Raw genomic sequence first — 72,089 nt, 5'->3', positions numbered from 1 at the left:
TGCTGAAGGAGAGGATGCTTCATGTGTGGATGAACACTTGGAATTCAAAAGTCAATTACGTCATACTGTTTCTCACACTGACGTAATTATGTTACACACCGCTATGTTGCTCACTAGAGTTTGGACCCCTTTAGATGCAAAGGGCTGCAAATACGAGGGCGGTTCAGAAAGTAACCTCCGATTGGTCACAGTGCGGGTTGTGGGGGGAGTAGCGACGCCATCTGTGCGTTCACGCACTCGACAGGTCAGTCGGCATCAAGCCGTGGTCGAGTGAACGTCGTACCTGCGCTAGTTTAGTTTTTGTGGCAGTTTGAAATGTGTGCTGCAATAGAAAACACCGCCAAATGTGAAGTGCGTGCTGTCATAAGGTTTCTTACAGCCAAAGGATATTCTGCAGCAGCTATTCATCATGAGCTTTGTGCCATGTACGGACCAAGAGTTATGAGTGAAGGAGTTGTCCGTGAATGGGTACGTTTATTTAAAAGTGGACGAGAAAACGTTCATGATGAAGAGAGGAGTGGTAGACCATCATTGGTGACTGACGAACTCGTTCAGACAGTTGATGCAAAAGTTCGTGAAAATCGACGTTTCTCAATGTCGGAGTTGTCTACTGGTTTTCCACAGATTTCTAAGACTCTCTTGTACGAGATAGTGACAGCAAGATTGGGTTACCGTAAGTTCTGTGCACGATGGGTGCCCAAAATTCTTACCGACCACCACAAAACTCAAAGAATGGCCTCTGCATTAGACTTTCTGTCACGTTATGAGGACGAAGGAGAACAATTGTTAAACAGAATCATGACCGGTGACGAAACCTGGATTAAGTACGTGAACCCTGAGACAAAAGAACAATCAAAGATGTGGGCACATTCAAATTCGCCTACCAAACCAAGAAAAGCCTCGCAAGATTTTTCTGCCAGAAAACTGATGGCAACGGTGTTTTGGGATGCCAAAGGCGTGTTGTTGGTTGAATTCATGGAACGTGGTACGACCATTAATCAAGACGTGTACTGTGAAACAATAAAAAAGTTACGACGGGCTATACAGAACAAACGCCGTGGTATGCTGACTTCCGGTATCGTTTTTTTGCACGATAACGCCCGTCCTCACTCTGCTCGCAGAACAATGGCCCTTCTTGAGTCCTTCAAGTGGGACGTTATCAACCATCCACCTTACAGCCCAGACCTGGCGCCAAGTGATTATCACCTCTTCATGCATTTGAAGAAATGGCTCGGGTCACAGCGGTTTGATGACGACGAAGAGCTCAAAGATGCGGTCACAGGCTGGCTCCAGGCACAAGCGGGTGATTTTTATGCAGAAGGAATTTCAAAGCTTGTGAAGAGATACGATAAGTGCCTCAATCGCTATGGAGACTATGTAGAAAAATAGTGCAAAGATGTAGTTGTAAGATGTATATATTAAAATATTTTTATTTAACTTGGTGTATTTTTTTAAATCAACCGGAGGTTACTTTCTGAACGGCCCTCGTATATAGACATGAAGGATAAAGCTGTAGAATTTTAATAACATTTATTTTACTTAAAAAGTTGTAAGAGTTTTCACATAAAAAAGGAGGCATTACTTTTCAGCACGACCTCATGGACCCACACATATTTGCAGATATACAAGTGGTACAAAACTGTTTTGTAGCAGTTTAGTTGTACACGTGCTAATGCAATATCACAGTGATTCAACAAAATTATGTATCAGTGTGCTCATTTATGCTAACCAATTTAGCAGTTGACTAAAATGATTTTTCCATTAGGTATTCCTTCAAATTTTGGTGTTTCAAGAGCAAAGACTTTGTTTTTAATCTCACATCCTCAAGTTGTTAGAAGTACACAAACTGTTAATAGCCATTACCGCTGTCACTAGTGAAAATTATCTGTGCCTACTTCTCTTCCATTTAAACTTCAATACGCCTTTTTTATATTTTCCATTTTCTTGTCTATTTTTCCTTTCCCGTGCGCAGGTTTCACAGATTCCAGTATGTGAAACTGAAACCAATGCACAACATGACATAGAACAACACTGTTTCACAGAAACAAGCAGTGAATGGTTGGAAGTTTGTGTGTCAGCCATAGAAAAAAGGGAAGTGGAAATGAAAGCCAATTCTGTTTTGAGAGGGGGAGGGGGAGTTGGTAGGCAAAAACACTTTGGATAAGATTCTTTTGGATGAGACACCACTGTATGAGATCAATATATGTAGTTAGATATAGACATGTTACTAACTAATATGTTGTCAGATCTGTGAGGTATTATATTTATTTTTGTGTGGAAGTAGTACTTCCACAATGAAGGTACATGAATTGGGTATGTTAGCCTACAAATACTCACCAGACTTTAAAGTTATCTGTCAGAAACAATAAATAGTTATTCTGTATAAATAATAACTAATATTTTATATTAAAATGCTAAATCTGTTATGGTTATCTATGTATTTGTTAGTGAAAAACCACCAATAATATTTAAATGTCAAAATGTACTGAACGAAAATAAAACTATAAATCTATCAGCCTTCTCTGTGCACTGTGTGAGAGATTCACTAAAAATATTCACAACCACATAGTTAAAAAAAAGTCAATTATAATCTGGCAAAGGACCAGGCTGCCTTTAGAAGAATAGCACAATTGACCAGTTGCAAGTTGTGAACAAAATTATGGAAGAAAGAAATGAGTGGACATTACAACTTTGTCTGGGATTAATAGTTTTTGAGAAAGTTACTGACTTACATAAAAAAAAAAAAACTTCTGATCGAAAACCCTCGAAAAACAAAACACTGATTCATACTGTGTTAGCATACTGAAGAATGTAGAGGTTGTATCATAATTAATGACATAAATGCCTACAGTTGAAATTGCTTGATACAACAAGTGAAAATGTCTAGTAAACATGGGCTCTAAAATGCATACCTGAAGAGCTGTAGGCACTACGTCATCTTCATACTGGGAAACAAATCTCTTATATTGCAAAGTCTTTGCTTTCCACATTTGAGAGGTGGTAGTATGGACCAAAACAAGTAAAAAATGTTCAGTAAACATGGGCTCTAAAGTGCGTACCTTAAGAGCTACGACTGCTTGTTTATCTTGACTACTGTGAAACACATCTGTTCCTCTGAACAAGTGCACATGTTTATTAGACCTTTTTTGCTTCTTATATCGTGTACCTTCAGCTTAATTATGATACATCCTTTATACTGCAGTGCTAACGCTCATATTACAATTTATCAGAAAAAGTGAGAAGTTCATAATTGAAAGAGGAGGCAGGTAGGAAGACTCTGTATTACCAAACTTATTCTCAGCAGTCCTAGTGTAAATTTTCAGGTCTTTAAACTGGAAAAACGAATAAGAAATATCACTTTATCTATATGAAGAAAACTCAGCTAAAACTAACTCTGTCCGAACAGGTCTCAGAACACCCTAATGGTACTGACCAACCACCATGTCATCCTCAGCCTATAGGCGTCGTTGGATGCGGATATGGAGGGGCAAGAGGTCAGTACATCACTCTCCTGGCCATTGTCAGTTTTCATGACTGGAGCCACTACTTCTCAATGAAGTAGCTCCTCAGTTTGCCTTACAAATGCCAAGTGTACCCTGCTTACCAACAGCGCCCAGCATACCGGATGGTCACCCATCCTAGTGCTAGCCAAGCCCGACAGCACTTAACTTAAGTGATCCAACAGGAACCGGTGTTACCACTGCGGCAAGGCATATACGAAAAGGGAAGTTTAAAATTAGTATGGCTTAAGAGTTTTGACTTATGACAGAGAAATGGGGACTTCAAATGTGAAAACCATTTGAAACTAAACTGTTTAACTTGTTTGCCAAGTATTTTATGTCTAAAAACTGAGGTTTTTTTTCCTTCTTTGTCTATAAATGGCACCATTAATTTGATAGGATCTGATGCCCTGTGCTCCTGATTGTATAGGTAGTTTGGAAGTTATTTGACTTTGATTTTAGTTCTAAAATGTGTTAGTTTGGTCTTTGTCATGTTTATGTGTACTAGCTGTTAATTATTTACTCAAAATGTTAATAACAGTATTACTATCTCATACATAGTGCCAACAAAGTCAGTAGGCCTGTAACAAAGCCCGAAAGACAATAATTTTGAAACATATAATTGTTTAGTTTCTTTATTTTAATGGTTAATTGATATGTTGCTGCTACAGGGACCATTCTTTTTCACTATGTCTAAATCCCAATAGCAATTCTATCCAGAAAATTGCTAACTTCAATATCATATTGGTCTATGTCATAACATGTGTCCATTTAATGACTGTTCTGCTGTTTGGTGACCATATATGGGACTCAAATCACACAAAATTTGTGATAATGCAGCATTTTCAACACTTTTAGCAAGCTAGTGCTCAGTCTATAGGGGACACCACAAAACCCTTTAGAATATCCCAGCAGAGGGGCCGAAACTTCAATCGTTTGAAGAAACCTGGTTTCAACTGCCTCTCGTCGTGCCCTGAAATGAGCAATATTGTACCTACCATTCTTCCCACCCCTCCCATAGTGGTATTCCACCACCCACCAAACCTACACAATATCCTCGTCAATCCCTACTCCACCACTTGCCCCAACCCCTTGCCTCATGGCTCGTATCCCTTTAATATTTGGGCATGACACCGAACAAGCTGTCTGTCAGCATGAATAGCCACCAATAAACTATTGCCAAGAAATAGCTGGACCACCCATTTGATGAGCATGCTGCCCAATGCAATGTTCTTCATGTCAGTGACTACTTTGATGCTTATTGCTGTTACAGCAACCCTTCCTACCAACACCTCTTTTCTGAATTGCACGGGTGGAATTTCTCCCTGTAACATATCCTCCATTCCTGTAACCCCCCTGGTCTCTACCTTCATTAGTCACTGCCCACCATCTACCGACCCCCTTCCCTGTCCTCATTCAAGCACTACACAGACTTGTGTTCCAGCAATACATCAACAATCTTTTTACTTCTCTCCTTTTCCGCTCCCTCCCCTCCTCTCGCCCTGTATCTCACTTCCCACCTCCACCTAGCTGCCATACCCTCTCCCCACCACATTTGAATACTCCCACAAATAGCACTTCACTGTCCCCCACCCTTACCCTGCTATCCCTCCCCCTCCCCAACCTAGTGTCTTCCTTTCCCTCACCACCCAGATTGCTTCTTTCAGCATGCACTGTTCCTCACAGTCCGGCAGTGATGTGTGTGCATGTGTTTTATTTGTCTACTTCAGAAGAAGGCCTTTTGGCCGAAAGCTTACTTGTTTATCAGTCTTTCTGTTATGACTGTCTGCGATTCAACATCTCCAGTATAAGGTGAATAGCAATCTGTCCTTTTCATAATATTGTTTTTATGTTGTTTTTCATTTGCCGACTTAACTTATACTTAATTTACAGTTAGTTGTTCACCAGTAAAAAATAGTCTTACTTGACAAATATGGTCATGTGGAAGCATATTTATTGTTGTCTTATATTAACCAACTATTTTGTGTTAGTATGTAAAGTTACTTCTCTTCATGCAGCTGGTAAACAGAGAAAGAGAAAGCTACATTTACCTGATTTGTGTTGATGGAAACTATGTGTACAACAGGGATCTTACCTGAATGATGTGACAAGCCTTTTATTATTGTTTTGTAATTGAAGTTATTTTATTAATACCATCATTAATTATCATGTACATGCCATAGCAACAACTTGAAAAATTTAGGCACATACTAGAACATGTGATGTTTGCTGATATACCAGAGATTTATTTCTCTGTACATCTAGCTACTGAAAATGTAGCATATTGAGGAACAATCCCACATAGGCTGGCACCAGCAATAGCAAGCATCATTTATGACTTTCAGCAGCCATCTACTTGTCAGCCATTAAGAAACAAAGTGATTAATAAATATGAGATAGAATTGCTGGTAGTATGTATCAAACACTCAGGTCCCTTGAGTAATGCTGCAGATCATGTTCAGCAACTGGTGATGTTCCCCAAGGCGAACAGTTCTTTTATGCCCATTTGGTTGGTTTATGGTGGCCATGTCTATATAAATCATTGTGCAGTGAACCCAGATTAGTTGATTATCAACTTGCATAATTTCAGAAGTTGTTCCGCCTTTGATATTATAGGATTTACAAATGGTGAAGCTGAAGAGGGTGGTAATGGCTGAGTGCATGGGGCAGGTTTTACGGCAGCGACAGTTATGAGGGTAGGTGTCATGAGGTAGGCATAATGATTTGGGAATGACATGTTTGACTAGGACATAATGGAAATTAGGAGAATGACAGAATATGATAAGGGTTTCATGGAGAGAGGGTGTCATTTCAGGGCTTGACATGAGAGAGTCATAACCTTGGCAGAGTAAAGTATTGAGGCAATCAAAGCCTTAGTAATACTAGGTGACATTGGGGGGTGGGAGGTGTTACTCCTGAATGTTATGGAAGTGGGAAATGTGTTAGTCCAAGGATGAGAGGAAGATACTGGCCAGAAAATTTGTTTGTGAATAAGAACTGTGGGGTAGTTACAGGAGAGAAAAGTCTGGGAAAGGTTGTCGGAGTAGGTATTGAGGGGATTTAATGATGAAGCAGATGCCTAGGCTGTAGGAAAGGAAAACGTGCTGTACAGCATGACTCAAGGGACCTGAATATTTGCCTTGTCATGTGAGCTATTTGGTCTCTCCCACTCAATACTAGTTTCCCTGAACTCCAGAGATTAGAACTTGCCCTCCAACACATCTTTGCATTCCGACAACCTCCTGGACTTCATCTCTGCCAACAACCCACACTCTCATTTTTTGTACATTTTAATATGAATATTTTGCTTAGTAAGATGAAGGGATTTACCATTCAGGCTGTCCCCCAGTCTGTAAATTCTGCTAATCTGTACTGTTTGTATAAAATAGTATATAGGCAGCTGATGGCATTCTGTGTAAAGTTACATAAATACTTTCTTTCAAGTATTCTTTTTTTTAAATTAGCATCTGAGTAGTAGAAAAGAAGGAACAGTGACTGTCTTCAAAGCAGCTGTTTTTCTCATAATGTACATGTAATTCTGTTATTATTCATGTGAGTAGATTACCACTAATCAGCATTCAATATTAGTAATGTTTACAGAAGTAGCTTTCCCTCTCTGCTGTCACTCCTGCCAGTTGATGCATAACTTGACTTGTTCCACATCCCTGGAAGCTTTCCTTCATGACAGGATTTCCAAAGCATTTCATGTGAATGAATGAATGAATGAATGAATTTATGTGAACAGCTGAGTTTTTCTTTTCATGTATAAGAAAATATACATCCCAGAACATTAGAATCTTTTTTCATTCTGTATGTTAGCTGTAGGGACTTCCTCCTCATAGCACAATAGAATATACCAATAATATGCAAGAACAAGTTTTATTTGATCCAAGATTTATTCATGAATGCACAATACAGAAACACCTCTCTCTCACATCGCTCAGCACAAAATGCTTGTCCAGAGTGTAGATGCTCCACACTTCCTCTCAGCTCTATTGGTCAGCGATGTTATTTGCCTTGATATCCTCACAGTGCCCCACCCCCCTCCTCTGAGTGCTGAGATCTGGAGGCTGTGGTGTGAAGTTGGCACATGTGAGGCACAAGGTCTGTCACTCATTGTCACTGGCTGCTCAGATATCACACGCAGTTGGTACGGCACTAGTCATGGTGGAAGGCAATGTGGCCAACTGTAGCGTGAGTTGGCAGGGTTGCTTCTGTCTCTAGTTGTAACAGTGATGAATCACGTCTGAGTGACAGTGTTGAATCGTGTGTGACTGATATCAGACGCGGAGGCATATCTGAGGCTGGCAGGCTGATCATTAATTCACCTGCCTGGGAGATTCGTGAAGACACCGCCACGAAATACACTGTTGTCAGTAGACGGAAGGTCCATCAACCATGAGCATTTCTGGTTTGACAGGTCACAATCTGGTTTAATGTGAGGCATCTAAATTGTTTATGTGAATATATGGTGTCTGTTCTTGTGGACATGTCCGAAAGAACAAACGCCACACAGAATACACAGCTCAATACATTATATGTAAATTGAAGGTAGAAGGGGGAGAAAGGAAATGAAAGTGAGGGGATTACTGATGTCAGCTGCACAGGGACATTACATGAAAGCACAGACACCACACATTCATATAACTGATTTGCGTACTTGGGAAATGGACCCACCTTCTTCATTGCAGATGCACAAGTACATCCAACCTCCTGTTGGAATCTCAGAGCAGCGAGTATGTAGGAAATTGACAGGGACTGTGGATAGGTGGCACTTGGTGGGAAAGTGGGTCAGCTGTGAGGCATGCCGAGCTAGTCCACGCAGTTGCAATAACGCTGTGTCATGGATGGTGCAGTGGTTAACACATGTCCATAGTAAGCAGGAGATCCAGGTCTGAATCCCAGTACAGCACACATTTTCACTCATGACTGCGGATTCTGCTTAATGTCCCAATGCAGCTGACATCGGTAATCTACTCCCTTTCCTTTCTCCCCCCTCCACCTTCAATTTACATATAATCTAGATTGTTTTCATCCTGAAAGTCATCCATATCCTCCCTGGTGATGAGGGAATGCGTTGCTGCTGCATTTTAACACTCAGACTATTCCATTGTAGGGAGCTGTAAGGCTGGTCAGATAATGTCATTATAGAACATCAAATATGTACAGTCTGTAAGTCTGTTGTGTATGAATGGCTTTGGTGCTGAACGTGCAGAAGGGGGAGGCACCAGTGAATTGTGAATGTGGTTTTTGACCCATTGCATCATCACAGGGAGTTTCAATGGGCTGATGTAGGGGTCAGTAACACAGATTCTGCTGGCAGTGTGAGTTTCTCTCCACAAAAGGTAAAGGATCTCTGTTTGCGAGCATGTCATCCTACAGTGCTGTGCAGATGCCGAGAAGCATCCACGAAAGGGCCTTGGTCCGTGAGCCCACGTGGCACGTGAGTGCTGTTTTCATCATGCAGTTCCATTGTTCCAGCAGGTCATTGCTCTGGTGATGGTAAGCCATAGTGCAAAGGGAGGAGATACCACAGAAGTTGCAGAGAGTGGTGAAGAGTGCCAATTTGAATTGTTGTCACTGATCTGTGGAGATGGTATCTGCGCAACTAAAACTTGATATCAAAGCTGTTATGAAGGCCTTTGCCATGGATTCAGCCATGATATGTCACCTAACCAGTTTCGACTCAGCATGAAACATGATCAACAGTGTAGAGAAGGCATTTGTACCCTTCTGGCTCTAGCAGAGGTCCCACGAGGTCAAAGAGTACATGGTGGAAGGGCCCACATGGTATTTTGAAACTTCCATGGGGCAGCAGCACATGTCAGCCCACCTTGCTTCACTGGCAATCAAGGCATGCATGCATCCTTTCATGACAGTTGCATCTGACATGCGGCCAAACAAAGTGTTCGGTGACAGGCCAGATTGTCAGTTGAACTCCTGGGTGTGAAATATTCGATGTTGTGTAAACAATCTCTGCTGCATTAGTGTGGATAACAATATTACATAAAGGAAAGTTGTTACTCACCATACAGTGGAGATGCCGAGTCACAGATAGGCCCAACAAAAAGACTGTCACAATATAAGCTATCGGCCATCAAGGCCTTTGTCAAAAATAGACCACACACACACACACACACACACACACACACACACACACACACACACACATGACTGCACCTCTGGCAGCTGAAGCCACACTGTGAGCAACAGCAGCAGTGCATGATGGGTGTGGCAACTGGGTGGGGTTAAGGAGGAGGCTGGAGTGGGGGGGGGGGGGGGGGGGGGGAGAGGGATAGCAGGGTAGAGGTTGGGGACTGTGAAGTGCTACTGGTGGCAAACAAAGATGAGTTGGAGTAGGGCTGCTAGGTTGCATTTGGGAGGTTAGACGGAGGGCCGAGGAGAGAGGGGGTGGGGGATGGGGAGGTAGCAGAAAAGGAGAGAAGTAAAAAGTCTGGCAGCATTGGTGGATTGATGGCTGTGTCGTGCTGGAGGGGGAACAGGGAAGGAGCTGGATGGGTGAGAAAAATTACTGATGAACGTTGAGGCCAGGAGGGTTACAGGAACGTAGGATATATTGCAAGGAGAGTTCCCACTTGTGCAATTCAGAAAAGCTGATGTTGGTGGGAATGACCCATATGGCACAGGCTATGAAGCAGTCATTAAAATGAATGATGTCATGTTGGGCAGTGTGTTTAGCAACAGAATGGTCCACTTGTTTATTGGACACAGTTTGTAGGTGGCCTTTCGTGTGGACAGACAGCTTATTGGTTGTCATGCCCACATATAATGCAGCACAGTGGTTGCAGCTTAGCTTATAGATTACGTGACTAGTTTCACAGGCAGCCCTGCCTTTGATGGGATAGGTGATCTTTGTGGATAGGTCTTGCATCTAGATCTATTACAGAGACATGAGTCATGAGCTAGGGGATTGGGAGCAGGGATTGTGTAGGGATGGACAAGTATATTGTGTAGGTTTGGTGGATGGCAGAATACCGTTGTGGCAGGGGTGGAAAGGATAGTGGGCAGGACATTTCTCATTTTAGGGCATGTATTTGTTGGTACAAGCTAGGCTGCCAGCAACTGTGGGCAGTAGCATCAAGCTGCACATTACCAACAGTGCTGTACTCTTGGACAATGTTATCTGCAGGCAAGGTGTTGCCTGCTGGCAGTGTTATGCTGTGTGCATTCTGCAGCTGAGTGCTTGGATCAGAGTCTGTAATGTGAGCTTTGTGCAATGTTAGGCGGCTTCAAGTTTTTTCAGGATGTGTGCTGGCTGACCTGGTGGCAGAGGCAGGGGGTGGGGGGGATGGGGGGGGGCAAATTGATGTGGTACCTGTGCTGAATCACTGGAAACAGTCTGTCTGCCAGGGCGAGTCTTTCGTGTGCAATAATTCTGAGCTGTAGCTGAGGCAAGAGTTGGACAATCCATACCATCTGGAGTGTCAGGTCTGGTGTGTGAAAATGCTACAACATGACAGCACTGCAAAGTACCCTTCAAATCATCTGCCTTACTGTTAACATCTCAGGCACTATAAACACTCCTCCAGTCAGCTTTAAGGAGCAAATGTGTAAAAGTTATTATACTATTTCTGTTGCTCACTGATGCTCATTTGTAGACAAATTGAAATTCTTCTGTCTGCTTATCTGTGTGTGGCACAGCCATATTTATTATCAAACAGTGTTGATAGGATATTGATTTGATTTTGGTTCTCCACATTTTGGCTCTGATGGGCCAAGCAGGACTGACTGACTGCCATGTCATCCTCTGCCAAAGATGTCAATGGATGCAGTATGGAGGGGCGTATAGTGTCAGCACACTGTTCTCCTGGCTATTGTTGGTCTTCTTGACATTGGAGCTGCTACTTCTCACTCAAGGAGCTACTCAGTTGGCATCATGAGGCTGAGTGCACCCCTTTTCAGTCCTATGACTAAAGAAAAATTCCTGGCAGTACTGGGACTCAAACCCATGTCCTCTGCATAGTAGCCAGATATGCTGACCACTGAGCTATGGAGGCGGACTTCGATCAGATATACCATTACAAATATTGTTTAAGGTGTATAATCATGATATGTTGGTATTAACAAAATAGTTGTCAACAGCAAAGGAACTAGTTGCTGTTACATTCTTATTAACCCACAACACTCACCTCGAAACCTGGTAAATGATGAATTCAGTTTCTTTGCTCATTTATGATAATGCAATTGTGAACTCTTTAAGCTTTCTGTATTCCAAAAAATTAGTTTATGGATCATGAATTATCACTCACTCTTGACTTGGTACACACAACACTCATAAAAACATCACTTCCACTGCTTCAGCTTCAAGCAGCTAAGTGGAATTGATTTAACATTCAGTCCCTTCAGCCAGTAAGCATAAGTAGCAGAATGCAGTCATTTCCAGGGGTCATTTCCTGCTCCTGCTGAGAGCATTTCTCTGGAATGTGACTTCTTCCCAGATTTTTCTAATGTTTTTTTACAACACCACCTGCTTCCTTGGGAAAGTAACTAGACTTTAATCCAGTGTAGCGGGCTCTGATTGAACCTCACTTAATGTAGATTAGGGAAGGACCAATCCATCAGTTCCATGACTGGCAAAACCCCATTATACCAGATGCAGGCTGCTGGATCTGCTGTCCCTAACATCCAAGAAGATGACCCCACAGCATGGCACGGGATGATGTATTACAAAAACAGATACAAAGGCAATGCTCTGAAGGATGTATTCACCACAAAATTTCTTCCCACATCAAACAACCAGTGAACCCAGCTGATTAAGGAGTGACTGTCACATTTTTTGGTTGGAAAGGCTGTCAGCACCACAATTGACACCATTATTCCACAAGATGTGGATTATCAGCTTGCCCTCATACCAGAAGGGCTCTAGGACCTGCCGGCTAACCAACCAACATCTGAAGTAGCTGCACTGAAATATGACCCATTACATTGCAGCTGCTTTCAGCTACATCCTCCATACTGGCCACTAACTGTAAGTATGCAAACATTTTGAGACAGTAGCCACAACAAAGCTGGGGAAAGATCTGTGGCTACCAAAGAGTTATCAACTAATCTGCCTGTCATTTCAGAGCTGTTTGAGAGGCTATACGCGCAGAAACTATGGGAACACATGCAGGTGAAACTCATTTTTTGTGATGAGAAGTTTGGGTTTCTGTCCAACTTTCGTGGCTGGTGGAGGGAGTGATAGGTACAATAGACTGTTGGGAATACTGTGGGACTGTCTTCCTGGAAATGTCTCATGTTTCTGACAGAGTAACACAATGACATTCTCAAGCTGTTTTAATGGAGATTCCTTGGGATATACAACTGAAGAAGACCACTTCATCTACACATCCAGTGTGGGATCATCTCAGTTTGCAGTATCAGTATGCTAGCATTTGCAGTATCAGTAAGCTAGCAGTTTGCTATGGTCAGTGCTAGGGCCAATCCTCTACAATTTTGTCACCAGCAACATATTAATCACACACTACATCTACCTCACGCTGTATGCCAATGACAGAACTATCTTTGAATAGAGCATGATCATTTGGCAAACACCGAAAAATCCAAGGCGCCATAGATCACTTAACATTCTGGGCCCTACAATGGTACTTGGCTTCCAATGCAGACAAAAGCCAAACCATTTATGTCAGCAAATGGAGCATTCCAGCAAAGCAACAGTCTGTTCTCATTCATGAAACTCCAAAACTGCACATCACATCACATCAGCATCATGATAGACACTTAGTTAACAGCCAGGAACTATGGATGAAGCCACTGGGTCACCTCAAGTGTTCTACCTGCTACTAAACTCTTAATCGGTGTTGCCAGAATACATTGGTAGCAATTATACTTCATAAGTCAGTCTTCCAGCCAGACGTTGACTATGCTGTCATTGTTTAAGGGGCAGTGCAGCAGACCCTATCTCCTGCTCATATAGAGTACATAGTCAAGAATCATGCACTGAGACTGGTACATCACTTGCCATGCAACTTGCTCACAGCATAACTGCAGCAAGTCACAAAGTCATTCCTCCTCCCCCCCCCTTACCCTGCCACCCTCAACCCCACCATTTCCTCCTATTCCGCCCCTCAAGCAAGTATCTTTAAAAGCTTGCCACTTTTATGAGAAGGTGTGCCAACCATAGAATGACCCCGTCAAGATACTTTCACACAACATAACTCATAGTGCCAGTATCAGATGACTAAACTTGCTGACATGTAAGTAAACATGTAATAAATGAAGGAGTTAAAGAAATCATAATAAACAAAATTAATGGAAGGAAATGCTTCAAAGTTTCGTACTTGAATTACAATTAGGGAATGTTGACGAGGTCCCTGCAAAGATTGTATTGCAGCAAAGTCAAGCAACAGTTGTGAATTAGCAAAGTCATCTGTATGCTACAAACTTTTAACTGTAGGTGTATACTTTTTCGTAATTTGAGCAATGGAAAATCCAGGGTGGAATGTAGCATTATTATGAAAAGGGTAGTTGCTACTCACCATATAGCAGAGATGCTGAGTTGCAGAGAGGCACAACAGAAAGGCTGTCACAAAATGAGCTTTCAGCCAACAAGGCCTTTATCGAAAATAGACAATCTCTCTCTCTCTCTCTCTCTCTCTCTCTCTCTCTCTCTCTCTCTCTCTCTCTAACACACACACACACACACACACACACACACACACACACACAGGGAAACATTCCACGTGGGAAAAATATATATCTAAAAATAAAGATGATGTGACTTACCGAATGAAAGCGCTGGCAGGTCGATAGACACACAAACAAACACAAACACACACACAAAATTCAAGCTTTCGCAACAAACTGTTGCCTCATCAGGAAAGAGGGGAAGGAGAGGGAAAGACGAAAGGATGTGGGTTTTAAGGGAGAGGGTAAGGAGTCATTCCAATCCCGGGAGCGGAAAGACTTACCTTAGGGGGAAAAAGGGGAGGTATACACTCGCACACACACACATTTCCATCCACACATATACAGACACAAGCAGACATATTTAAAGTTTGGGCAGAGATGTCAGTCGAGGCGGAAGTGAAGAGGCAAAGATGATGTTGAATGACAGGTGAGGTATGAGTGGCGGCAACGTGAAATTAGCGGAGATTGAGGCCTGGTGGGTAACGGGAAGAGAGGATATATTGAAGAGCAAGTTCCCATCTCTGGAGTTCGGATAGGTTGGTGTTGGTGGGAAGTATCCAGATAACCCGGACGGTGTAACACTGTGCCAAGATGTGCTGGCCGTGCACCAAGGCATGTTTAGCCACAGGGTGATCCTCATTACCAACAAACACTGTCTGCCTGTGTCCATTCATGCGGATGGACTGTTTGTTGCTGGTCATTCCCACATAGAATGCGTCACAGTGTAGGCAGGTCAGTTGGTAAATCACGTGGGTGCTTTCACATGTGGCTCTGCCTTTGATCGTGTACACCTTCCGGGTTACAGGACTGGAGTAGGTGGTGGTGGGAGGGTGCATGGGACAGGTTTTACACCGGGGGCCGTTACAAGGATAGGAGCCAGATGGTAGGGAAGGTGGTTTGGGGATTTCATAGGGATGAACTAACAGGTTACGAAGGTTAGGTGGACGGCGGAAAGACACTCTTGGTGGAGTGGGGAGGATTTCATGAAGGATGGATCTCATTTCAGGGCAGGATTTGAGGAAGTCGTATCCCTGCTGGAGAGCCACATTCAGAGTCTGGTCCAGTCCCGGAAAGTATCCTGTCACAAGTGGGGCACTTTTGTGGTTCTTCTGTGGGGGATTCTGGGTTCGAGGGGATGAGGAAGTGGCTCTGGTTATTTACTTCTGTACCAGGTCGGGAGGGTAGTAGCGAGATGCGAAAGCTGTTGTCAGGTTGTTGGTGTAATGGTTCAGGGATTCCGGACTGGAGCAGATTCGTTTGCCACGAAGACCTAGGCTGTAGGGAAGGGACCATTTGATGTGGAATGGGTGGCAGCTGTCATAATGCAGGTACTGTTGCTTGTTGGTGGGTTTGATGTGGACGGACGTGTGAAGCTGGCCATTGGACAGGTGGAGGTCAATGTCAAGGAAAGTGGCATGGGATTTTGAGTAGGACCAGGTGAATCTGATGGAACCAAAGGAGTTGAGGTTGGAGAGGAAATTCTGAAGTTCTTCTTCACTGTGAGTCCAGATCATGAAGATGTCATCAATAAATCTGTACCAAACTTTGGGTTGGCAGGCCTGGGTAACCAAGAAGGCTTCCTCTAAGCGACCCATGAATAGGTTGGCGTACGAGGGGGCCATCCTGGTACCCATGGCTGTTCCCTTTAATTGTTGGTATGTCTGGCCTTCAAAAGTGAAGAAGTTGTGGGTCAGGATGAAGCTGGCTAAGGTGATGAGGAAAGAGGTTTTAGGTAGGGTGGCAGGTGATCGGCGTGAAAGGAAGTGCTCCATCGCAGCGAGGCCCTGGACGTGCGGAATATTTGTGTATAAGGAAGTGGCATCAATGGTTACAAGGATGGTTTCCGGGGGTAACAGATTGGGTAAGGATTCCAGGCATTCGAGAAAGTGGTTGGTGTCTTTGATGAAGGATGGGAGACTGCATCTAATGGGTTGAAGGTGTTGATCTACGTAGGCAGAGATCCGTTCTGTGGGGGCTTGGTAACTAGCTACAATGGGGCGGCCGGGATGATTGGGTTTGTGGATTTTAGGAAGAAGGTAGAAGGTAGGGGTGCGGGGTGTCGGTGGGGTCAGGAGGTTGATGGAGTCAGGTGAAAGGTTTTGTAGGGGGCCTAAGGTTCTGAGGATTCCTTGAAGCTCCGCCTGGACATCGGGAATGGGGTTACCTTGGCAAACTTTGTATGTGGTGTTGTCTGAAAGCTGACGCAGACCCTCAGCCACATATTCCCGATGATCAAGTACCACGGTCGTGGAACCCTTGTCCGCCGGAAGAATGACGATGGATCGGTCAGCCTTCAGATCACGGGTAGCCTGGGCTTCAGCAGTGGTGATGTTGGAAGTAGGATAAAGGTTTTTCAAGAAGGATTGAGATGCAAGGCTGGAAGTCAGAAATTCCTGGAAGGTTTGGAGAGGGTGATTTTGAGGAAGAGGAGGTGGGTCCCACTGCGACGGAGGACGGAACTGTTCCAGGCAGGGTTCAATTTGGATGGTGTCTTGGGGGGTTGGATCATTAGGAGTAGGATTAGGATCATTTTTCTTCGTGGCAAAGTGATATTTCCAGCAGAGAGTACGAGTGTAGGACAGTAAATCTTTGACGAGGGCTGTTTGGTTGAATCTGGTTACCAGATCAGATTCACCTGGTCCTACTCCAAATCCCACGCCACTTTCCTTGACGTTGACCTCCATCTGTCCAATGGCCAGCTTCACACGTCCGACCACATCAAACCCACCAACATGCAACAGCACCTACATTATGACAGCTGCCACCCATTCCACATCAAACGGTCCCTTCCCTTCAGCCTAGGTCTTCGTAGCAAACGAATCTGTTCCAGTCCGGAATCCCTGAACCATTACACCAACAACCTGACAACAGCTTTCGCATCCCGCAACTACCCTCCCAACCTGCTACAGAAGCAAATAACCAGAGCCACTTCCTCATCCCCTCAAACCCAGTGCCTCCCACAGAAGAACCACAAAAGTGCCCCACTTGTGACAGGATACTTTCCGGGACTGGACCAGACTCTGAATGTGGCTCTCCAGCAGGGATACGACTTCCTCAAATCCTGCCCTGAAATGAGATCCATCCTTCATGAAATCCTCCCCACTCCACCAAGAGTGTCTTTCTGCCGTCCACCTAACCTTCGTAACCTGTTAGTTCATCCCTATGAACTCCCCAAACCACCTTCACTACCCTCTGGCTCCTATCCTTGTAACCGCCCCCGGTGTAAAACCTGTCCCATGCACCCTCCCACCACCACCTACTCCAGTCCTGTAACCCGGAAGGTGTACACGATCAACGGCAGAGCCACGTGTGAAAGCACCCACGTGATTTACCAACTGACCTGCCTACACTGTGAAGCATTCTATGTGGGAATGACCAGCAACAAACTATCCATTCGCATGAATGGGCACAGGCAGACAGTGTTTGTTGGTAATGAGGATCACCCTGTGGCTAAACATGCCTTGGTGCACGGCCAGCACATCTTGGCACAGTGTTACACCGTCCGGGTTATCTGGATAATTCCCACCAACACCAACCTATCCGAACTCCGGATATGGGAACTTGCTCTTCAATATATCCTCTCTTCCCGTTACCCACCAGGCCTCATTCTCCACTAATTTCAAGTTGCCGCCACTCATACCTCACCTGTCATTCAACAACATCTTTGCCTCTGCACTTCCGCCTCGACTGACATCTCTGCCCAAATTCTTTGTCTTTAAATATGTCTGCTTGTGTCTGTATATGTGTGGATGGATATGTGTGTGTGTGCGAGTGTATACCCGTCCTTTTTTCCCCCTAAGGTAAGTCTTTCCGCTCCCGGGATTGGAATGACTCCTTACCCTCTTCCTTAATACCCACATCCTTTCCCCTCTTTCCTGATGAGGCAACAGTTTGTTGTGAAAGCTTGAATTTTGTTTGTATGTTTGTGTATCTGTCGACTTGCCAGCACTTTCATTTGGTAAGTCACATCATCTTTGTTTTATATATATATATATATATATATATATATATATATATATATATATATATATATATATATATATAGAAGGAAACATTCCACGTGGGAAAAAAATATATCTAAAAACAAAGATGATGTGACTTACCAAACGAAAGCGCTGGCACGTCGATAGACACACAAACAAACACAAACATACACACAAAATTCTAGCTTCCGCTACCAACGGTTGCCTCGTCAGGAAAGAGGGAAGGAGAGGGAAAGACGAAAGGATTTGGGTTTTAAGGGAGAGGGTAAGGAGTCATTCCAATCCCGGGAGCGAATAGACTTACCTTAGGGGGAAAAAAGGACGGGTATACACTCGCACACACATACATATCCATCCACACATATACAGACACAAGCAGACATATACAGAGGCAAAGAGTTTGGGCAGAGAGGTCAGTCGAGGCAGAAGTGCAGAGGCAAAGATGTTCTTGAATGACAGGTGAGGTATGAGTGGCGGCAACTTGAAATTAGCGGAGATTGAGGCCTGCTGGATAACGGGAAGAGAGGATATATTGAAGACAAGTTCCCATCTCCGGAGTTCGGATAGGTTGGTGTTAGTGGGAAGTATCCAGATAACCCGGACGGTGTAACACTGTGCGAAGATATGCTGGCCGTGCACCAAGGCATGTTTAGCCACAGGGTGATCCTCATTACCAACAAACACTGTCTGCCTGTGTCCATTCATGCGAATGGACAGTTTGTTGCTGGTCATTCCCACATAGAATGCGTCACAGTGTAGGCAGGTCAGTTGGTATATATATATATATATATATATATATATATATATATATATATATATATATATATATATATATACACTCCTGGAAATGGAAAAAAGAACACATTGACACCGGTGTGTCAGACCCACCATACTTGCTCCGGACACTGCGAGAGGGCTGTACAAGCAATGATCACACGCACGGCACAGCGGACACACCAGGAACCGCGGTGTTGGCCGTCGAATGGCGCTAGCTGCGCAGCATTTGTGCACCACCGCCGTCAGTGTCAGCCAGTTTGCCGTGGCATACGGAGCTCCATCGCAGTCTTTAACACTGGTAGCATGCCGCGACAGCGTGGACGTGAACCATATGTGCAGTTGACGGACTTTGAGCGAGGGCGTATAGTGGGCATGCGGGAGGCCGGGTGGACGTACCGCCGAATTGCTAAACACGTGGGGCGTGAGGTCACCACAGTACATCGATGTGGTCGCCAGTGGTCGGCGGAAGGTGCACGTGCCCGTCGACCTGGGACCGGACCGCAGCGACGCACGGATGCACGCCAAGACCGTAGGATCCTACGCAGTGCCGTAGGGGACCGCACCGCCACTTCCCAGCAAATTAGGGACACTGTTGCTCCTGGGGTATCGGCGAGGACCATTCGCAACCGTCTCCAAGATGCTGGGCTACGGTCCCGCACACCGTTAGGCCGTCTTCCGCTCACGCCCCAACATCGTGCAGCCCGCCTCCAGTGGTGTCGCGACAGGCGTGAATGGAGGGACGAATGGAGACGTGTCGTCTTCAGCGATGAGAGTCGCTTCTGCCTTGGTGCCAATGATCGTCGTATGCGTGTTTGGCGCCGTGCAGGTGAGCGCCACAATCAGGACTGCATACGACCGAGGCACACAGGGCCAACACCCGGCATCATGGTGTGGGGAGCGATCTCCTACACTGGCCGTACACCACTGGTGATCGTCGAGGGGACACTGAATAGTGCACGGTACATCCAAACCGTCATCGAACCCATTGTTCTACCATTCCTAGACCGGCAGGGGAACTTGCTGTTCCAACAGGACAATGCACGTCCGCATGTATCCCGTGCCACCCAACGTGCTCTAGAAGGTGTAAGTCAACTACCCTGGCCAGCAAGATCTCCGGATCTGTCCCCCATTGAGCATGTTTGGGACTGGATGAAGCGTCGTCTCACACGGTCTGCACGTCTGGCACGAACGCTGGTCCAACTGAGGCACCAGGTGGAAATGGCATGGCAAGCCGTTCCACAGGACTACATCCAGCATCTCTATGATCGTCTCCATGGGAGAATAGCAGCCTGCATTGCTGCGAAAGGTGGATATACACTGTACTAGTGCCGACATTGTGCATGCTCTGTTGCCTGTGTCTATGTGCCTGTGGTTCTGTCAGTGTGATCATGTGATGTATCTGACCCCAGGAATGTGTCAATAAAGTTTCCCCTTCCTGGGACAATGAATTCACGGTGTTCTTATTTCAATTTCCAGGAGTGTATATATATATATATATATATGTGTGTGTGTGTGTGTTATATGTGTGTGTGTGTGTGAGAGAGAGAGAGAGGAGAGAGAGAGAGAGAGAGAGAGAGAGAGGGAGGGAGAGAGGGAGAGAGAGAGAGAGAGAGAGAGAGAGAGAGATTGTTTATTTTCGATAAAGGCCTTGTTGGCCGAAAGCTCATTTTGTGACAGCCTTTCTGTTGTGCCTCTCTGCAACTCAGCATCTCTGCTATATGGTGAGTAGCAACTTCCCTTTTCATAATAATGCTACATTCCACCCTGGATTTTCCATTGTTCAAATTACACAAAAGTATACACCTACAGTTAAAAGTTTGTAGCATACAGAAGGCCTTTACAAATGTCTGCTTGTGTCTGTGTATGTGCGGATGGATATGTGTGTGTGTGTGCGAGTGTGTACCTGTCCTTTTTTTCCCCCAAGGTAAGTTTTTTCGCTCCCGGGATTGGAATGACTCCTCACCCTCTCCCTTAAAACCCACATCCTTTCGTCTTTCCCTCTCCTTCCCTCTTTCCTGACGAATCAACCGTTGGTTGCGAAAGCTAGAATTTCGTGTGTATGTTTGTGTGTGTATCGACCTGCCAGCACTTTCGTTTGGTAAGTGATGTGAATTACCGAACGAAAGTGCTGGCAGGTCTATAGACACACAAACAAACACAAACACACACTAAATTCAAGCTTTCGCAACAAACTGTTGCCTCATCAGGAAAGAGGGAAGGAGAGGGAAAGACGAAAGGATGTGGGTTTTATGGGAGAGGGTAAGGAGTCATTCCAATCCCAGGAGCGGAAAGACTTACCTTAGGGGGAAAAAAGAAAAAAAGGACAGGTATACACTCGCGCACACACACACACATATCCATCTGCACATACACACACACAAGCAGACATTTGTAAAGGCAAAGAGTTTGGGCAGAGATGTCAGTCGGGCGGATGTAAAGAGGCAATGATGTTGTTGAAAGAGAGGTGAGGTATGGGCGGCGGCAAATTGAAATTAGCGGAGATTGAGGCCTGGCGGATACAAGAAGACAAGATATACTGAAGGGCAAGTTCCCATCTCTGGAGTTCGGATAGGTTGGTGTTAGTGGGAAGTATCCAGATAACCTGGACGGTGTAACACTGTGCCAAGATGTGCTGGCCGTGCACCAAGGCATGTTTAGCCACAGGGTGATCCTCATTACCAACAAAAACTGTCTGCCTGTGTCCATTCATGCGAATGGACAGTTTGTTGCTGGTCATTCCCACATAGAAAGCTTCATAGTGTAGGCAGGTCAGTTGGTAAATCACGTGGGTGCTTTCACATGTGGCTCTGCCTTTGATCATGTACACCTTCCGGGTTACAGGACTGGAGTAGGTGGTGGTGGGAGGGTGCATGGGACAGGTTTTACATCGGGGGCGGTTACATGGGTAGGAGCCAGAGGGTAGGGAAGGTGCCCTGTAACCCGGAAGGTGTACACGATCAAAGGCAGAGCCACGTGTGAAAGCACCCACGTGATTTACCAACTGACCTGCCTACAATGTGAAGCTTTCTATGTGGGAATGACCAGCAACAAACTGTCCATTCACATGAATGGACGCAGGCAGACAGTGTTTGTTGGTAATGAGTATCACCCTGTGGCTAAACATGCCTTGGTGCACGGCCAGCACATCTTGGCACAGTGTTACACCATCCGGGTTATCTGGATACTTCCCACTAACACCAACCCGTCAGAACTCCGGAGATGGGAACTTCCCCTTCAGTATATCCTCTCTTCTCGTTATCCGCCAGGCCTCAATCTCTGCCAATTTCAATTTGCCGCCGCCCATACCTCACCTGTCTTTCAACAACATCTTTGCCTCTTTACTTCCGCCCGACTGACATCTCTGCCCAAACTCTTTGCCTTTACAAATGTCTGCTTGTGTCTGTGCATGTGCGGATGGATATGTGTGTGTGTGCGCGAGTGTATACCAGTCCTTTTACCCCCTAAGGTAAGTCTTTCCGCTCCTGGGATTGGAATGACTCCTTACCCTCTCCCTTGTGTGTGTGTGTGTGTGTGTGTGTGTGTGTGAGAGAGAGAGAGAGAGAGGGAGAGAGAGAGAGAGAGAGCGTGCATTTGTTAGTAGCATGAAGAGAGTAAAATATACTAGTACTAAAATCTGCAGTTCTTTACCTAGAATCATTAAATGTGTGAAAGATAATAAACCTTTATTTACACATAAGTTAAGGAAGTATCTTCTTGATGTGACAGACTACTTTTTAAAAGAATTCCTTAGGAGAAGTAAATAAAATTTACAGCAGAGATAAAAAAATTTATCACATAGGTATTTGCTTGGTGTCACAGTGCTTATTATTATCGTATATAGTTTAGGATGTAATTAAAAAAGCAATGTTTGTATTTTTTTAGAATATGTTTATATGAATCAAAATAAATGAAACATGTTATTTCATAGATTTTGATGCTGAAATGGGTTTAATATCAGTTTTTAAATATCTTCTGGTAGTATTATTAAACTAAGATACAAACAAGGATGCTGTAAATTAATACCAGCCTACTATTATCATTATGATATGTGTGAAGATGACCATGGAAATGAAAATGGATCTTTTTAAGTACTGAAATGATTAACTCCTACCTTCCACCAATGTTAAAAAAAGTTGTCATCCGTAACTTATTCAACATTAGTTATTTTGCACCTTCTAGGTCTGTACCACTTTAAGATACTGCCACAGATTAATTTCAAAATTACTGCAATGGTCTAAATGTGTTATCAGCTTGCTATCACATTGCACACAGTGCTTTCTTGGCAGTTGTAGGAAATATCTATAACATGTAATGTGTCAGCTCAGACAACACCACATACAAAGTTTGCCAAGGTAATCCCATTCCTGATGTCCAGGCGGAGCTTCAAGGAATCCTCAGAACCTTAGGCCCCCTACAAAACCTTTCACCTGTCTCCATCAACCTCCTGGCCCCACCGACACCCCGCACCCCTACCTTCTACCTTCTTCCTAAAATGCACAAACCCAATCATCCTGGCCGCCCCATTGTAGCTGGTTACCAAGCCCCCACAGAATGTATCTCTGCATACGTAGATCAACACCTTCAACCCATTACATACAGTCTCCCATCCTTCATCAAAGACACCAACCACTTTCTCGAACGCCTGGAATCCTTACCCAATCTGTTACCCCCGGAAACCATCCTTGTAACCATTGATGCCACTTCCTTATACACAAATATTCCGCACGTCCAGGGCCTCGCTGCGATGGAGCACTTCCTTTCACGCCGATCACCTGCCACCCTACCTAAAACCTCTTTCCTCATCACCTTAGCCAGCTTCATCCTGACCCACAACTTCTTCACTTTTGAAGGCCAGACATACCAACAATTAAAGGGAACAGCCATGGGTACCAGGATGGCCCCCTCGTATGCCAACCTATTCATGGGTCGCTTAGAGGAAGCCTTCTTGGTTACCCAGGCCTGCCAACCCAAAGTTTGGTACAGATTTATTGATGACATCTTCATGATCTGGACTCACAGTGAAGAAGAACTCCAGAATTTCCTCTCCAACCTCAACTCCTTTGGTTCCATCAGATTCACCTGGTCCTACTCAAAATCCCATGCCACTTTCCTTGATGTTGACCTCCATCTGTCCAATGGCCAGCTTCACGCGTCCGTCCACATCAAACCCACCAACAGGCAACAGTACCTCCATTATGACAGCTGCCACCCATTCCACATCAAACGGTCCCTTCCCTACAGCCTAGGTCTTTGTGGCAAACGAATCTGCTCCAGTCCGGAATCCCTGAACCATTACACCAACAACCTGAAAACAGCTTTCGCATCCCGCAACTACCCTCCCGACCTGGTACAGAAGCAAATAACCAGAGCCACTTCCTCATCCCCTCAAACCCAGAACCTCCCACAGAAGAACCACAAAAGTGCCCCACTTGTGACAGGATACTTTCCGGGACTGGATCAGACTCTGAATGTGGCTCTCCAGCAGGGATACGACTTCCTCAAATCCTGCCCTGAAATGAGATCCATCCTTCATGAAATCCTCCCCACTCCACCAAGAGTGTCTTTCTGCCGTCCACCTAACCTTCGTAACCTGTTAGTTCATCCCTATGAAATCCCCAAACCACCTTCTCTACCCTCTGGCTCCTACCCTTGTAACCGCCCCCGATGTAAAACCTGTCCCATGCACCCTCCCACCACCACCTACTCCAGTCCTGTAACCCGGAAGGTGTACACGATCAAAGGCAGAGCCACGTGTGAAAGCACCCACGTGATTTACCAACTGACCTGCCTACACTGTGAAGCTTTCTATGTGGGAATGACCAGCAACAAACTGTCCATTCGCATGAATGGATACAGGCAGACAGTGTTTGTTGGTAATGAGGATCACCCTGTGGCTAAACATGCCTTGGTGCACGGCCAGCACATCTTGGCACAGTGTTACACCGTCCGGGTTATCTGGATACTTCCCACTAACACCAACCCGTCAGAACTCCGGAGATGGGAACTTCCCCTTCAGTATATCCTCTCTTCTTATTATCCACCAGGCCTCAACCTCCGCTAATTTCAAGTTGCCGCCGCTCATACCTCACCTGTCTTTCAACAACATCTTTGCCTCTGTACTTCTGCCTCGACTGACATCTCTGCCGAATCTCTTTGCCTTTACAAATGTCTGCTTGTGTCTGTGTATGTGTGGTTGGATATGGGTGTGTGTGCGAGTGTATACCCGTCCTTTTTTCCCCCAAGGTAAGTCTTTCCACTCCCGGGATTGGAATGACTCCTTACCCTCTCCCTTAAAACCCACATCCTTTCGTCTTTCCCTCTCCTTCCCTCTTTCCTGATGAAGCAACCATTGGTTGCGAAAGCTGGAATTTTGTGTGTATGATTGTGTTTGTTTGTGTGTCTATCGACCTGCCAGCGCTTTTGTATGGTAAGTCACATCATCTTTGTTTTTAAGATAAACTGAATAATTCACTTAATCAGACAGGGGACTGCTGTGGTGTTGCCAGTTGTGTGTAAGCATAACTCTGTAACAAACTACATCAAATGGAAAAAAGAAAATGCAGCCACAGTTTTCTTGGTTGAACAACTGTTCTCTGAACAGAAAATTATTGTTTTTCTTGACTTTGGATAGTTGCCTGATTATCTCACAGAGCACTGAGCAATGTTGAAGTAAGTACCCATTGTCTTTGTTGAAAAATGGTGACTTGTTGAGTTCTCCATAAGCTGTTTTATGAAGCCTGGTAAAGAGTTTTCTACCATCAAGATGAGTATTAAAAATTTTCATGTCTGTACTTAACCACAGCATATTTGTCTAGATCCCATGGCATTGTATCTACATATCTGCATCGAGTGACACCTGTGGGCTGAGGATGACATGGCGGCCAGTCGTTACTGTCGGGCCTTCATGGCCTCTTCAAGCAAAGTTTAGTTTTAGTTTTTATGGCATTATGTGTCATGAACACCAACTATGATCAACATAATTTTTATCACTTTCACAAGGCACATTTCAGACACCAGGTACTCTTAGTCCAAATCTGTCTTTTCCTTTATGACTTTACTTATATATATTTCAGAAATGGAGATAGGTAAAAAAATGTGGTTTGAAGCATAATGTTCACACACACCTAAAATTTTAGTTTTCATTTAGAGGAGTTCAATGAGTACACCACCTGTAGTATGCAGGATATCTAAGCACATTCTGGTTCTTCCTATGCCTGGCCCAGCCTTTCCTCATGAACGTGCCCAACCATTGTTTCAATGTGAGCAGCTTCCTTATGCCCCATATACTAGTGCCTGATGGTTGAACATGATGGTGGTGTGCTTCTGTAACAAGTCCCAAAGATCTGCTGGACCTGGGAGTCAGATCTGGTCTATATCAAACATTCCTGGAGATGGGTGCTGTAGTCAATAACTAACCTGCAAAGCCAAAAAACAAAAAACTTTAGGTGTGTGTGTGTGTGCTAGTGTGTGTGTGTGTGTGTGTGTGTGTGTGTGTGTGTGTATTTGTTTGTGTGAACATTATGTTGCAAATGACACCTTTCTACCTACCCCATTTCTGAAATATCAGTGATCAAAATTTTAAAGATCATTTTGGGAAACCCTGTATATTACTCCCTAAAACAGGAGGAGTATAGCCTGTGCAGCATTGTATACAAACTGGACTAACTGCTATTTTAATAGCAAATAAAGTAAGCGTATTTGTCAGTCATACTCAAGCAACTGTAGAAACATCATCAAATATCAACACACACACACACACACACACACACACACACACACACACACACAGGCATTGCAGCTCACTGCAGTGCTGGTAAAATGTCATCTGGAGCAATGTAAATATGCAAGTATATTGTGTGCCTACACATGTGTATTCTGTACAAGTTAGCACTGAAGGAATTCATCCAACTGGATCCTGTGGAATTTTATGCATAGTGTTTTATTTAGTATGTCAGCATTAAAGTCTGGTACCAGCTGGTAAATTTTTATTTGTCTGAAATTGCATAATATTAATTTTTCACAACACAAACTCCTGGTAGGAATATCAACAATGTAGGAAAAGACAAATTGCTATTACCATAAAGCAGACATGTCAAGTTGCAGAGAGGCACAATTAAACGACATTTACATAAAGTGTTTTTCAGTTGTGCCTGTATGCAACTTGACATGTCTTCCTTGCAGTAAGCAGCAGTCTGTCTTTTCTTATATTGTTAACAGTAATTTTTGTAAGATTAAAGCTTATACCATTTGCAGTGGCCTGTACAACTATCAGTTGCACTGTGTCTGGTTTGGTTGATTTGTGGCATTCATTAATATGATTGTGTCACCAACAAATATTATTGTTTGTGAACAATATTTTAAAGTCATCAGAAGACTGTTTATGTAATTAGAAACAACAGAGGGCCCAGTATCAAACCTTGTGGTATGGTGTTTCAGTTTAATTTCATTCCTGTATTGCAATTTTTCTCTGTGAACTTTCACATTTTCTTTTTTGAAGATAAGACTCTACTTAAGCAATAATGATGCCATTAATGCTAAAAAAATCTAGATACCCAAGCAGATTATTCATATTGTCATATATGAATGGTTTATACAGTTATGAGAAAGGTGCTACACAGAAAAAAACTGTGCTGACACTTTTCCAACTACACTTAATAGCTGCTGTTCAGCTACGCAGATGTTTATTACAACTACAGACCTCACAAAACGTAAGTCAAATGGATCCTAAGTCAAAGAGTGCATATAACAATAAGTGATATTATGAAAAGGATAGTTGCTATTTATCATGTAATGGAGATGCTGAGTCACAGATAGGCACAATAAAAAGATTGTCAGGAAGTAAGCTTTTGGCCAACAAGGCCTTCATCAGAAATAGACAACATACATACACACACACTCACACAAACACAACTCACACACACTGGCTGCTGACGCCAGACTGCGAGCAGCAGCGCACGATGGAAGAAGCAACCGGGTGGTGTGGTTGTATATAATGCTGATCCTGAAACTTTGCTACCTCTATCTGTTGTGCTATTACAATATGCAGATGATGTTTGTCTATATACAATGGCCAAATCTCTTCAGGGTACTTGCCATAGTCTGCACTGTGTTGCTAGTTTAGTGAAAGGTTGGCTGATAAGAAATGGGCTACCAATATCATGTCATAAATCAGAAGTAGTGGTACTAACTCATAAAGGTGTGAATAATCTTGCTCTTTTTAAAAAGATTGGAATGGTAACAGTAACATCAACTGTACAGTTATGTGACTCATCTACATGTCATAACTGATGCACTATGCCCACATCTGAAATCTGCTTCCGAGGCTAGCACACATGATAAGAATTATTCTTTCAGCCTTGCTGGTTGGGGTGCACACCCTTCTACAATTTTCACTGTATACTGACTACTGGTGCATTCTCATATACCAGTCACTGGTGAAACCTCAATTGGTGTGATATTCTAGCACAGCAACATCAGATTAATACGTGCCAAATAAGACAGAACACGGTACCAATGCTTTAGAATTCATACCAGGCTGATGTCTTTGACGTTGATAAATGCTATCTCTTCAAAGCGTAATAAGTTAGTGCCTGAAAAATCCAAACTCTAATTTAGAAATTAACTGAGTTACAGGAGCTTCTTCAGACCAATTATAAATTTGCATTTGAAAAGAGAAAGAAAGAGAGAGAGAGAGAGATCCTTTTTTATCAGGTGCTCAGCTTGTACAACATGTATCTGCACCACAAAAGGAAAACATCAGACATTAACATCGGACTCATCAAGTGTACTATATGCTGTCAGTATCCCCACAATATGGAGGACAAGCATGTTAATCTTACAAACGTAATGAAGAAAGTGGGCATGGAGCTTTCTCTAGACACTATGTCACACCAAAGCCTTAAACAAAATGAGTACATCATCCTCTTCAACCAGGATTCGTGGAACTATGAGCATTTACTTACCACTGATCTCAATGCATCCAACAACATACCTGAATTTAAAATGAGGACATGTGATGCATGATGCAAAATGATTATTGACTTTTTTTGATATTGTAACCTGCACTTCACAGCTACTCTCATAAGGGATTTAAATATCCTTTGCCTAGCTGAATTAATTCATTTCAAGTCTTTTCTTTGTGCTTAGAATTTTGTGTTTCTTGTACATAGTGTATGGTTTTTGCTTTTCTGATGTGAAATTTGTTTACTGCTATGTACATCATGGTAAATTTCTCTCATTTTTTTGGTTCAAACAGAACTGAAGTTTTTCTTGTTTGAGTTGACTGAAAGAGAGTAGACTGTAAACTAGTTAAGTATCTTGGAATCAGGGTTAGTGGTGTTTGTATTTAACAAATTTCAATCACCCTGCTTGCATTTATCACAGATCTCTTGCCCAGTGCGAAGTCCCAAGTGAGTGGAAAAAAGTGTGGGTGAATCCTGTATATAAGAAGGGTAAAAGAATGGATCCATAAAATTACAGATCAATATCCTTAACACTGGTTAGCTACCGATTTCTTGAACATATTCTCACCCTGAATAAAATATTTCCTTGGATGGAAAAACTTCTGTCCACAAATCAACACACATTTAACAAGCATCGCTTGTGTAAAACTAAACTTGTCCTTTTTTCACATGATATCCTGTAAACCATGGATGAAAAGCAACAGGCAGATTACATCTAGATTTCCAGAAAGCATTTGACATGGTGCCCTGTGGCAGACTGTTAGTGAAGGTTTGGGCATACAGAATAGGTTCCCAGACATGTAAGTGGCTCAAAGACTTCTTAAGTAATAGAACACAGTTTGTTGCCTTTGATGGCAAGTATTCATCAGACACAAGGGTATCATCAGGAATGCCCCAGGGAAGTGTGACAGGATTTCTCTTGCCCTCTATATATGTGGACTGGGTGAGCAGCAATTTGTGACTGTTTGCTGATGATGCTGTAGTATATGGGAAAGTATCACCGTTGAATGACTGTAGAAAGATAGACAATGACTTAGACAGAATTTCTATTTGCTGTGATTAATGTCAACTTGATTTAAATGTAGAAAAATGTAAGTTAATGTAGATGAGCAGGAGAAACAATCCTAAAACTTTTTAATACAGTATTGTGGTGTATTGTTTGAAACCCATGTCGATTAAATATCTAGGTGTAATGTTAACGTTAAGTCCCATAGTGCTCAGAGCCATTTGAACCATTTTCTAATGTCGAAAAGCGATATCAAATAGAACCAACACATTAAGGACTATAGTAAGGAAGGTGACTGGTCAACTTTGGTTTATTGCGAGAGTTTTAGGAAAGTGTATTTCATCTGCAAATAAGATCATGCATAGAACACTTGTTTGACCAACTCTTGAGTACCACTTGAGTTTTTCATATCCACTCCAGGTTGGATTAAAGGAAGACATCAAAGCAATTCAGAGGTAGGCTGCTGGATTTACTGGTAGATTTGATCAACACATGAGTATTGCGGCATTGCTTCACGAGCTCAAATGGGAATCCCTGGAGGGAAGACAATATTCTTTAGAGAATCAATATTTGAAGCTGACTGCAGAATGATTCTTCTGCTGCCAACATACATTTTACATAAGGATCTTGATGATAAGAAAACAAAATTAGGGCTTATATAGAGGTATATACGACAGCTGTTTCTTCCTCATCATGTTTGTGAGTGGAACAGGAAATGAAATAACTATTAGTGGTACAAGGTACCCTCCACCATGCACCAAACAGTGAGTTGTGGAGTATGTATGGTTTCATCTGCAAATATCATTAATTTACACTCACGTTCATAGCTGCAGGAAGCTCAGTGCTGTAGATAAAAAATGATAGGGGATTCAGGAGAGAACCATGAATTGCTTCATGATGGTAACTACACTTTCTGATGCTACAGCTACTCTTGATTTGAAGTCCACTGCTTTGAAAATTGCTTTCTGTCCTTGTTTAGCGACTCTATCCACAAATGATAATGTTGCCTGTTCAGACTGGTATATTATTTTGAAATCCAAATTGCCATTTACTAATAATTCCAAATTTATCTTATGCTTGACTATCCCAGCAAATAATAATTTTTCAAATATAATAAAAATACAGTCAGAAATGGAATATATCCATAAATATTCACATTTACAACATCCCTTTTTTGCAGTGATGTTTTGTAGTGGAGTATTTCATTCTGTTGGGATAGACACCTTGATCCATATTCTCAAATTACTATGCATATTTATTTTTAGTGAATTTAAGGTTGTCTTGAGCTCTCTAGTGGTTATGCAAGAGAAAATTATTTCATCATAAGTAACAGCCACTTGTTTCTTTAGGATATCTGTTGCCTCACCAGGAGTGGACTACACCCTATCTGTTTAGTGTGAATTAAAGATCTTTGTTATCCCATGTGTGTCATTTATTTCTTTATTCTTAATATTAAAGGGCGATATTGGGGCCCTTGCTCAAAGCTATGTGTCTTTCACTTCTTATTATACATAAATTTGAGTTTTTAAGTCCAAATTATTAGGTTTGTCCATGAATAGCATATCTACAATATTTTCAGTCACTTTTATTAAAATTGTGCTGTATCTTACATAGAAGCTTATGTTATCAGGGCTACCTGAAGTTCTTCATTCAGTATATAACTTTATTTTTCCTTTTACATGATATTTCAGTGCTTGCAGTAATCCATGGCTTCTTAAGTTATTCTTTGCTATGAACTGATTATAATCTTCTTGGAAATACATTTTCAAAAATGGATGCAAACTGAAGGCATCATTTAAACATTTTAATTGTTGCATTAACTATTAATTTATACATTTATCTGCCTGTACTCCATATTAAAAATAATATTTCAGAATTTATTTCCAGAGGGGAAATACATGAGAGCTAAGGATAATTTCGACATACCACGCCACAGATTAGCAAGAACAGGAAATTCCCACAAAGTAAACCTGCTCAAAATGTTCAATAAACTGCCAATTCATGTTCAGTCTATGGATATAATTTTTTTAGAATTAAGTGGTACAGCTGGCTGTCAGATCATCCATTTTATGACATTAAACAATTCTTTGAGATGGCTGAGGAGGATATTAGCATTTAAAAGTTTTCTGTAGTTAAACATATTATTGTGTGCTATGGTTAGTCGAGTGTGTAATTACGTAGTTTATACAATACACTATGAACAGGATATACTAATTGTTTATTACAGACTGGATGATTTTATAATACTTTTTGTGATTATTCTCCTGTTCTTGATTACAACTTGGCCTGTGGATTAAATTGTGCTTCTTCTTCCTGGTTTGAGATTGTCCTTAATCTGAAGTGTTATTCTTGACTTGTTCTAAATTCTTAGGGACCACTTCACTTAGAATCCATGGTATTAATATTAAATCTAACCATATAGCCTCTAAATAGTTGTGTAAAATATACATTCTGTCTTTGTTTCCCAGACATTTTGCACATCTACAAGGATAACCTCACCATGATTCTATCAAAAGAATAATGTTAATAACTCAAAAATGAAGGGTTTTTGGACATTTGTTTGTATTACCTTCTTTTCTTGTCTTGGTGTATGGAACCTCTGCCCAAAGTTTTAAAAGTATTTTTGAAACACCCTGGAAAAAAAACCTATTTCGTTTGTTCCTATTGTCAGTTCTGCCTTGAACATTTTGATTTTTCCGTTGGTTACAGCAGCTAAACAGTTCATTACTGGTTTTACAACTAAAGCACTGACAGTGTTTGGGTCTTGAACTTGACTATGTTCTATGTGTACATGACCAGTCTTCATTTACTTTTGCTAAGTTTGTGATAATAAGATACACTTGTGTATATAGATGAAAGAAGAATCAATGACAGAGAATTTATAAATTTGACAGACACATTTGGACTATTTGTAGAAAGTTACCAGTCAACCAGAGGTCATGTCTTTCTTGACACTATTATTACTAGTTTAAATATTTGGGATTACAAGATAAGGGTACTGGAATCAACAATTATAGATTATAATGCATCAGTTATGGAGCTAAATACAAAACCAATGAGTAACTGGTCTGACATTACTTGTATGAATTCATCAGTAGAATCATTAAAAAGGAGAAAGGAAATCACCCGAAATGTGTATTACCATTTGTTAAATGGTAACAAAAAATTGAAGAGAGAACAGCAAATGGTGCATTCAAACCTGTAGTCAGTGAGTACTTTGAGAGTGTAGTTGAAAAACTGTAAATGATATTTCAGATTTGTGCACAGACCCTGTAAGCATGTGATTCAAAACAACTGTTGTGCATTGAGTGAGCAAGCACACACTAATGAGATCACAAGCATTGTTGGTAGGTTGGTTGATTGGGGTTTAAGGCATTAAACAACATGGTTGTCAGTCTCATGATCCAGGTGTAGTTCAACCGGAATAAATGATATCAGCAAAATACGTGTTCTGATATGTAACTATGCAGGAGTGGTGAGGCTGAGGCACAGAAAGAAATACCGAACCAAGAGCAGAGAAAGAATTTATGGAGAAGTTTATGGGTCAGACCAATATGGAGGTCAGAGCAGATGAGGAGCCTCCAAGGGCTCATCCAGTGGTAAGAAAAGCCCCACCCTCCATCTGAGCCCCACCTGCGCAATGAAGGGCAAAGACAGTTACGGGCAAAGAATGTCTTCTAATTGACAGATTTAGTATAGTAAAAAGGGGAAGCCTAAAAATGTAATACACATCAGTTGGGTCATCAATAATAAAAACAAGGAGAGAAATAGATAAGGCTGTAGGCGGGCATCCCCAGGGCTCTGCAGCTAATGGGAGCTGTCCCACCCACAACAGTCCCACTCCTGCTCTAGTGTAGTCAAGGCATTAAAGAGCATCCACTATTCAAAAGAGTGCTATCTCTGAAGTAGTAAATAGGGTGCAACAGAAAAGGAGACAAACTGCTCCTAAAAACAATTAAAAACAAGTATGAGAGAAATAAAAGAGTGAGATTGCCAAGGAGATATAGTCAGGGTCCCGCCAACCCAGCATGTAGTGGGAGACGTTCCAATCTCAGCCAACCTGCCCCTGCCCCAAAGGTAGCTTAAAACCTTATATCTGAAAATAAGAACCACTTTCATGGAGAAAATGAAGAATTGTCCATGAATCATCAACTAATATTTGAGGCAAAGGATTTGGAAGGCCATGTGTAGCATGGAGGGCCAGAAGAAGGGGGCATTCCACCAGAATATGGCCCTCTGTCTGTAAGGCTCCACAACTAAAATGTATAGGTGACTCATTATGTAAAATAAAACTAAGGATTAGCCTGGTATGATCAATGTGGGAGTGATGTGAGTCAGTGAATTACTTCCAAGAGGAATGGAACAAAGAGTGCTATGCAGCAGTAGTCTCCATGAGAATGTGGAGTTTATTGAAGGAGGCATTAGCCAACCAGATGTCATTCCATCTCTGAGTGAGCAGAGGTCTCATTCTCTCCCACAAATCCACACATAAGGCAAATAGTCAGTCAGTTCATTTCCCGGAATACCCAAATGACTTGGGAGCCAGTCCATTCTCTGGGATTACCACATGACTTGGAAGCCAGATACAACAACCATGCAGTCATTATGAATAAGTTCAATGAGAAGGTAATGAGTAACAAATACCACAAGGTCAATACAGTAACATGGCTTGAAAACTGCTCATTGAATCACTACATATTAAAACATACCCATGGGAGGCCCTTTTAATAAAGTGGAGGGCTTTGTTAATGGCTATCACTCCAATGTAAAAACAGTACGTATTCCTGGCAACAAATGGTGCTGACAAGTATGAATATTACCAAGCTAACAGTTTAATATGTAATGGCTGCAAAATACTAACAAAAATTCTTTACAGAAGAATGGAAAAACTGGTAGAAGTCAACCTCGGGGAATATCAGTTTGGATTCTCGAGAAATGTACGAACATGCGAAGTAATACTTAGCCTATAACTTCTCTTAGAAGATAGGTTAAGGGTAGCATTTGTAGACTTAGAGAAGGCTTTTGACAATGTTGATTGGAATACTCTCCTTGAAATTCTGGAGGTAGCAAGGGTAAAACATAGAGAGCAAAAGGCTATTTATAACTTGTACTGAAACCAAGTGGCAGGTATAAGAGAAGCAGTGGTCAAGAATTAGTGAGACAGGGATGTAGCCCATCAAGCAATAAAGGAAACCAAAGAAAAATTCGGAGTAGGAATTAAAGTTGAGGGAGAAGAAATAAATATAAGGGGCATTAAAAAAGAAACGTACTGTAACCAGATGAAGGATAATACATCACTCACAACCATGTGGGAATATCCTATTGCAAAATACAACTCTCCAAGTTTCATATTTTCTGTTGTACCACTCAAAGAATCGTATGATCTTCACACTAATGTGAGAAGCATTCCTAACAATGTGCCAAATTGTGTAGTTATGGTTGTAGTCTAAACTATTTGTGATAATATGAGCAGATATTTCACTATCTTAGAAGCATGGTAGTTTAGAAGGATTGTATTACTGGTATTTTTCTTTAATTACCTTAATACAAAACAAACTAAATATTCTACCAAAAACTCAACAGCTTTTTTCATTAAAATCATGATAGGCACCCTTTTGAACCTAAATAAATGTTGGACATATTGATAACTGTTCTTGTAACTATTAATAGTGACATTTAATTATGACCATTTGTCATGTATCATTTTATGTTTTACGCAGACAATACTGTTAGTGTACGAAAGACCAGTCTTCCACCACAGTGATTTTTCTCTGCTCCTGACGACATCCTATAGTTCGCTGTACTGCATATTGTTTGCTAGAGTTTATCAGCTTACTGCCAGTATGAGGACAAAGAAGATATTAAAACTCAAATAGAGGTTAGGATAAAGAGTAAGAAATAATTTCATTCTACTTTGGAGTATAACCTTCTTTTTGAAGCTTTTTAAGTCTCAACTTAAAATCGGCCTCCTTTTTACTTAAAAGTTCGAGCTGAGGCTAAGTTCTCATTTTGTTTGTTACTATATTAATATTCTTTGAGTATACTAACACAGGAACTTTAACATCAAATAAAGTAGGCCTGCTAACTGCTGACATAAAAATAAATCAGAAAGCATAATCAGGAAATTAAAGATTCTCTCTTTAGCTGATATGAAATTGGGTCCAAGGAGTTCATTGCTTCAGTCTTACAACTAAGGGACTCTCATTTTGCAGGATTGTGGTTCAAATTCCCATCTGCCCAGCCAGAGTTATACCCACATTCTTCAAGTTTGTGGATAGTACATCTGTATAACTTAAACCCAAATTCTGGATCTATAATAGCACCATTCCTTCAATCCTCAACCAGCAGCAGGTTTGTGGGAGCATACAGTATACGGTTGAAACGATGAAAGTGCACTTATGTGAAGCACACAGGATCATGCTACGGATTGTAACAAATGTATAATTTGGTTATGTTCCCATTCTGAGAATCAGTGGCCTTCTAGAATGAATGAGAACTTCAGTGGAAAAACAGTACAGCGTATTTACTCTGAAGCTACCATGACAAAGTTGGGTGTTCATAAGGGAGTTTAGAGGGGATGAGAGGCAAAATGATGTCCAGGAGAACTCATATTGCTCATGTTGCATGCCACATTACACAATGGTTTTAATGTCAAAGGCTTTAAGAGAACCAATGTACTACATTTGGTGTCTCAAGAGGCTCACTGAACTGTAACTGTTGTTTCCTAACATAGTTAGGTTGGATGTCAGCAATCTAAGTATGTTAATATTTATTGGATTCTTACAAATAATCCTATATTAGTCAAGAATGCCTAATCACTAGGCCAGTAGGAGTGACACTGCCACTATGTGTAACAAGATTCACAGCCCAAAATATCTGTACATGCACAGCTCAATAAAAAATTTTGTCCCTAAATATATGCGATCATTGTAAACACTGTACAATAGCATTGCATCAGGTATTGTCCCTACATTAAGAGCACTTATCACAATTACTGGTCAAATTTACCACTGTCACCTAGCATAAGAGTAATATGCTTGGGTCAGAGCAGGCACAGCAACGATTAAACACAGCAATATTTCTATTATTAGATTTGGAGACAGCTAGCAGCTTTAGCCAAAACTAGTTATCAATCAGTTTTGCAATCTTGAATACTAAAGTAAATAAGAATCCAATGCCAAACATATGCACTTGTGTTTTACAGCAATTATCGCTTTAAACCATTAGGATTAACTTTAAAGGGCACAAGACAAAGCTGTTCTAACATACCACACAAGGACAACTTCGTCACATTTAAGGTGAATGATGTTATAATTAAATTAAATTAGGGTTATATCCACCTCCTAGAAGACAAGAGCTCTTGCAGTAATTATTTTAAACATATGGCTATGATAAGGAGACTGGAATTTAATTACACTAAGTATCATCAGCAGCAATACTGCTTCTGGGCACATCTGATGAGAACAAAATTGTGATAACATGCAAGTTACCTAATAATGATTTTGGTCTGTTCGTTTTATATTTGTTATAAAATATTTTATAAAAATAAAATTTTTATTCAAAAAATCATGCTGTCAAAATATGCTACAATGTTCATAAGAAACAATTCTTTAAAGATTCCAAACATCCAACCAAGGGCATTAGATACTAATAATCAGAAGATGATCTGAGAATAAATATCAGAACTCTGTTTTGCAAAGAATATGTCTATTACATTCTCTGTGAAAGTAACTACATGTTAAACGAAATTGTATGTTTCTAAAGTGACCCTCAACACAAGAAAATTCTGCGGGCTTCAGTCCCTGAAACACTTGCGACGCAAACTGAAAACTGATAATGAAACCACATTCTGCGGCTGATAAGTAATTACTGGTTTGGACAACATAAATACATCATTTGTTGTGATGCTGTAAGTCTTATTGGCTCCAAGGTTTCTATAACCCAGCATTTAATTTCTCCCCCCTTGCTGCTCAAATTCGAAGCGCACAGAATTATGGGTATATACGCAACTTCCTGTATGATCACCTAATCGTCTTACGCAATATAAAAGTAGAGCTCGACAAAAAAATTTAAAATCAGTTTATTTTCCTCTATATGAAGTAGAGAGAGTTTATTTTTAAATTTTGGATATACTGCATTATCAATATCTTTGAAACTTTGAGTGTATACATTCGCGAACTTCGTACCCCTTTCGCGCATGAACACATTGGCGAAGTCACTAGAATTTCTCTTTCCGTCGCTCTAATCGTGAGTTGAACATGTCGTATGCAGCAGATAGAAGGTAAGTGATAGGTTTTTCGAAGCTGTATGGTAGATTCAGTTTAAAGGTTTATGTAAATGTTGTCTAGGGTACACTATTGGAAGCTCTAGATAATATTTTGTAAATTTGTTACATTGTAGTCTGCTGTGTGAACCGTATTGTCAAGGTTTCCAATGGTGTGGTGCGATTGCCAACATGGCGTTCAGGTATAATTTGACAATGAACGTGAATTACTCGCACGCTTTGGTTTGTAAGATGCTATGTTCAATAAAATAATGTTGATTTAGTGCTACTTGAACGTGGCGTTTTGAAGGGATGGTTAGTTTATCTACCAATAGCTAAAAAAGTTTGGCACGTTTTCGCACTCGCACTAAGTGACACAGGTTTTATTCGGTCTTGCGAAAAGAAGGTTTGAACTCAAGTACTCTTAATTTTGTGAGAATCAGTACATGTATGTTTGTGCTTGCGGGAACTGCTTATAAACTCTGCACTTTTGTGTTGAGCTATATGGCATTGTGAAAGGAAAATTTGCTGTTCGTAGAATTCAAACTGATGTCAGCATAGAACCATTCCTTTATTTTCCAGGGTACTACCGTTAAAAATAATTCTTAATGTAACTTGTGTTAATGTGGAGACCAGCTTATTGGCTATGAGCCTATTTAGCGCGCGCACACCAGCAGATCGTGACAGCAATGTGGGAGACTCGTGCTGGTGACAGTGTAGTCGAGGAAAGAGGATCACGCACATGCTAACGGAATCGTAGATAGCAGGAAAGAGAGTTATAATGCAAGAATGTTTTTAATTTGATTTGTAAATTTTTATGGTAGAGAAATATTGTACACATGCTTGCGCCGCCTCTTTGTGATAATGTTTGAGCATTTCCCGTACTGTAGTGGAACATTTTAACGAGGTTTTTGTTTGACAAATTTCACAGATAATTGTAATTTTTAATTTCAGAAATGACTGGCCTGCGGACGAGTCCAAAAATGGCCCAGAAAAGGACGCATATGAAGGACCTCCAGGAATGGAACCCGATGGCGTTATTGAGTCGAACTGGGAGCAGGTAAGTAATATGTAATAGCACTTTAACTCGGGGAAAAGCAGAGGAGCAACGCAAGCGTAAGAGCCGCGGAGTTTTGAAATTTCTTGAATTTTGTTTAGTCTTTGTAATACTATCCTTCTTTGGCTTGTGAAAGTATGAATTTGATCCTTAGGTGGTTGAGAACTTTGATGACATGAATTTGAAGGAAGAGTTATTGAGAGGCATTTATGCATATGGTTTTGAAAAACCATCCGCCATTCAGCAGCGAGCTATCATGCCTTGCATTAAAGGCCACGATGTCATTGCTCAGGCACAGTCAGGTAGGTTTAGTACTGGTCTGATTTAAGTCTTTTTAAATTGCACTCAGTGGAAGATGCAACTTTTCTTTCTTTTTACTGCCTAGGTACTGGAAAAACGGCAACCTTTTCAATATCAATCCTCCAGCTCATTGACACTTCACTTCGTGAGTGTCAAGCATTAATCTTAGCACCAACCCGAGAGTTGGCACAGCAGGTATCTTTTCCCAACTGATTAAAATTTGTCATAAATTGTCAGTATATCGTTATTGATTTAGTTCCTGAAATAGCAAAATTAAGTTGCAACATGCTATTTACTGAATTGTATAAATTTTTAAGTAAATAATTTGCTCTTTTAATGACTGAAGTTACTTCTGTTACAGATCCAGAAGGTTGTGATTGCATTAGGGGATTTTATGAATGCACAGTGTCATGCCTGTATTGGTGGGACAAATGTTCGTGAAGATATGAAGAAGCTGGAGATGGGTGTTCATGTTGTAGTTGGAACACCAGGCCGAGTAATGGACATGATTAACAGACGAGCCCTAAGTAAGTGTAACTTTAACGATGCAACAAGTTTGGTAATAGTGCATTTGTTTATGAAGTGTAAGGGCAGTCAATATAAGAATATCAAAATTGCATATTTTAGAAGCTGAAGGTGCCAAAGATTCACAATTTCATGTGAGAACACCTCTGTTCAAAAGCTATAGCTACTTTTACTTAGTAAAAAATACTGTTGATATGTATGTGCTACAGTACCAAAGTAAAAATCATGGCAAATTGTTGGCTGTGTATTTAAACTTTAGAGTTTATATATGTTAGACTGTAACTGTTTATAAGAATCAATTTGAATGATTTTCCTTGCCTTTGTGATGTAAAAGGAAATAAATTAACTATGACTTTGTCATTCTTTCACATGGCATTTTGTTTTAGGAACAAATAGCATTAAACTGTTCGTATTAGATGAGGCTGACGAAATGTTGTCCCGTGGTTTCAAGGATCAGATATACGATGTATTTAAGACTCTTAATCCAGAAATACAGGTAATATGCTTTCATCTTTGTTGGTAATGTGAAGTAGGGTAGACAAATTAATATTAATCTGGAACCCATTTCAGGTCATTTTGCTGTCAGCTACAATGCCTGCTGATGTACTTGAGGTGACAGGTTACTTCATGAGGAATCCTGTTCAGATTTTGGTGAAGAAAGAAGAGCTTACACTTGAAGGTAAGTTCATATGCTTCTGGATAACATCAATAAGTTCAGTTATGATAACCCTGACATGTTCTTCACATTCGCATTGGTGTGTCGAAATTTAAAATTACAGAGCAAGTGTCTCAAGTGAGGCTGTAGCTCTTTAATTTGAACAGTTGTTAATAACACTATTGTGAGAGTGCAAATTCTTTGTGGTGATGCTGAAATGCTTAGATGAGGGGAAATTAGCTACACACACACACACACACACACACACACACACACACACACACCTGTGGTTAAGGATGATCAAATTTGTGGAAAATAGTATGTAGATATCACACTTTGATGGTCTTAGATTCCCAAAGCTGCTTGTATATTATATATGTAAACTTCTAACAAGTCACTTTGGGTGATGAACTTCCAGAGAGCTGTGCAAATAGCATTCATAGTTGAAAATATAAGTTAATGTTATTGATAATGGATACTGGCTATTTGTTTGATAGGAAATGTACCTGGAAAAAATCTGGTAAATGACCAGTACATAAAATTCATCATTTACAAAATTTTAAGTTGAGGTAGTGATTACAGGATTGTTTCAAATGACTACTGGAATCAAATATGCAGTAAGTTACGTATTGTTTATATAGAAATCCAATATGGAATATGTGAAGAAGGCACTGAGTGTAATCATCATAATTATCTGAAGATGGGTGTAAGTCCAAAACTATGATTAACATAGTTTCTTGGGTCCAGTCCGGGACATTTTTAAAATTACTCAAGCCTTAGTTTACTGAAATATATTAAACGATTTCAAAAGTTTATCCTGTTACAGCTTAACATGAAGCAGACTTTCCTTTGTCCATTGCTAAATAGCAAGACAAAAATGATTTTTCAATTTCTCCTGGTGTACTTAATGTCAAAATAGTTCATGGATAAACTGCCACAGGTCAGTGTCAAACAGGCACAATATTTTGCCAAACAGCCATGTTGCCATCAGGTGCACTTATGGTGAAGTGGTCATTTGCCGAAATATTGTGCCTGTTGGACATTGACATAAAGCAGTTCACCTGTGAAATGTACAAAAAATGAATAGTTAAAATGATAAACTGTGTAGATTAGTGACTTTGCATGCAGAAAATATAAAACATTGCGTTTGTTACGTTGCCAAATGACAGTGAAAAATGGGATCGGGAGCCATGCTGCCCCATTTTCAGTGCTTGTTCAAGGATAGGCTGAGAGGGGCACAGCTGTAAAAGGGTGCTTAAAAACTTGATGCTGAACATATAGTTATAAAATTTTTAAAAATCCTCTCCAGTCTTAAAATTCTAACCACACACATTTTTGCAACCTCTAGACAGCACTACAAAACAGGACTGTCAGGGATTGAATGGCCTTCAGTTCTGACTGGTAATTGACTACTGAATTCTAACAATTGCACAATAATTATTCATTAAAAATTGGCTGCTATTAGTGTAAAGTAGTAATGTCACAAATTTCCCATCTCTACATTAGGATTGAGACATTGTTCACTGCAGTGCTGTAATTACTTGCATCTCATTCTTTAATCCATAATGAAATTACGTGAATTACTGTTCAGTTTTGTCTGTCTTTAGGAGGTAGAAGTACACAGGAATTTTATGCCATGTCTAGGAAACTGAGACATTTCTGCTTTTAAAGAGGCTGGAAAAGATTTATCCAGCCACTAACAGAAGGCCAAATGGTATGACACACTTTTAAATACTTGAGTTATGGTTTCCTCAAGTGTTGTTCAGGGATGCATTGACTGAATTGGGCAAGGCATATACCAACAGCTCATATCAATGTATAATATAAAGACATTTGCAGTTCTTTTAGTGCAGCAAAATAAATTAGAACAAATGTATGTTGTTTCATTAAAATGACCAGTAAGGGTTTGATGTAGAGGAAATGAAGATTGTTTTCTTTTTATGCACATTTTGAGAGAACTTATGTTTCATGGCCCAAAACTGGCAATCTTGCCTTTGAACCTACACCTATGTGATCATGTTGCCTTGCACTTGTCACTGTTTGGTGGCAGCAGCCAAATGTTCAGATGCAGCTACTGGGCTCACTGCTTTGGAGGTATTGCGGGAACATAGGGGTGTGTGAAACTTAAATATTATTCCTTTGACTGAAACTGTAACATTCTCTAATTTATCAGTCTGAAGAATGTATTGTATTAGAAATAACTGATCCCTTACACCCATTTTCAATAAGGTACACAATACTAATGTGTGCATACAAGCTACATTGTTAATGGGATTTGGGGTGTGGTAGAAGCTAGCAATTAATACACTTCCTGGCAGATTAAAACTATGTGCCGGACAGAGACTCGAACTCGGCACACAGTTTTAATCTGCCAGGAAGTTTCATATCAGCGCACACTCCGCTGCAGGGTGAAAATCTCATTCTAATACCATTACAGTTGCTACTAAATGCTGTTCAGTAAACTAAATTTTCTTGAAAACTTTCCATACATTTTTGTTTAAATTGGCTATGAAGCAAATAGGTTAGATGCCTACATATGAATGAATGTTGTTCAGTTTTGAGAATGTCATGAATAACAATGTAAAGGTAAGATGCATATGGAAATGAACAAGGTATGTGAACACCAGATGAAACAGCAGAAATCTGATATACTTAATACAAAGCCAGGAAACATTTAAAAACTCCCCATGTTTGTTGCATTTCAAAGCCAGTCCTTTATCAGTGTTAGTCCCCCAATTCTTCAAAATCATTAATGTGGTGGCACTGATTAGTGTAGCCAGATGTCAAAGATTGGTTTGGAAGCTATAGTGGAGTTAAACCAATGGGTTTTAATGTGGCATAACTTTAAGGCAGGTATATAACATGTGAGAATAGCACCTACACAAGAGATCATAAATTATTTACTGTATATTTCCCAATCTCTGTCCATTACAGCTCCCTCTAGTACCATGGAAGTTACACAGATGTCTTTAACACATACCCTATGATCTTGTTCCTCTTCTAGGCAATGTTTCCTCAATGTTCCTTTCTTCATTCAGGAGAACCTCACTTATCAGTCCACTCAATTTTCAGCATTCTTCCATAATAAATCATCTTGAACATTTTGCATCTCTCCTTTACCAGTTTTCCCACGGACTGCCAATCACTTAGATTAACGGTGTGTTGAGTTGTACATTTCTTCCTCAAATTAAGGTGTATCATTTGAAATCAGTAAACATATTGTAGCTAAAATTGCTATATTTGATGGGGCTAGTCTGCTTCTTGTCTGGTCCTGGATTCATCTGTTGTGTGTCATTTTACTTCCAAGGCTAGATGAGTCTTTTACTTTGTGTGTTAGAGGAGTCAAAATCTTGACTTATCTATAACCCTTTTCTGTTGCTCCTTGATACTTGTTCATTTACTTGTAATCCAGATTATCTGCTCAGTAGCTTCATCCTATGCAATAGATTTTGTAATTCTTTTATTATTACATAGAACAGCACTGTCACCAGTATTGGAAGGATTGCCCATGTAGTGTGCACAAACAAAGAAATATGGGGGGGGGGTGGGCAGTACCTAACTTGTAATTGTCATTTTAAGATTTCATGCTTCCACCCCTCTATTTATTCCTTTTGACAGCTGGTCTGCCCAAAACTTTTGGATCACAGTGTGTGTGCTGCCCCCCCCCCCCCCACACAAAAAAGACACACACACACACACACACACACACACACACACAATTGCTGTAATGGTCAACTGTGTTAGAAGTGTTCTGAAATGGAGTAGCCAATATGAAAATTGTAGTGATGCTCTAATTAGTAAAATTTTCTTACAAAATGGCTGCAGAAATTTGTTGGCACATGGAGTATTAAACTAATGGTGTATAGCTGACATGACACTGCTATGGAGATACAAAGTAGCAAGGGAAGTACATTATGCACATTTGTAGACCTGCTTTCCCATGTTTATTGTACACTTTATATTGGTGCACATGGAGACAGCTATACTGCTTCTGCGTTACTTGTATCAAACTTCAACAATATTTTATATAAAACTGTTTTTTGTACAAGAGCAGCATGAACAATGTCCCTGATCATTGTAGGACATAATGTGAGGAACCTGATTATCATGTAAAGGATTCTCTCTGTGGATGTTACATCCAAACCAAAGTAGTAAGACTCTGGTTAGATCATTCCATTGTTACAATGAAATCACATTAACTAGTGTTGTAAAATAAAGCTAAGTGTAATGGTTATGTTTTAACTTGATTTAATCCCCTTTCACATGGGCATTCAGATTGCCTGCCTCTGGAGTATCAGTTCAGTTGTGCAAATGGATTCGTGACTACCTGTATCAAAGATCAAAGTATGAAGTAAACGACAGAAAATTGAGCAACAGAGGTGGTATCCATTGTCCTCCAAAGAAGTGTGACAGGCCCTCTGCTGTTCCTAATATCTGCACGTGAGTAAGGAAAAGTAAGAGGTCTTGGTTACATGATACAGTAGTGTAAAGCCTGTCAAATCAACTAATACATAGGAATTACAATCATGAACAGTTTCAATTGGAATGGGCATGTTTAAAACGTTTTGGGGAGCACAAACCAGATTGTTTTATTGGCACAGAACAAAGATGCAACAGGTCTACTAAAGAGACTGCCTACACTAAACTTGTCTGACGCCTTGTAGAGTAATGCTGTGTGGTATAGGATCCTTACCAGATAGGAGTGACAGAGGATGTGGAAAAAGTTCAAAGTAGGGCAGCTTGCTTCATATTATTGCAAAATGGGGGAAAATGTCTGAGAAAACAAGTGAGTTGGTGGTGACAATCCTTAAAACAAAGGTGTTTAATTGTGAGATCTTTCACAAAATTTTAATCACCAACTTTCTTATCTGAATGTGAAAATACCGACAAAAAACCTAAGCACAAGGAGTTTTCTGAATACGGCAGAAATTGGTAGATTTGATGTATATGAGCAAACAAATGATTAAAATTTCAGAAAAAATTAGATGATTTATTCAACTGAACGTGCTTCACAAATTGATCAAGTCAATAATGTGTTGCTCTATCTTGGGACCCTTAATGTTAGCAGTTATTCAACTTGGCATTGATATGGCTGTTGAATGGATATTGTGCCAAATTCTGGCCATTTAGTGCATTAGATCACCAAAACCTAGGTGTTTGGATGGCTGCCCATAGTGCTCCAAATGTTCAGTTGGAAAGATCTGGCAATCTTGCTGGACAACATAGGGTTTGTTGAGCACGAAGACAAAGCAATAGAAACACTTGCCGTGTATGGGTAGGCATTAAGTTGCTGAAACGTTAGCCCAGGATGGCTTGCCATGAAGGGCGCCAAAACAGGGCATAGAATATTGTTGACACACTGCTGTGCTGCAAGGGTGCCATGGATGTTAATGAAAGGGATCTTACTATGGAAAGAAATGGCACCCCAGACTATCACTCCTTGTCGGGCTATATGGTGGGTGACAATCAGGCTGGTATCACAGCACTGTCTGGTGTGTCTAAATTTCTCCTCGCTGGTAATTGAACCTTAGCTCACTGGGACTTGTCACCTTGACAGTTCTACTCCACTCAATGACATGCTTTGGGTGGAGGTGCCCAGGTCAATAATGCAGTATCAACCTGTTTGTGTCCCCTATCGTGTGGCCCAACAACCAGAAGTGATAGTCTAGGGTGCCATGTCTTTTCCTCCTTTTATCTGCAGCACGCTTACAGCACAACGCTACCCGGTGATATTCTACGCCCAGTTTCGTTGCCCTTCATGGCAAGCCACCCTGGGTTTATATTTAAGCAAGATATGTCCACCCACCAGCACAGGGCAAGAGTTCCTACTGCTAGTCTACATGCTTGTCAAACTTACATTGTATAGCAAGATCACTGGATCTGTTCACGATTAAGAATGTTTGGAGCTTATGGGCAGGGCCTTCCAGCCAGCTCGGGTATTTGATTATTAGATGCACAAATTGGTCAGAACTTGTAATGATATCTCTCAGGACATTCAACAATCCTATCAATGTCAAGCCGAATAACTGCTTGCGTAAGGGCCAAAGGTGGACCAACATGTTATTCAATTTGTGAAGCACTTCCTTCTGTGAATAAATCATACAATTTTTCTAAAATTGTAATAGTTTGTTTTTCTGTAAATTTGCATCACTTCTACAGATCTGTCCCATTCAGATAATTCCTTCATGGTGTGTGTGTGTGTGTGTGTGTGTGTGTGTGTGTGTGTGTGTGTGTGTGTGTGTGTGTGTGTTTCGTCCCTAGTATACATAGGGCTAAATGATCAGGATAAAAGAAATTTAGCTCGTGCTAGGTGTTCATTTTTCCTATGTGGTATTAATGTGGATTAGTAGAGAAAGTGTCTGAAGATAGTTTGGAGAAGCCTTTGTGAAGCACTTCAGTGTGAATTGTATAGTAATGTTGTAGATGTGTGTCAGTGATTGTGCTGAGTGTAGTTATGAATTTCTGAAGATGAGTACTGAAGATTACAGGTGCAGAAACACCAGAATATTGACGTTAATGGGTGATGTCTTTGTTACAAGTAAACTCTTGTAATGTTTCTCACACAGTGTTGATTTTTGTGCTTCTGTGCACCTTTAATCTTTGTTGTTTGTTTTTGGTATGTTATATGTAGATTTCACTAAACTTTGTTTGTAGTCTAGGAGACAATAGTTCATGACTTTTTAGAATACTTTTTTAAGACAAGGAAAAAACCCTATGCTCTTTATAAATGAGAATATCATATATGAAATATTCTGTGCAAAGTCCCAAAATCATGTCGCTGTTGAAGGAGAAATTAACAATATATCGCATGTAGAAAATAAGACCCCCAAAGGATAAAAATGAAGGTGCTATATACCATGTGCTAAATATTTTGTGTGTAAATTTTGTGAAGCAAATAAGTTTCACAATAAAAAATGCTTGGGTTGGAAGTTCTTTTTTTTTTTTCCATGCTTGTGAGATTAACATGCCTCCATCTTCAGCAAAACAGTGTTCCTTTTTCTGTGTATCCAAACATGCCTTGATTTGTTGAACATGATTATTAGTCACTTTCTTTCAGCTCTGTGGTGTGGAAAAATTGTATAAAAGCTTAAGTATTTTGCTTTTATCATGAATAGAATTTATTAACATTTCTATTGCCTTAAGTGGATTGTGTATTCAGAGATAGATCCCTTGCAACCTCACTTCATTACAGGGCTTACGTATGTGACATTACGTTGAGTATCTGCATAATTTGGACAACCTCTACGATTGAGGTGGTGGTCCCTTAAGCCATCATTGACCCTTAGTGTAAAAGCGGCTTCAGGTGCAGTAAAGTATGTAGGGGCTAAGAATGACTTTATTTAGCACTGGAATAGTTGGTGTCTTTCTGAGCTTCCTTATGTTTATTTTTTCCTTCCTCTACATTCCGTAAATCACTTCGTTTGTTGAAATAAGTTCTATTGAAAGGTGTTCAAATTTCTTGCAACATTGCTTTCAAATTTTGATTGTACACTCACATCTTAATTGGGTTAATGTCCATGTATCTTCCCCACCCCACCCCCACCCTTCCCAACCTTTGCTGCCCTGCCTCTGAAATATTGATTTTATTGAGATTCATAGTGTAGAGAAGCCTGTGGTTTGAGCTGAAAATTGACAGTGTGGTAGAGATTTGTGTAGCTAATGAATGTGAACGACAAAGGATGTGATAACATACATAGAATGGCTTAATTTCTTAGTTAACACTGTATGTAGTGCACATATTGTTACAAAAAACTAAAACTGCAAGGTAAATTTAAATATGTTGTATTGAACAGTGAATAAAGTGTGTAGTATGAAAAATGTATGGGGGTAACTATGTAAGTCATGGCATTTATATGGACAGTGTGTGTGTTGCATTGTAAAATGAGCTGCTAGTGTTTTTTACTGACATTTAGTCAAAATATTAATTGCAATTGAGTTTGCAGTAAATTAAATGCTCATTCAGTTATTAAACATGCTTTTCTTTCCAGGTATCAAACAATTTTTCATAAATGTTGAACGTGAAGATTGGAAGCTGGACACATTGTGTGACTTGTATGATACTCTTAGCATCACACAAGCTGTCATATTTTGCAATACACGTCGTAAGGTGGATGCGCTCACCGAAAGTATGCATAAACGTGACTTCACAGTTTCAGCAATGGTGAGGATTAATCTTCAAATAAGTGTTATTGAATTTAATTGTTGGGTGTGTTTTTAGTGTTGAGGAAATGTTGTTTATTCTATTTGCATAAAGCTTTAGATGCTACATAAGGGTTTGTGGCAAATGACACAGGCATTTATAGTTTTTTACACTTTCCAGAATGAGATTTTCACTCTGCCCGCGAAAGGCAAAGGTCCCGAGTTCGAGTCTCGGTCGGGCACACAGTTTTAATCTGCCAGGAAGTTTTTACATTTTGTCTTCAAAAGCTTCTCAGCAATGTAAGAGTTCTGCATCTATAAAAACATCCTAAAGGCCCAACTCTCAAAGCTGTAGAAATCTTAATTCACATAAAGTTTTGTCGCTGGTCAGAATAAATGTGGAAAATGTTTCTCATGTATTGACAGTTTGCCAGTGAAGTTTGTTGTTAATAACAATGTAATACAAAGATGCACTTATGAAACTTGTTAAACTTTTGGGATTCTTTCATAGTGAATTAACATTTTGTGAACGATGTCTTAATTTCCTTTTAGACCATTCCACAAGTTATTGAACTTCAGTAATATAAAAAAGAAGTGTAGAAACAAATTTCAAAAGCAGAATGTATTATGAAAAGTTTCTTTAGAGTAATGTTAAAACATTTAGTGTGTGGTAATGTTATAGGGGTTCCATCGTTATAAATTTGGCTGTCCAAATTGTAGGAATTACTGATACAGCCATGCAGATAAAGTAGTCACAATTAATTTATTCATACATTAGGTTTGAAAGATTATTATTTTAATGAAATTGGTATGTCAGGTGCTGACTATATTACTCTTCTGTCAATTAGAATTGTATGGGTTCCAGTGTTGTGTTTATTGACTTGAGAAAGAAACCATATTAAGTATTTGTAGTTTGTTATAGTTTGCAAGACAGTCTTATGGGTGCCTTCATTATCATGTGGTGTTGTATTTATGTCAAATATGTGGAAGAAAAACTGTAAAATTTGTTACAGCACGGTGACATGGAGCAAAGAGAGAGGGATGTTATTATGAGACAGTTCCGAACCGGTTCAAGTAGAGTTCTAATTACTACAGACCTTCTTGCTCGTGGTATAGATGTACAACAGGTTTCGCTAGTTATAAACTATGATCTGCCATCTAATCGAGAAAACTACATACACAGGTAAGGAAACGACAAACTTCATTTGATTGTACAATACTTCTTGCCGCAATTGTTTAGGATGATTTGAAAGTTTAATAAAATTGGTTTCATCTTTTTTAGGATCGGTCGAGGTGGAAGGTTTGGCCGAAAAGGTGTAGCTATCAACTTTGTGACCCAAGATGACAGGCGTACGCTGGAGGACATTGAGAAATTCTACAACACGCATATTGATGAGATGCCTATGAATGTAGCAGACTTGATCTAAGTCTAGTGCTGTTCTGTATTGCCTCGAGTTTTCTGATGGTGTGAGTATCGAGGTTCTGGCCGCACCTATGGTTTCTGGACTGTCGTGATAGCGAATTATCGTACTTCGCTGGTCGGCTCTCGATGCACACTTTATTCTCCAGGCATCCACGCAGATTAGTGCTGTTCTTGGATCCTATCTGAGAGACTTGCATATGGGGTGTTGGGGGTTGGACTTCGCCATCCCTCCCCCCCATAAAGTGATTGTTTCTTTTGTCGGGGTGCTGAATTTGACAGCCCCTGATTGATTGACTGAATTTGGTGTCGTGTTTAAAAAAACTAACAGGCAGGTTATTTGTATGTTGATTAGTTAAACTCCTGTTTTGTGTTACTTTTTTTAGATATAAAATTGCCTTGTGACGGGTTCAGTTTGCGTTATCAGGCTCTCAGTGCATGAGAGAAAACTAATACTGAAAATAAGTCAGCTGACTGTATTTATATTGAACTTTGGACCTGACTGTGCTTCTGTTGCAGTTCCTCCTTCAACCATATCTATTTTTAGTGCTTTCCTGGGTAGAAAAGATGTCTTTGTATTCATATTCTGTAAAACATATTTCATCATACGTCAAATGGGTGAACGAAAACTTTTTAAAATCAGGCAAACAGTTTAACAATTACACAGTGAAAAAACTCAGAATGATGTCATTTTATTGCCGATTCCAAAATACACATTTAATTTGGTTTCATACTCTGGTATTTTGTTGTCTAGGAAGATGTTTGGTTGGATTTTGGAAAGGATATTTTAATCAAAAAAGATGCAGGAGACGATCTAATTTAATGCTTAGTTTCCAAGAAAATCATTTTTGTATAATCTTATTTAGTGCGCTAATAAAAATTATTAAATTACATTGTTTTGCTTGTTAATCAATTGAAACCCTGTTTGAACATGGATTGCTTTACTGCGTCAGTTGTTCAGATTTTTTGTGTTTTAAGGATAGGCAAGCTATTATATTCAAACTGCTTTTCTGTATTTACAGGCATTTTTGGCCAGTCCGCCAGTGAGAAGAAATTTTTGGAAATAAAGATCAAAATTTCCTAATTGAAGTCCAGCAAACAGTGGTTTTCTTATCGTTTGTATATTCCTAAAAATTCCTCTCCTTTGTGCCCTGAAAGTTTGTTTAATTGAAATTTTATATTTCAGTTTACAGTATTTTGTACCTCAGATTTTGCTAGATTTACTGGTTCTTATTTATTGAATTTTTAGCAGTTTATGAGCATGAACTTTGTAAATTTAGCAAAATATATTTTAAATAGATTGTTAATAAAGTTGTCAATTTTGTACTCAGAATTGATTTGGACCCAACACCATGTTTTTCTATTCTTGAACTATATTTCATAATGACTCATATCTGGCACTTTAATATACTATCATTACCATGTTTAATATGGTAGTTTTTAGACTTTCTGTATTAAATCTTAATGTGAAAATCTGGTGAAACAGCCTTTTTCGTTCATTGATTTCAATTTTGAGAGCATGTCTGACCCAGAGTATGGGTGAAAGGTTTCAGATCTCCCTTGATGACAGTGTATATTGTGGAATAATTTCCAGATGAGCAGCAAATGTTTTATTGCAGCGTTCCTGTAATAAAGATTGTTTATAAATGCTGAGGTTATCAGTAGAAATGCATTTTAAATGTGTGCCAGTTATTGCCACTTATTGTATAAGATTCTGTGACAAGCAAATCAATTTCTTTATAAATTCAATGTTCTGTGGTTAGTCGTTCATGTCTGGGAGCTCATAATGTATTTCCATCACACAAACAAAAAGGACAATGCTTGCTTGTCTTAAGATAAGTTGGCGAATCTAGATTTGAATCAATTGCCATTTGACACCTCTTTTCTTTGTAGCATTAGATCAACAGAAAAATCTTTGGTAGAGTAGGAAATGAGAACAAATTTTGTATCGTGTGTATACAATGGAGTTACTTTCTGTTTAAGTTGTGCATCATGAGTCTTAAAACTGACCTTCTGGTCCTTTGATTCTGCTGTGTACAGATTCTCAAAATTTTTGATTGTGTCTCCTAACCCAAACTGAGCAAACAATTTGGAAGGTACAATGTAGTTTTGTGCTGCTCAGTAGTACGGGGTAAACAGAAGAAAACTTTTCGTGTATCAGCTTTTTACATACGTCATACCTTGATTATAACTTCAGAAAATTTTAAAGTTGAATGATATGCAGGAAGTATATGATGGTGAAAATGTTAAGTATTTTTTTTACACACAGGCTAAAATTTCCTGACACACTGTGCAAACAATGTTTTCCAAAATTCTCATAGAAGTTTTGAATTGCTGTTAAATATATCTGAAGTGATGGGACATAAATTTTGTTGAAAGGGCAGAGACAATGAGAAAGCATGCAAAAGAAGTTTTGAATTATAGCCAACACATTATTGGTCGATCTGTGTATGTTGTTGATAGTCTGATTAGCAAGTTCAGTTGGGAAGAATGTAGTGTTTTGGAAATTGATATGTAGATGATGGAAATGGCACAGGTTTTCTCCACTGCTGTTGCCTTTGCTGATTGTATTGGAGTAGAAGACGATAAAAAATTTTGAATTTTAATAATTTACTTTTTTACATTTAACTTTACATGTGCGATTCACTTCCTGAGCAGCAAGGAAACTATTGGTGTAGGTAATATGCATTATGCTGCAGAAAAAATCTTTGGTTCCACTGTTGGTAAAACTTCCAGGTTGAAATACAGTTAAGGGTAAATGTAACCAGTAAAATGTTTGTGGGAGCCAAGCACATAAACAAGGTTGAACTGATATTTCAAATTTTGGATCATATTCTTTCACACCTACACATACCCTGCTCCATTCTAATTGTACTTGGGTAAGTAATTTTCCACTCACTGTAACCATAGGACCTAATTTTAAAATTATTTTGAACTCTTGATCTGTCCATCAAGGAATTCAAATTACTTTGTGTGAATTAACCAGACCAAGGTAAAGTTTTCCAGTGTGCAGCTATAGAGCTGCACATCGAAACTTAGTGCTCACAAGATAGTTTTCAAACATCTTATTTCTCTGTAGGCTTCTGTATAATTGTCTAGCTTTGACATCCATTTTCCAAGGTTTTATTATTTATTTTGTATTTTTTCTTTGGTATTCACCACTAATTTATCTCAACTATTCTACAGCTTTAGTCTTAAACATTTTCATTCATTTTCTCTCCTCACCTACATCCCATTGTTAATGGATTCTTCCCCGGTCACTCAACACGTCCCGCTCTTGAAGTGGTTACTAATGGACACATCATTTCTTGTTTTTGTCCTGGGCTCTTCTGTAGAAATTTTCATTTTTGGATGTTACACCTTCTTTCTCAAAGATCTTGGTGTGCTTAGATTCTGCCAATCCTAATCAGTCTTGTGCTTCAAAGAGAAATCCTTGTGGCACATGCACCACAAAATCACATCTTTAGGATACACCTGGTATGCAAGCTGTCTCACAAATTTAAGTACTTACTCTCTAACCACAACAGGAGTATTCCAAACACCACTCCTGAAAGCTACGCAATGTATTTTCTCCTAACTTAAGTCTTTAAATACTGTTATAAGACCTTTGCTAACCATAAGTACACTTAAACCAACTCATCTGTCACAGCACTTGGACCTAGGAATGCTAATTTCTCATTCGAGGCAAATAGCCAAATTCTTGAATCTTTTATATAGTCAGGAAACTGAGGATTGATTGACTAGATATGCAAATCAATGTCTTGTTAGTGTGAGGACTACCCTCAAGTAGTGTGATGTGTGCCCATTATAAGCTAACATGCTGCAGTTGATAGATGGTTTTAAATTATTACTTTTTCAATAGGTCTACAGGAACATCTGCTCTAAATGTGGGCTGTTCATAAAGTAACCTGTTATTTAAAAAAGTGAGTGAATTACTGTACTTGTTTTATAATACTGTTGAAAGGGTACAGTTTAATTTCTCTATTTAGTTTCCAGCCACATTGAGACATTTAATGTACCCTTTGATGAACTTCGAAATTTGACAATTGTAGAATGTTGCTGCCTGTATCTCCGGCATTAAATTTCCAGTGCCCGAATCTCGATATTCACTTTGTACAGAAAAGTACAACTAATCTGTGGAAAATGAATAAAAAGATCAGAGGTGCTGAAGCTATAACCCTTTTCTCAAGCAAATGAATCAAATCTGCATTTGATACTTGGTGACCACTTTTCCACATAATCATGGACATCACCCATTTTTGAACGTATTGTACCATTGTTTTGCACTACTTTCACACATTACCAAAGATTTGGGGTCCTGGGAATTTAATGCCAGATGGGTAGAGGTAGCAGAATTGTAAGACTGTGGAATTTCAGAGCTTGTCAATTACCGTGACTGTCTCAATGTGTCTCGAAAAATGTGTACTTTCACGACATTGTAAAACATTCTATAAATTCAAGTTTTTGAAAAAAAAATTGGTTTCTTTATGAATAGTCCTCATAAGTACGAGTTTGTCAAACAAGTAATGATGTAGAATGAACTAAAGTTTGTACACTCTTGGGAAACTAATAAATTTTATTATTTTTCCATTGAAGGAAATTGGATTAACTGTATCACTGAGTATGCCAATGATCTTTGTTCTAAATGTAGTATTCAAACCTATAAATACTTTCTACAAATTGAAACAAAATTTTTGGCCATGTGGTCTGCAAGACCAAATTACTGAACATACTGTAGCTTATCAAAGTTTTACCGAAAAATAATTTCCTTAATTCAAAGGTGTTATTTAGTTTGCTGATTTCACTTACATTCTTAGATCTACATGTAAGAGCTGTGGCCCATATATGTACAGTAATCCCAACCATACAGTCATACTAAGTACACTGCCATAAATACTTGCTGTACAATACTTGGAAACAGCTGAAGACACTCCAACTCCTGATGTACGTATGTTGAAATATTGTGGAACATTAAGAGCAATGCACTAAACTCATATTGCACATTAGCCATATTATACACATGTGAATTCTTTGGCAAAATGTTGGCTGGGGAGACATCAAAACTGCTGAAATGTGTGAATTGTTTGGAGTTCCTATAAATCATAATTCAATTTTTGGCTTTTCTGTATCTTCAGATTGGCAGTCTATTTACACACACAGTCAGGAGGCTGTCTGTGTTGGGGGAAGTTGAAGGAATGATGAGACACACAGAGAAGGGAAAAGGCTGTTAGCTGGCATAGGTGTGTATGGTGGTAAAAGTGGAGGTGGACTAGTGAAGATTGAGATTAATATACTTTTTGCTCCAATTTATCAATAGTGAAATCTTCTGGGATGTGGAACATCCAGGAAGGTTACTAGAACGAAGGATATGTTGCAGTGTGATTTCCCACCTGTGCAGTTCAGAAATTCTGGTGTTCGTAGGAAGGATCAAAGTGGTACAGGCTGTGAAGCAGTCATTAAAGTGAACCCTATGTTGGTCAGCATGTTCAGAACTGGATGGTCCGGCAGCTTCTTGGGCACAGTTTCTGTGTCCATGCATGCAGACAGCCTTTCATGCCCATGTAGAATATGGCATAGTGGTTACAGCTAAGGTGTTAGAACATCTTACTGCTTCTACAAGTGGCCTTGCCTTTGGTGGGGTAGGAGATGCCTGTGACAGGACTGGAATAGGTAGTAATGGGATGTTATGTGGGACAGGTCCCGTATCTCGGTCTATTGTTGGGATGTGAGGCAGAAGGTTGGAGTAGGGATGGGAAAGGATATATTGTGTGTGTGTGTGTGTGTGTGTGTGTGTGTGTGTGTGTGTGTGTGTGTGTCAAAATATCATTGTAGTTGGGGTGGGAAGGATATATCTCGTCACAGGACACTGTGTTAAATTTATCATATTCAGGCCTAATATTTTCCACTACGTTCTTGTAATATCTTCCATACATTGAAAGGATGGCCAACTTAACTCTTTACATGACTTTAAAGTCTGTCACACTGTTTCGGAAAAAGGCTAGGTATTACTTTTTAAGATTAGAAATATCAAACATGATCTATAGAAACACAAAAAGATTTAGTCAGATTGCCAAAAATCATTTAACTTATTAATTGTCAGTGGTCACAGAAAACGTCTCGTGCAGGGTGCTATGTGACTTGATTGGCACAGTCTCCACTATAGGCGGTCATGTCTTTGAATAGCATTTTTGTAGTATGTGGCATAGAGATTGATGGCTTACTACCAGATAGCAGCTCTCATAAGAACCATAGTGATTACAATTCTGTACTTTAAATTTGTTGGTTAAAATGAGGAACCTCAGTGGAACATGTGACGTGTGTACCACGAGAATGCTGCCTGGTTGTTTTCTTAAAACAAGAATTAAAATATATTAAGAGGAATAAGAAATGATAAAAGAAAGACTAGTATCAAATTAGTCAGTAGGTAATTGGGTGCTGATATATTATAAAGTAGAGTGTAAATAAATGGACAGAGCGATATGAGGGGGTACCCAAAAAAACCTGGAATTATTTTTTAAAAGCTATATAGCTTCAAATTGTCTACAAAGCAACCTTATTCCATGCAAGATATTTTCCATTACAACTATGACATTTATCCCACTGGTGCTTCCAATGTTCAAAACATTTTTTGTTTGTACTCATCTTTAGAAATGGCTGACAGCAACCCCCCTCCCTCCCTCCCTCTGACGTCTTCAATGTTGTGAAATTGGTGTCCTTTCGAGCTGCTTCTCATACGTGGAAATAATAAAGTTGCATGGAGCCAGGTCATGTGAGTAAGGGCCGTGGGACAGCAGGACCATGCCTTTTTAGTCGAAAACTAACAGAGATGGCTGTCTGTGCAGGTGTGTAGTCATAGTAGAACAACCAGTCTCCTGTTTGCTACAAATTGGGTCTTTCTTTGATGAACACTGTTGCGCAATCTTCTTAAAACTTCCAAATAAAAGGGTTGATTGACATTCTGACCTGAGGAACACACTCTGAACTATGCCCTTTGCATCGAAAAAGCAAATCGGCATTGTATTGATGTTTGATTTGAACGGACCCCCTTTTTTTTTTTTTTTTTTTTTTTTTTTTTTTTTTTTTTTTTTTGGGGGGGGGGGAGGGGGTGGTGATGTCTTCCATTGGCTTGCAGTTGCTTTGTTTCTTTAACCATAGCACCATGGCTCATCACTTTGACAGAAAATCTGGATCAGTTTCAAGCTGTTGTTTCAAAGCACAACATTGTTCAACTTGACGTTCCTTTTGATTAACAGTCAGAACCCGAGGAACAAATTTGGCAGCCACAGTTTTCCCAAATCTTCGTTTAAAATCTGCTGGACTGTGCTCCAAGATAACACACTAATCTGACAGTTGATCAGTTGTCTGTTGACGGTCTATGAGCACATGCTCTCGATTTTTTTCAACGTTGTTGTTGATTTGGGCACTTGATGGACGCCCAGAACAAGGTTTGTCATCAATTGACATATCGCCTTTTTTAAATTGAGCAAACTGCTCGTACACTTTTCTTCCCATAGCGTCATCTTGATTAGCTGTTTTCGACATAAAAACAGTTTCAGCAGCGTTTTTACCAAGTAGAAAACAAAATTTCACAGCTGCACATTGTTCACTTAACCTTGCCATCATAAAAAATGAAACAAGATCAGAACAATGCTAGCAAAAAGGGCAATGAGTTGCAAATTTCGAAGTATGTGGCAATCTTATTTTCATGTGTTACGAAGCTTCAGACTCCCCCTTAGCTTTAACAATCTGATAATGCTGCTGGTATCTCTTCTGCATTTTCATATATTTTCTTCCTGTGCTGTAAGTGTAAGGGACTGGTATTGCTTGTTTCCCGACACTGGACTACGAGATTGTGCTAAATTTTGTTGGCTTCTAGATCCTTGCAATAATATTTGTTCATTGTACATGCCAATGTATTATTTCAACACTGTCCTCCATATGCTTCCTACACATTGAGGTATTTACCACTGGTATTAAGACAGTTCTGTGGTTCAGATGGTTTATATGATGAAAAATAAGTATCCATTTGATCTGAAATGTCTGTCCTGTTCTCTCTTAAAAGGAAGATTATGTGACTGTAGCTGTGGTCCCCCTCGTGCTGAGGACTGAGTGTCCTGCCCTTTCGTTATTAATTTTATCAAACATGTTTTCTTCTCCAAGGAAGGAACTAATATTCCGAAGTGTAGTTTGCTGTTATATGTGTGTGTTGGCAGCAATAAGAATTTTCTTTGCTGAAGGTAAGTACAGGCTATCACTTTTGTCTCATAGCTTACCCTTAGCCTTTATATTCTACAAATACATACTTACGGTTGCAGTGCCTGTGTTCAGAAACATGATGCAATGTTCCTTCAGACTACTGCTGCTATGAAATACATGAAGTGTATTCACAGTTGCGAATAGGAACAACCGTTGTCAGCTGTGCAATGGATGAAAACAATGAAAATTTGTGCCAGACCAGAACTTGAACACGGATTTCCCGCTTATCGTGAGTGATCGCTTTACCATTAGGCTAGCCGAGCATACCTCATAGTCAAATCTAAACTTCCACATGTTGTCAACAAACTGTTTACAGCCTGCACTCTTATATCTGTTATGTATATATACCGGGGAGGTATGTACGTCTGAATAAATATTGTATCGTACTTCTGAACAACAAAGGCACTGCAGTATTATATTTATCTGCCGACACTGGGTAAGTGATTTTCAATGAAAATGTGTCCACTGTACAGGAATATACATAATGGATGGATGAGTGCAGGTTTTAGACACATTGTTGGTGATATACGGAAGGTTGGTGCTGGCTGTGAGGTATGCTTGGATAGCACGATAAGTGGAAAATCTGTGTTCGAGTCCCAGTCTGGCACAAATTTTCATTGTCATTCCATTATACATGTGATGGTTGTTCTTATTCACATCTGTGATAACATTTCATGAAATTCATATTTCAATGATATTCACTTACAGAGATTGGAACTTGTTGCTTCCAACAATCGCAGGGTGTCATAAAGCATTTGTCTTGGCCAGCAGTGACTTTGTGGCAGTCAGTATTATGTAAAATACTCTTGGTACAGACAAGCGGGCTGGTGCTGGTGCAATTGAAGTAATGTGCACATATAGATAAACAAGAAGCAGTACAGTCTGTAATGACTCATTTAGGACTCGCATGGGTACTATGAAATATCAATATTGTCCTCAAGTTTGCAGTAAGATTTCATGTATGTGACACACAAAGGATTGGGTGTGAGGACATTGTCCATCAAAATGGTGGGCACTCTAAAATCTTGTGACTGATAAATATATTATGGAATTAAAAAACAAGCACTAAAGGTTTTTTCATTCCCAGAAAACAAAAAGCAGCAATATTTATGCAGAAAGTTTGGAAACAAAAATCGCATCTCGTAGAGTAATGTTAAGTGAAGGACGTCTTGATTTTAGTCTTGATCCGCTACTAATATGTTATATATTAATGATATTTTGCTAAATGTGCTTGATTTAAAAAAAAAAAGTAAGTTCTTCCTTGGTATGACCTAAGGAGTTTGAAAAATGTCTTAGCGGGAATCCCTAAATATGGGTAAAGGAAAATCGAGCACTTTGCTGCAGCAAAACAGCACATTTCAGTTTGATGTGGCAAAAATACCACTGGCTGGTAAAGTTATAAGTGAAGTGACATTCTGTCTCATGGTACTGATATATTCAGCTGTTGCAAAGAAACAGTTTTGGTCTCAACCATCACAATACTCTCCACTGTTAACGGAAATGAAAACTGAAGACTTGCTTATTTTTATTCCTGTATTGCATTGTGTTGTGGAGTTAAATGGAATTATACAAAAAAAGGTAAATCAAAACATGTAGCTTTAGTCTGAAAAGAAGTCATATGTCTAGGAACTGCAGTGGGCATTCGAGGATACCTTGGTACAATGATAAGCTTCCCTGTGGCATGCACATCTTACCTGTAAAGTAATGTAAATATATTACTATAACATACACCGATTGTTATACACACACATAATATTACATAAAGGTGGTTTCATATGCACCAGGAATGAAACAGAACAAGACATAAACACGAACAAAACAATGTGAGCGAAAAAAACTTAGTTTGAATGTACAATAAGTTTGTAATGAATGCATTAATTTTGTGTAACAAAAGTAATGTATGACTTAACATAGAATTATTTCAGCATGTATCAAAATTCCTATGGCAAATAGTACAGAAATACATGAGTAGATCTTCTAGGTCCCATATTAATGTAGTTTATAAGTTGTTTCGGAGTCATCAGGCCTGTATCTCTGAAGTTTTGTAAAGATATTTTAAATTTTGTTTTTGCAGTGTGTAAATTTTGTTTTTGCAGTGTGTAGGTGGATTCTGCTCAAACAAAAAGTGTGCATGAGATATATTTGATATGATACTGAAAGAAGCCTGTGAGATTTTCAATTTAAGTACTCTCCTGGACCTACAACTCGGCAGCCTGACTGGAGAACATAGTATACCAGCTGTGCTTGGTCATTGCTGGGGACTTTGTTCTTTTGTCACCTGCTATAAATATCCGTGAACCAAAATCCCAGCACTCTAATTTTAGATTGCACACGTATTGGCCACATAAAATAATAATCTGGTCTATATATCGTTTGAAATAAAAACAAAAATAACCTTTTGTGCTTATTATCATAAGAAACACAGGAGATATGGTGTGCAACAACTCTTAGTTGACTCAGATGGAGGAAGCGTAAGCTTATCTGTTTGACAGAAGCTTACAAAATCTGTCATATACAATGAATGTTCTGACAGGCAGGATATATGCTCTGTATAACCCACATAATTACACTTGTGAAGTATAACATCAGGTGAACAAAATCAATTGCAAAATGATTTAGACAAGATATCTTCGTGGCACAAAAAGTGGCACTTAACTTTTAAATAATGAGAAGTGTGAAATCATTCCCAACTGGGGTGCCAAACATTAAAGCAAAGGGAATTTCATTGTGGCAGGATCTTCTCATGAAATTTCAATCACCAACTTCCTTCTACAAATGTGAACATATTTTGTTGACACCCATCTACATTGAGTCCCATAACACTCCCCTGTGGCACGCCAGAGGTTACTTTAATGTCTGTAGATGTCTCTCCATTGAGAACAACATGCTGTGTTCTGTTTGCTAAAAATCATCATAATAAAATAAGAAAAATTGGAGCTCACACAGAAAGATTTAAAGAGTTCATTTTTCCTGTGCACTGTTCGAGAGAGGAATGGTAAAGAAACACCTTGAATGTGGTTCAATGACCCTCTGCCAGGCACTTAATTGTGAACTGCAGAGTAATCTTGTAGATGTAGAAACGGGTTACATCTACATTTATACTCTGCAAGCCATCCAACGGTGTGTGGCCTAAGGCCACTGTCATTACCTCCCTTTCCTGTTCCAGTCGCGTATGGTTTGCAGGAATAATGACTGCCGGAAAGCCTTCATGTGCGCTCGAATCTCTGTAATTCTACATTCGTGATCTCCTCCAGAGGTATAAGTAGGGGGAAGTAATATATTCAATACCTCATCGAGAAACGCATCCTCTCGAAACCTGGACAGCTAGCTACACCGCTCTTGCAGAGTCTGCCACTTGAATTTGCTAAACATCTCCGTAACGCTATCACGCTTACCAAATAACCCTGTGACGAAATGTGCCGCTCTTCTTTGGACCTCTATTCCTCTGTCAACCCGACCTGGTACGGATCCCACACTGATGAGCAATACTCAAGTATAGGTCGAACGAGTGTTTTGTAAGCCACCTCCTTTGTTGATGGATATATTTTCTAAGGACTCTCCCAATGAATCTCAACCTGGTACCCGCCTTACCAACAATTAATTTTATATGATCATTCCACTTCAAATCATTCCGCACGCATACTCCCAGATATTTTACAGAAGTAACTGCTACCAGTGTTTGTTCCGCTATCATATAATCATACAGTAAAGGTTCCTTCTTTCTATGTATTCGCAATTCATTACATTTGTCTATGTTAAGGGTCAGTTGCCACTCCCTGCACCAAGTGCCTATCCACTGCAGGTCTTCCTGCATTTTGTTGCAATTTTCTAATGCTGCAATTTCTCTGTATACTACAGCATCATCAGCGAAAAGCCGCATGGAACTTCTGACACTATCTACTAGGTCATTTATATATATTGCGAAAAGCAATGATCCCATAACACTCCCCTGTGGCACGCCAGAGGTTACTTTAATGTCTGTAGACGTCTCTCCATTGACAACGTCATGCTGTGTTCTGTTTGCTAAAAACTCTTCAATCCAGCCACACAGCTGGTCTGATATTCCGTAGGCCCTTACTTTGTTTATCAGGCGACAGTGCGGAACTGTATCGAAGGCCTTCCGGATGTCAAGGAAAATGGCATCTATCTGGGAGCCTGTATCTAATATTTTCTGGGTTTCATGAACAAATAAAGCGAGTTGGGTCTCACACGATCGCTGTTTCCGGAATCCATATTGATTCCTACAGAGTAGAGTGTGGGTTTCCAGAAATAACATGATACGTGAGCAAAAAACATGTTCTAAAATTCTACAACAGATCGATGTCAGAGATATAAGCCTATAGTTTTGCGCATCTGCTCGACGACCCTTCTTGAAAACTGTAACTACTTATGCTCTTTTCCAATCATTTGGAACCTTCTGTTTCTCTAGAGACTTGCGGTACACGGCTGTTAGAAGGGGGGCAAGTTCTTTCACGTACTCTGTGTGGAATCAAATTGGTATCCTGTCAGGTCCAGTGGCTTTCCTCTGTTGAGTGATTTCAGTTGCTTTTCTATTCCTTTTCGATGTCAGCCATTTTTTCGTTCATGTGAGGATTTAGAGAAGGAACTGCAATGCGGTCTTCCTCTGTGAAACAGCTTTGGAAAAAGGTGTCTAGTATTTCAGCTTTACGTGTGTCATCCTCTGTTTCAATGCCATTATCATCCCAGAGTGTCTGGATATGCTGTTTTGATCCACTTACTGATTTAACATAAGACCAGAACTTCCTAGGATTTTCTGTCAAGTCGGTACATAGAATTTTACTTTCGAATTCACCGAAAGCTTCACGCATAGACCTCCTTACGCTAACTTTGACACCATTTAGCTTCTGTTTGTCTGAGAGGTTTTGGCTACATTTAAATTTGCAGTGAAGCTCTCCTTGCTTTCGCAGTAGTTTCCTATCTTTGTTGTTGAACCACGGTGGGTTTTTCCCGTCCCTCACAGTTTTACTCGGCACGTACCTGTCTAAAACGCATTTTTCGATTGCCTTGAACTTTTTCCATAAACACTCAACATTGTCAGTGTCAGAACAGAAATTTTCATTTTGATCTGTTACGTAGTCTGAAATCTGCCTCCTATTACTCTTGCTAAACAGATAAATCTTCCTCCCTTTTTTTATATTCCTATTTACTTCCATATTCAGGGATGCTGCAATGACCTTATGATCTCTGATTCCCTGTTCTGCGCTTACAGAGTCGAAAAGTTCAGGTCTGTTTATTATCAGTAGGTCCAAGATGTTATCTCCACAGTCGGTTCTCTGTTTAATTGCTCGAGGTAATTTTCGGATAGTGCACTCAATATGTCATTCGATGCTCTGTCCTAAACCTCTTAGTGTCCCAGTCTATATCTGGTAAATTGAAATCTCCACCTAAGACTATAACATGCTAAGGAAATTTATGTGAGATGTATTCCAGATTTTCTCTCAATTGTTCTGCCACTAATGCTGCTGAGTCGGGAGGTCGGTAAAAGGAGCCAATTATTAACCTAGTTCGGTTGTTGAGTATAACCTCCACCCATAATAATTCTATTTCACTACAGGGTAAACTACTACTAACAGCGACAAACACGCCACCACCGGTTGCATGCAATCTATCCATTCTAAACACTGTTTGTGCCTTTGTAAACATTTCGGCAGAATTTATCTCTGGCTTCAGCCAGCTTTCCGTACCTATAATGATTTCAGCTTTGGTGCTTTCTATCAGTGCTTGAAGTTCCGGTACTTTACCAATAGTGTCTTATGAAAGGAAATGAGACAGTGCTCAAACTTCTTGGTAACAAATCACAACTTATGTGGATGAGTGTAGTAAATTTTTTATTCTGTTGAAGCACAACATTTAAATTCTCATCGAATTTTAGGTATATGTCTCACTTATAAATTTGCTGTAATTTGAATGTGGTTGTTGACACTAATCAAGAGTAATAAGAAGAATCCTGTAAAATAGATCTAAGGACAGAAAATACTTTCTTCTTTTAGTATTGTTGAAAATGATACTATTTGAATTTGTGTTTCATACAGTAACTTCAAGTGCTATGCCTTAGGCTGAAAAGTGAGAAAATATTATTGTTTATGGTCAATAATATACCTTGATGCTACATTTAAATGGTATGTTAGCTCCAGTTTCTTTCTCACTGTGCTAGTTCAAAGTTTTTGCCTACATTTTATGAAGTTCCTTCGAAAATTAAAATTATCATAAGTGCATTGCATTTCCCACATTTTTGTTTCTTATTTGCCACAAATGTTTTCTAATCTTACTTCTAAACTTTTCAAACCAAAGTGCTAATATGATATTCCAACAGGATGGTGCATACAGAAGAATTGCAGCCAACTTGTTGTTCTACAAATAAAGATAAAAGAGAACTAAATAATGCAGAAAGTTTCATGGTGGGGGGAAATCATAAGCAGAGAACATAGAGCAACAAATAAATATAATTGTGGCTATGCATATTCAGAAGTGTTGGAAAGTTTGCTGTAGGAAAAACTGAAGTTGCTTATGGAAGGATTAAAGTAGTCTTAGAAAAGTCAGAAGGACCTGAAGAGAGAAAGAAAAGGCAAACTAGAAGTATTGCATGTAATATGTAATGGAAGGCAAAAGTCAGTTCCTAAGTGAAGCCCTGAAACATTGCTACTGTTGACTGGAAAACAAAGTACTTAACTTCTCCTCATGTTACGCTGTTTTGCATATTACATGGTCTGCTGCTCTTGTGGGTAAACTGTTCCCATTTTTTGTTTTACGTAGCCATTCTGGCTAGCCTTTATGATGAAAAGGAAATGGACACTGTCTTGTCTCACATTCAAGAACAGTCTCCTTCATTAATGATATTCTCTTTGGTGAAGTTAGCAGATTGGCAGTTAGGACTGATCTTGCAGCAGTACATTTACCTAGGAGGATGTTCAAGGATCAAGAAAAACCTAAATGTAAAATTTGTCCATGCAGCAAGATACTATTCTGAAGAAGTGCACAGCTCAGGACGAAAGCATATTCCCACAGCAGCAAGTTTCAAAGAATGATGTCTGGCAATGTTAAGATACCATGTACAGTAAACAACCCATAGCTGAGGCAGAATTTCTTTTGAAGAATTGTGAATCAACCTGTACCAATGTAACAGTGCTCTATCAATGTGTAATGAGTATTCCTACATCATTAGATAGACACAATATAAATCACACTGTTACTAACAGAACAGAACATCTTTACCTGAGCAGTTTGCATTACTGCAGTATTGTTGAATGCAAGACATTCTGCCCCTAAGTTCACTCATTACAACTTATATGGCCATACCGGCGAAAGGACATTTCATCATTAAATGTTACAAATGAAAGGAAGATTTTATCTTGAACACTGCTTTTCAAATTTAAATTGTTTCCATTTGTTGTTACAGGTAATTGTCCGAAAAACAATGCGGTCAGTATGGTTTACTTGAAAGAAACCTGCATCTATTGTCTCCTTCAGAAACTTGCTACACTATATAAGAGTAGAATTTTTCTTCAATTACACTAGAATGAAATTCTGTCTGTTAATATGTCTCCATTGTTACAATAACCATACAACTGTCTACAGAACTGTCCAGATGAGGGATACCACTTGTAGCATCAGCCACAACATTTTCCTTAATATAATATGTCTTCAGGAGATCAATCCATTATTTTCAAATAACAATAAAGGTAAGAGGAAAAGAGCCCAGGGTTCCTAAGCATTGGGATGATCAATAACTGGATTCCTTTTTGAAATGTAAGCTTTGTGCTAATTTCATGAATTATTATTAGGTGTGATAGAATGCTGTCTGAAACAGTGACCAGGAATCAGTAAGACGATCTGTTTAGGTTGACCATGTTCTACAACTAACTTTTTGTATGTTTATAATAGGAGCAACAAATGGTAACCAAACAGTTAGGGGTAGGCAGTAGAATAGTATTGATGCCCAATCAAAATAACTGCCTGCTTTTGGGATGTATTTATGACGATATTGAAGAAACAGTGAGCTTAAATAACAACAGCAATACATAAAACTGACATAAATGTGAGCGTATGTACATGCAAGAAATGATATTACAAGAACACATCATTAGCAAACAAGGTAACTTTCTCTAGACCAATAACTAAATGTGCAGATGTCTATAGTGGACAGTCCACCACCTACTCTGAAGAGACAGGCCGATGTAAAACTCCCAGCCTATGAAGGCTTCCATCATTACTACAGAAAGAAATACTGTGCACAATGAATCATCTGGACACGTGAAGGGATTAGACTATTTGGGCAGAAAATACCTTTCTGCCTGTGTACAAAAGAGATTCACGTTAAAAATACTGATGCTCCTTTCTTGCAGGCTACATCCTCCACACAAAAGATGAACTTTTGGTGAATGGCCAATAGGTGGGGTGACAATGTTCATCAGGCACAGATACCAGAACACTGCAGACAGTGGCTGTCATGGTTTGTGGCCATGTTAATGTCACCATGAGCTGTTTGTATCTCCCACAACACAAGCTCATTGATGGTGAGACCCTCAAATAGCGTATTATGATATTAGGGGTGAACATCTTGAGCAAGTCACACGGTATAAGTATTGAGGGGCAATAATAAGAGGCAGGGATTGGAACAATGATGAAAAATATAGTATTAAGGAAGTTTTTTTTATTATTTTTTATTTTTTTTTATCAAGAAAGCACAATAACAGACATCAAACAAACTTACGCTAGGATTGTAACTGATGCAACCCATGCAAGAGTGTAACAGAAATGCTCTAGAAACTTAAATAGGCACCCTTGGAAGAAAGACAATGTACTTGCAAAATCCTGTTGGGTAAATTTACAGAACCTGTATATGAAGAAGACTGTGTGACCATTATGCTGCCACCTTCATATAGTGCAGATACTGTGAAAATAAGGTGAGGGAGATTCAGGTGCATACGGACGCACAGACAATTATTTTTCCCTCACTCAGTACTTAAATGGAATAGGAAATAAACTCAGTAATACTGGTATGATGTACCCTCTTCCATGCACTGTACAGTCACTTCCATATTATATAGCCTATTGATGTAGATTATTGAACTCCATGCATTTCTCCTTTTAGGAGATTCCAATACACTTAGTGCATGATTAGATTCTATCACTGTCAGCTACAACATGAACTAATTGAGTGCCTCACACAAACTGAGGACATCATAATGCTTTTTACTTATTTCAGAACTGTTGTAGGATTGTCTGTAGCCATAGACTTCTCATTCTGCTTGTATATCCTTTCTGACACTGCTCAGTGAGACATTGACCATGAACTACATGGAGTGACGTGTCCTCATTTGGCTCCATCTGCCAGAGAGAGCAGACCCTGGCTGATGGCTGCTGATATAGTTGCTAGGAATGACCAATTGGCAATTTTGTCAGTTGGCAATTTTTAAACAGCATTGAAATGTGAAGGACTGGAGGATCATGTAACTGAGATCCACCAGGTCACTGATATATCCATGCTAAATTTGTCAGGAAAACCTAGGAAGTTTCCTGTCCTTGGTGGAAGAACAAGTGTAATTTTGCACCCAGGGACAGGCATGAAGCTATGGAAAGGTTCAAGTTGTGCCCCACGGCAAAAGTGTAACCATGTTTTGGATTGTGAGTGAAAAGAAGAAGAATTAAAAAGACCAACAAGAGTTACTGAACCCCATAAACAGATCCAGATATGAAAGAAAATGAGGTAAGCCATTAGGAGGATTTTTAGGTGTCACTCATGACTGTACAAGATCAGGGCTGTCTCCTAACACCACCAGGCAACACCAACCAAACGCTGGCTAAATTTTGTAAGGACATTATGGCTGATTATAACCAGGCTTCGATTGTCTGTCTCTATCAGGTGACACAGGAGAGAGATGGTTATGATTTCTGTTTCATCAACACTGAGGAATATAACCACCCCTTCTCCCTGTAGGAAGTGGATTCTGCATTGTCTGGAGCTCATGAAACCGCACTTAGCCGTGATATGACAACGTATACTATGCTACAGTCCACAAGTGGGGGATTTTGGGATCATTGCCTTATCTTCGCATAGTCCCGGAAATATTCTTGAGGTACAGAGTCAAGTATTTCCTGCCTTAACATTTTAAGCATTAGCCATTGTGATGAACCATATTATTTCCCTTTCAGTGTTCCTTACTTGTGTATTTCTCCATCTTCTGTCTGTCATTTGGACTCACAAAAATGACTTGTCAGTTGTAAACAATGATCAAGTAGCTGGAGGAATGGAGTAACTACACAGGTTTTGAGTTCTCTTCTGTTTGTGTCCTTTGTAATCACCCTCATTCTCATTTTAATTATCCCTTTTTAGAGCTGTGGGATGCCTGTCTCAATTTTAAAGAAAATTTAAATTTTTGAGTCTTGTCTCTGATGAAAGATTATGATAGCTGCACTACCTCAGAGACTGAAATTAAGATTCCTCAAGGCTTTAAATCTCTTACAATACACTGGCTGTAGCTCCTGAGGACAGGCTGAGGGAGACTGCTCCAACTGTGTGAAGCCTTTGTTTAGTCTTAACTGGACTATAAATGTCAGATTTGTGGATCATCAAAGCCTTCATGCCTTAAAATGTTGGATGCAGTGTAAGATGTGGAAATTAGGGTTATGGATGGGGGGGGCTTTTGAAATTAGTGCTATTGATGGGGGCTTACCATGCAATCCTAACTTCTAGCTTGTACGCAGAGGGTGGTGAGCTGCACGTTGGCACCTATTTTTGGTATGCCAAACATATAGGGTCTCATCTCTTACAAAATTGTTTTGGCATATACTCCATTGCCTGATTGTGACTGGAACATTTACTCAACACTTATCGAAGGCCAACAAGGCCATTAGGATTAGGGATGCATGTCAGGGAGTCATTTATCTCGCACATTGGTAGAATAACTAAGATCCAAAGCCTGGGGTAAAGTAGGGGCTCCCTTGGCTAATAAGTGGACCCAGGTTGATTTTAGAATTCATGAGATGCGTGAAGGCATGTACCCTAGATTACATATTTAAAAATAAATTTTATGGTTTCACCACACAGATTCTATTAGTGTTCAGACTAAAGGACCCCAGAAGTCCTGTTCCTGATAGTTTCCTCAGGATGTGGTTTTCTATCTACAATGCGGTATTTGTTGCCACCCCAAGGGTAATGGAAGAGATGAACCAACAATGTCATAACAAATTCCTCCTCAGCTCCAATCCCCAAGTGCCCTTCTTTCCATTAAAGTGCACGGCAATGGTACTTCCCATCGTACCGCACATTAGAGTTTTTCCCATTCTATTCACATTTGGTGTGTGGAATGAATGATAACTTAAATCTCTCTGTCTCTCTCTCTCTTGTGTGTGTGTGTGTGTGTGTGTGTGAGAGAGAGAGAGAGAGAGAGAGAGAGAGAGAGAGAGAGAGATCTGATAACTGGATTCACATTTTGTTGGTACAGAAGGTGTAACATGTTGTCTTGGATGAAGAGTCATTAACAGAAGTAGCAGTAACTTTAGGCTTCACCCATGGAAATGTGTTGTGCCCATTGTTAATAACGTTATTGACCCAGCAGATAGTATTAATTGTAACTTCAGACCTTTTGCAGGTCTGCAAAAATAACCAGCAAGATATTTATAAGGTTTCAAAGTGGTGAGCAGATTGATAATCTGCTTTAAATGTTCACAAATTAAAATTTTGTGCTTCACAAAATGAAACAAAAGCAGTTTACTCTGTTTACAAGTTTAATGAGTCACAACTGGAACCAGACAACTCTTACAAATACCTGGATGTCAGAAATTGTAGGGACCTTCTGTTTTTTGCAGGAGGCAGATGAGGCATCAGTCTTTTGAGAGGTTTGATGTGTGACCTACTGCAAAATTCCTCTCCTGTATCAACTTCTTCATCTCAAAGTGGCGCTTAACACCAATTGTCCTCAATGATTTGTTGGACGTCTTAACACAGGTCCCACCATCTTATACCTTCTTGCTGTCAGTGTTTATCACATGTTCCTCTCCTCACCAGTTCTCCAGGCAACCTTCTCATGTTTTAATCTTATCACTCCATCTAATATCTTTCTATAGTACCCTACCTCAAACACCAGTTTTCCCACAGCCCATGATTCATTTCCATATAACACTGCACTCCACAAATACACTCTCAGAACTGATACTAGCGGACTTCCTTTGGCCAGAAATGATTGCCTTAGACTAGTCTACCTTTATGTTTTATACTTTCTCCTTGCTTCATCTGCCACGTGTTATTTTGCTTTCGAGGTGTCAGAATTCCTTCACACTATCTACTTCATGGCCTTCAACTTTGCTGTAAAGTTTATCAATAATATCAAATAATAATAATAACAACAATAACAATATAATAATAACAATAATATTATTATTATAATAATAACAATAACAATAATAATAAAACTATGGAAACTCCAAGTAGGAATATCAACAATGTAGGAAAAGACAGATTGCTGCTTACCGTAAAGAAGACACGTTAAGTTGCAGACAGGCACAATTAAAAGACACATACATAAATCTTTCAGCCACAGTCTTCATCAGTAAAAGAGAGACACATACCATTCACAAACACAAGCAAGCACACCTCACACACACATGACTGCCAACTCCCGGACCAAGACGCTGGAGTTGGCGGTCATGTGTGCATGAGGTGTGCTTGCTCATGTGTGTGAATGGTGTGACTGTCTCTTTTACTGATGAAGGCTGTGGCTGAAAGCTTTATGTGAGTGTCTTTTAATTACTCCTATCTCCAATTTGACATGTCTTCTTTATGGTAGGTAGGAATCTGCTTTCCTATGTTGTTAATGATAATAATAATAATTTTGTGTGGCTCACTGGCTTGGTGCGAGTCTTTCAGCTGGATGGTGCTAATGTCACTTGTATATCCCTAACTTACACCAGTTATTCAACTGGGGAAAGGGAATCTACAGTGCAACATGGAATCAGAAACACATGTCATTTCTATGTGATTCCTCACAACATTGAGAGGTGAAGGCTAGATTAAAAGACAGACTGAAAAACCAAAAGTCTGACCAGGATTCGATCCCACAACTCTTCATTTCCAGTCAAGCACTTTACCATGAGACCACCAGGCCCAACAAATAATATCAAAATTTATGGACTACACTTAATTTGGTTGTACATCACATATCAAAAAAGCAATACCTCAACTTTCAGGCCTTGAGATCAAGTGGACGCTCTGACTATCAAAGCAAAGTTAATAGATCCAAAGATCAGAGTATAAGGATAACATGAAGTGTTACTATCAGAGCAGAAAATGGTAGGCATGGCGAATCTACAAAAAATTTCAGTAGCCATCCACATGGATATGCTTAGATTGCTGAAACACACACATGCCAGTGGAGGAAATGAGAACTGTGTGGTAGTAGGTCTAGATGTAGGTATAGTTGCTGTTAATCGGCAAATGCCAAGTTCTTCTGAGACACCGAGTAACCACAGCAGTAATTAAAGTTGGAAGTTTTTATGGAAGGACTTCAGTGCGAAAAACTTCATTGTCATAACATTGCATTTTGCTTCTTCTTTACACATTAACAACAGTTGCTATTA

General features: G+C 39.9%; 1 protein-coding gene across 2 annotated transcripts; it reads left to right on the top strand.

The window, feature by feature from the left end:
• The first annotated feature begins 38,097 nt into the window (after positions 1 to 38,097).
• On the top strand, positions 38,098 to 51,336 carry LOC126236476 (eukaryotic initiation factor 4A-I). Of its 2 annotated transcripts, XM_049945814.1 has the most exons (11): positions 38,098 to 38,159; positions 39,096 to 39,201; positions 39,353 to 39,500; positions 39,584 to 39,693; positions 39,860 to 40,025; positions 40,410 to 40,519; positions 40,594 to 40,702; positions 48,667 to 48,839; positions 49,831 to 50,000; positions 50,100 to 50,284; positions 51,260 to 51,336. In XM_049945814.1, the coding sequence occupies exons 1-10, from the start codon at positions 38,137 to 38,139 to the stop codon at positions 50,242 to 50,244; spliced, it is 1,260 nt and encodes a 419-aa protein (XP_049801771.1). In that variant the 5' UTR covers positions 38,098 to 38,136; the 3' UTR covers positions 50,245 to 50,284; positions 51,260 to 51,336. The 2 variants fall into 2 exon arrangements, with proteins under 2 accessions (XP_049801771.1, XP_049801770.1); XM_049945813.1 differs by having other exon boundaries at positions 50,100 to 51,336.
• Positions 51,337 to 72,089: the final 20,753 nt, after the last annotated feature.

Source organism: Schistocerca nitens, chromosome 2 (genome assembly GCF_023898315.1).
Source record: "Schistocerca nitens isolate TAMUIC-IGC-003100 chromosome 2, iqSchNite1.1, whole genome shotgun sequence".
Lineage (NCBI taxonomy): Eukaryota > Metazoa > Arthropoda > Insecta > Orthoptera > Acrididae > Schistocerca > Schistocerca nitens.
The sequence above is the reverse complement of the archived record's forward strand: the minus strand, read 5'-3'. Positions and strand labels throughout refer to the sequence as shown.

What these genes read in the sequence shown, in the direction of transcription:
- LOC126236476 (XM_049945814.1), top strand. Translation starts at nt 38,137, where the DNA reads ATGTCGTATGCAGCAGATAGAAG. An exon ending in TTGAGTCGAACTGGGAGCAG is followed by an intron (nt 39,202 to 39,352) that starts GTAAGTAATATG and finishes TTTGATCCTTAG; the next exon opens with GTGGTTGAGAACTTTGATGA. An exon ending in CTCTTAATCCAGAAATACAG is followed by an intron (nt 40,520 to 40,593) that starts GTAATATGCTTT and finishes AACCCATTTCAG; the next exon opens with GTCATTTTGCTGTCAGCTAC.